Here is a 72,089-nt window from a genome sequence, read left to right as displayed (position 1 = left end):
ATCCCAAAGATATTTTTAAAAAGGAAGTGTGAATAGCACGCTTGTATAAAAATATTTATAGCAGCTCTTTTTGTGGTGGCAAAGAATTTAAATTGAGGGAGTGTCCATCAATTGGGGAATGGTTGAATAAATTGTAGTAAATTAGTGTTATAAGAAATGATGAGCAGGATGATTTCAGAAAAAGTTAGAAAACCCTACATGGACTATTGCAGAGTGAAATAAACAGAACCAGAATATTGTACACAGTATCAGTAATATTGTATGATGATCAGTTGTGATTGACTTAGCTGATCTCAGCAATACAGTGATCCAGAACAATTCTGAAGGACTTCTGACAATGAATGCTATCCACTTCTAGAGTAAGAATTGTTGGGGTCAGAATGCAGATCAAAGTGTACTATTTTTCATTTTTGTTTATTTGTGTTTTTATTTTGGGATTTTTATTTCATATGAGTATTCTCTTATAGCATGACCAATATGGAAGTATATGTTGCATGATAATACATGTATAACTCAGCTAAAATTGTTTACCATATCTGGGAGTGGGGAGGGAAGAGAAGGAGAAAGACAATTCAGATCTTATAATTTCAGAAAACATGTCGAAATTGTTATGTATAATTTGGAAAATAAAATATCTTTTAAAAAATAAAAATTATAATGTTGGAAATTATTTTTACATGCAATTGGGGGGGGATTTAATATAATTTAAGAAATCCAAATAACTCTAGGCCATATAAAATGCCTGGGGAAATACATACCAAAACAAACCCAGCAACTCTATGAACACAATCACAAAAGATCTCTTACACAAATAAAATCAGATCTGAAAAACTGGAAAAACATTACTCATGTATAAGCTGAACAAGTATAATTAAAATGACCACCCTACTCATATAATTACTCATTAATTATATTAATTATTAACTACCTCCCAATAACAAAATTTATCAAACTAATTTTGAGGTCCATGATATAAACTTAGGGGACTTGAAAACTACATTTCCCATGATTCTTCTTATGTAATACAGGTGGGGCAGGAAGTGTGATTATGTAGACAGAGGTATAAAGTCTCTGAACTTGATTGGGATGCTCTCTTTCCTACGAAGCAGCAAGAGTGAAGGTATGGTAGGCATTTTGAATCAGATCTTAGCAGGCATGTGGCTTTCTTAATTAACAATATGGATTACAATAAAACTAATATTTTTAAATATATCCATCTATATCAATTTTATTCGTAACAGTTATGGCAACCACTTGAAGTTTGGAAATTGGACTCTCAATTTTTCTGATAACATAACACTCAAAAACATAGTATAAATATCAAGTGCTCTACCATCACCCCAGATGACATCTATAAGGAAGAATTCAAGTTAAAGGAAATGTAGAAAAAACCCAATGGAGGTCCCAAGAACATACTCAGAGAATCAAGAATATATTCAGAGAATCTAACATTTATATGAACATACTGTCTCCACCAGGCTAGCCCCTGGTTGAATCAAATGCCTCACATTTGCAGGTACGGTTGTGGAGGGCACTTTCAAACTGCTGTTCGTTCTGAAGGAGGGCTGAGGTATAAGGAATGTAGGGTGCACAACTTCTCTGCCAGAGGTATAGGCATGGGTATATACAACACTGAAGATTCTGTCTCGGGTTCCACATGCAGTTGCTTCCATTATGCTATTCAGAGAGTGGCTCCTATGTATTATTATTAATTAAAATGATGTAGATTGATATTAAAAGAAATATGAATATTATAATTAATGCCACGTTGGTAAAATATAAAGATGACCATGTGCCTGATAAGATCTGTTTCAAATTCCCTGCCATACCTTCTCCCACCTGGCTCCTTCGTACCAAAGAGCGCATCCCAGTCAAGTCCTCTCTATTTAAGCTCTGCTTTACATTGGCTTACGTCACCACGTAAAACTGGGAACCTGTTGAATCATGGGAAATGTAGTTTCAAAGTCCCCTAAATGTCCACAGGAATTTTGTCATATGTCTAAATATTTTAAGGCTCAAATGAACCCCCAAAATTCCAAATAACACAGTATGAGAACCAAGAATACCACCTGGAAGGCCTATGATAGTTGCTTCCAAGATATCTTTTAGAAAAGCTTTGAAAAGCTTTATTGGACAGATTTTAACAAGAACAAGATTTGATATGAACACTGACTCACTGACAACATGGTAGCCCAAGTAGTCAAGTCTTTAGGTGGTTTTGTCTGAACCTGTTAAGAATTACAGTGTCACTATATGAGGATGTCACGTAGTCTGATATACTAACCCAAGGCTTTGGTTCTCTCTCAGCCTGATGACTTTGGGGTTGGTCCTCCCAGACAAAACGACTACTGAAGCAGAGGAACTGTCACAGGTGCCATTACCAAGAATGGTAGAAGAGCCAAATCACTGCTAGCATTTTTGCCCCCACAGGATTACAGCATTGAGGGAAGCTGGACAGTAATTAGGACTTTATCAAATTTACAGAATGGAGATGGTATGTGTTGAGACAGGCTAGCATGAAACTATAACCAAGAGCCTTGGAGGTTTGCATCCATGTTCTAAGCAACAGGAAGCTGAGTGAACACTTCCTTAATTCACATAGATTTCCTGAACACTATCGAGAACAAAAAGCCTTGGGCAAGAAATAAGTGTGGGGGCGGAATAGCTTTGTCTGCAGGTTAGGAGGTGAGAGTTGAGCATGTGGCTGGTAGGTTCATTGCTTGTCCTGTTCTCTCCATCTCCACTACTGGAGGAAGGAACCCCATAACTTTTTTACCTGGTAATTTGGAACAGGAAATATGTACTAAGAATATTTTTGTTAGCTAGTGAGTTTTTAAATTTTTTTCCCCTAAAAAGTCTGTAAAAGTTGGTTTTCTAGAATAGACTTCTAATTGAAGACATCCTAATCAAGAAAGGTTTCTCAAAATAGGATAAAGAAATAGTTCAGCAATTTGAATGTGCACTAGTTTTTGATACCCTCCATTTATGAGAGATTGTGGGATGCCCTATATCCCCAACCATGTCATGGTGTTTTTCAGGATTTAGACTTGATTTGGGGATCCAGAGTCTGTAATTTACAGAACAACTTTCAAATCTATTCTAAATTGTGTGCCTGTCTATGGGGAAGGGGGGGGGGGCCTAGCAATTCTCTGGCGACATCTAGTGGCCAGAATGAAAATAGCAACACCTTCATGTGTTATTGAAGGGAAAATAATTTCCAAATTTGCCAATTGATAGTCATACTTACCAGTAAGCAAGAATGGCTCTGTGAACTCATTCACTGAAAGCTCTACCTTCAAATCTTAGAAAGCATATCTGAAAGTCATTTCCTATCCTTGTATGGGATCAATCAATTGTAATGGATTTGTAATGTAATTGTAATAGTATTCATTAACTGGGATTTGAATCAGCAAAATATTTCTTTAACTTCTCCACATAGAGGATGTGGAGAGGAGAAAAGCATTTTGGGTTGTTTTTGTTTTTGTTTTTGTTTGTTTGGTTTTTTTTTTAAGATTGATCACTGAGACTTTGCTATTTCACAACTGTGTGTTTATTTTGCTGTGAGTTTGTTTTGTCTATTTCTTTCGATGTAGTCATTTTGTCTTGTCCTCTCATGTGTTTAAGGATTTGTTTTTATAATGGGAATTAAAGAATAGCAAAATTAGCATAACAAAAGAGACTCCTTTGAGGATCATCTAATTGGTATAAGAAAAATAAAATTAAAAAACAATTAGGTCATCTCTGTATAAGGTTGTGTCAACCTAGAAAAACAGGACCACTAAAGCAGTTATAAAGAACAAGGTTTTAATTGGGACAAGAAAGACAGTACTTTAATTGGCCAATACAGAAGCAAGCTTTGGGACTCTGGGAACACTGTCTCCAAGAAAATGCACCTCAAAAGGGGATAAGGACTTAGGGTCTTATATACCTTCTGGGGAATAAAGGACATAAAGGACAATTGATTGGCATACAATAGAGACAAGGGAAGGAGGAGTCCATCTGGACTCCCTGGAAGAGACCTAGTTACAATGGGAGAAGATTGGATTATATCTACTAATTTTATCTAAGCTAAGATCATTGAGTACTTTAAGGTTTATTGTTCAGTCTAAAGCAGTGATGGCAAACCATTTAGAGATGGAGTGCCAAGCTGTGTCACTACCCCACCCCACCCAGACTAAGTGCCATGCCTGCCTCCCACAGAAACCAAGTGCCACACCTAGACCCCTCAACTCACCCTCCCCACCCCTCTCATTACCCCAGACAGAGGAGAGAGGAAGCACTCCCATTGGACTGCAGGGCAGAGGGGAGGGTGATGAGAGCAGTAGGAAAGTGGCCCCATCCCTCTGCTCCCCTCCAGCTCTGTTCCCCTCCAGCAGTGTGCCAGCCATTCTGTGAGCTATGCTCCCCTCAAACCTATACCTAGCCCAACTCTAATCCTAATTCAATCACTAGCCCTTCTCCAACTCTAAGCTTAGCTTAAATTTCCAGACTTAACCCTAACCCCAACCCCAACCCTAACCCTAAACTCAATAACAACACTAATGCAAACCATAACACTAATACAAATCTATGCCTAGCCCAACTTAACCCTAACCCTAAATTCTAAACTGAACACAAAGGCTTACCAGCATTCCAACCTTATTCCAATACTAACTGTTATCTTAATAGTAAACTTTAATATGAACTGAGTACGGACTCAAACATCAATTTGAACTATAACCCTAACTACAATAGTAATGATAAAACAAATGCAAAATGTTACACTAATACTAAAACTATCTTTAAAACAACACTCCAACCCAAACCCTAACCCTAACTTCAATGATAAAACTAACATAAACCATAATACTAATATAAATCTATGCCTACCCAACTCTAACCCTAACCTTAAATTCTAAAATAATCAAAACACTCACTCTAACCTTGATCCTTCCCCTAACCCTAAACTGAAATCTTAGCCTCATCCCAACCCTATCCATCCCTATCCCAAATTCATCACTAACCCTATTCCAAATATACTACCACAACACTAAAGTTAACTCTAACATGATTGCTAAACTTTACCCTAATTTCCCACAAACCCTTACCAGCATTCCCACATTATTCTCAACACTAACTGGTATCTTAACACTAATCCTAAAACAAATCAAGCACATACTAAAACTCTAACAATAAGAGTAATGATAAAACTAATGCAAAATGGAACACTAATAATAAATGTGCCTTTAAAATAACCCTATCCCTACCCCAACTGAAACCCTAAACCTAACCTCATTGATAACACTAACACAAACCATAACACTAATATAAATCTATGTCTTGCCAAATCTATCCCTAAACCTAAATTCTAAACTAACCTTGACACTAACTCTTACTCTAAATCCTGAGTATAAACCTAATCCTAAACATCCCTATCCTGAAGTCATCACTAACCCTAATCCAAATATACTACCTTAACACTAACACTATCGCAAAAACCATTACTCTAAATTCCCACCAATTCTAACTCTAAGTGTAACATGAACCAGCAGCAATCCTAACCTTCTCTATAACCCTAACTTAACACTAATCCTTACCAGAATTCCTAACACTGTTATTTTAATACGAATCCTAAAAGGAATCAAACATGCACTAAAACATTTAGGTTAACCATAACTAACTATAAGAGTAATGATAAAATGAATGCAAAATGGAATACTAAACCTACCTTTAAAATAACTCTGTCACTACCCAATCACTAACTCTAACCTCAATGATAACAATACTTAAAACTGAAACACTAATACAAATCTACACCTAACCCTAGCACTAATCCTAACCCTAACCCTAACCTCAATGATAACATAATCGGAAACCTTAACACTAATACAAATCTATGCCTACCCAATTCTAAAACTAAGTCTAAATTCTAAACAAACTTTAACACTCACTCTAACCCTAATCCTTCCCATAACCCTAAACTGAAATCTAAACGTAATCCTAATCCTAAACATCCCTATCCTGACGTCATAACTAACTCTAATCCAAATATGTTACTTTAACACTGACTTTATCTAATACTATCTCTAACCTTTACCCTAAATTCCCACTGATTCTAACCCTAACTGTATGTAAGAAGAACCAACATCAATCCTAACCTTCTCTGTAACCCTAACTTAACACAAATTCTTACCAGCATTCCCACCTTATTCCCAACACTATTATTATCTTAACACTAACCAATACAAACACTAACCAATACAAATCAAGCACACACTAAAATACTAAACCTATCTTTAAAACAACCCTATCACTACTGTTATGTTGATCTTTTTTTTTTAATTTTTTTTTAAACCCTTAACTTCTGTGTATTGGCTCCTTGGTGAAAGAGTGGTAAGGGTGGGCAATGGGGATCAAGTGACCTGTCCAGGGTCACATAGCTGGGAAGTGTCTGAGGCCAGATTTGAACCTAGGACCTCCTGTCTCTAGGCCTGGCTCTCAATGCACTGAGCTACCCAGCTGCCCCTGTTATGTTGATCTTAACAGAGATGTTTGGGAAGCTGAAGAGTTGGCCTGAAACAAGAAACCTATAGGACTCACTCCTCTCACACACACAGGCTAGAGTGAGTAGGGAGGGGTAGGTACTCCTTACTCTTCACCCCTCCCACCAAGCAGTTAGAAATCAGTTGGAAATGGAGGCAGGACTGATGTCTTCTGGCAAGGCTCAGCAAGGTAAATCTCTAATGATGTTCACTTTCCCAACTTATATTCCCTACAGGTTTGACTGAGGGACAATAGGAGAAGCTTGATGTCTTGTCGTTATCAGGGACAGATGAGGATCTGACTTCTTTGGCTGGCAACTGAAAGGAACCAAGCTTTAGGGTAGCTGTGGGTATGCCCAAAATAACAGCCAGACACAGCTACTAAAAGATGAAGTTTTTACTGATAAAAGAAGAAGGGAAGGCAGTGAAGGGGTTTCAAGGATTTGGATAAGATCTGGGAAGCCCAGAACTGCTAGGTAGAAACTGCCCCTCCCCACCAGGAGGGAGTGGCAGACTTTTAGCTAGCTTGTCCTCAAGCCTGTAATTATCACTTCTAATATCTAAAATAACTAAATGAATAACAAAATGCTATTGCAAGAAAGGTCTAATTCTGCTAGACAGGCAAACTCCTGAGAAGAAACCAAAATGGCTTTTGCCACTATGGCCACCAAGGCGATCCCAAAACCAGGAACAGTGACCTGATTACTACAACCCCCAGGAATCAACTATTTAACTGCTTTCAAACTGTTCCCTCACCCAGAGTGGGGGGGGGGGGTGCGGTCCCCTGGAATTGTGGGTGAGGCTTGACCATGTAACTTGCAGGAATTCCACCCTGCCATTTTCCATGTTGCACTACCCTACCCCCAACCCTAACCCTAACCTCAATGATAACAAAAATGCAAACTGTAACACTTATACAAATCTAAGCCTAGTCCAACTCTAACCCAATCACTAGGCCTTATCCAACTCTAGCCCTATCTTAAATTTCCAGGTTATTGTAGAATTTAGGATATCATTATGCTTAGCTTTAGGTTAGGGTTAGGATGGGGGTTACGTGAGGGTTAGAGGTTAGGGTTATGGTTAAGGTTGTGTTTGGGGTTGGGATTAGGGTAGGGATAGTACTGTTGTTAGTATTATGGCTTGTGTTGTGTTTTTTTTTAACAACGTTTAGGGTTGGGGTCATTTTTAGGGTTAAGGTTAGAATCAACCGGAATTGAGAGATACGTTTAGTGTTGGATTAAGCCTAGTGATAAGGTTGGGATTAAGATTGGGGTTGGGGAATAAATAGTTTCATAATTTCCAGGGGGCCCTAAGTAATATTTTTTTTTCTGGAAAGGGGATGGTAGGCCAAAAAAGTTTGGGAACCAATGGTTTAGAATTTAGAATTAGGGTCATGGTTAGGGTTAGGATTAGAGTTCAGTTTAGAGTTGGGCTAAGCATAGATTTATATTAGTGTTACGCTTTGTATTACTGTTATCATTAAGGTTAGGTTAGGGATTGGGTTAAGGTTAGGGTTAGGGTTAGGTTTAGGGTTAGGGTAAGAGTTGGGCTAGGTATAGATTTACATTCGTGTTTCGGTTTGCATTAGTGTTATCATTAAGGTTATGGTTAAGTTAGGGTCAGGGTTAAAGTTGGACTAGGCATAGATTTGTTCTGAATTGCTGGAATTTAGGTTTAGGGTTAGAGTTAGGGTTAAGGTTTAGGGTTCGGATTGGAGTTAGAGTTGGGGTAGGGATAGAGTTGGTTTAGAGATGGATTTAGTATTGGTGTTACATTTTGCTTTAGTTTTAGTGATACTCTTATGATTACGGTTATTGTTAACTTTAATGTTTTAGTACATGCTAGGATCAGTGTTAGGGCTAACATAATGATTAATGTTGGGAATAATTTTGGAATGCTGGTAATGATTTGTGTTAAGTTATGGTTACAGAAAGAGTTAGGGTTAGTGTTGGTTAGTGTTACACTCAGGGTCAGAATCAGTGGGAATTTAGAGTATGTCTAACGATAGTGTTAGAGTTAAAATCAGTGTTAGGGTTAGATTAACACTTTTGGGTTAATGATGAGTTAGCGATAATATCGTTTGCGGTTAGGATTAGTTTTAGAGTTTGGATTACGTTTGGGGAAGTTTTAGGGTTTGGGTTAGTGTTAAGATTACTTTAGAATTTAGGGTTAGGTTCAGAGTTAGGATTAGAGTTGGACTAGGCAAAGATTTGTATTGATTTTATGATTTGAGTTAGAATTATCATTAAGGTTAAGGTTAGGATTAGTGGTAGGGTTACAATTAGGGTTAGGGTTAGAGTTAGTGTTAGAGTTAGTATTAGGGTTAGGGTTAGAATTGGGCTAGGCATAGATTCATACTGGTTTTATGGTTTGCTTTAGTGTTATCATTAAAGTTAAGGTTAAGGTTAGGGATAGGGTTAGTGTTAAGGTTACGATTAGGGTTAGGATTAGGGATAGAGTTGGAATGGCCTGGAAATTAAAACTATGACTAGAGTTGGGTAAGGGCTAGCAATTAGGTTAGGGTTAGAGTTGGGCTAGGCATAGATTTGTATTATTGTTATGGTTTGCATTAGTGTTATTGTTAAGGTTAGGGTTAGGATTGGGTAGGAATGAGGTTGTTTTAGAGATAGGTTTATGGTTGGGGTTATAGTTAACCTTAACGTTTGAGTGCAAGCTCAATTCATATTAGGTTAATGCTTAGATAATGGTTTGTATTGGGAATAAGGTTGAAATGCTAGTAAAGCTTTGTGTTAAGTTAGAGTTACAGAGAAAGTTAGGATTGGTGTTGGTTAGGGTTACACTTAGGGTTAGAATCAATGGGAATTTAGGGATAGTGTTAGAGTTAAATTTAGTGTTAGGATTAGGGTACCATGTTTGGGTTAGGGTTAGTGATGAGTTAGAGATAGGGTCATTTAGGGTCAGGATTAGACTTAGAGTTTGGCTTAGGGTTATGTTTAGGGCAGTGATGGGCAAACTATGGCCTACGGGCCAGATGTGGCCCCCTGAAATGTTCTATCCAGCTGTGCCATTATTCTTAATATGATGAATACAATGAGTAGAATACAATGAAACTTCAAAAGAGTTGCCTTAGAAATAGACTGACAGATGAGCATTTCCTTTCCTTTGGCCCCCTCTTTAAAAATTTTGCCATCACTGGTTTAGGGGAAGGGTTAGATTTGGAGTTAAGGTAAGTTTAGAATCTGCTTGGATTTAGAAATAAATTTATTGTTGGGTTTGGACTAGAGTTTGAGGTAGGCTTTGGATTAGTGTTAGAGATAGCTTTTGTATTGGTCTTATGATTTTCATTATTTTTATTATTAAGGTTAGGCTTAGGGTTAGAATCAACTTTGATTAGGGATAAGTTTACTGTTAGGTTAGGTTTAGGGTTGTGATAGGGATAGGGTTGGTGTTAGAATTGTTGTTCATGGAACAACCAAGACAAATTAGGTCCACTGAGGAAAAGCAGCCATAAAAGACATGCTTGTGAGTTTGCCTGCACGAATTTAGGGTTAGGGTGTTTTCTCTAAGACTCAAATAAAGACATCTTGTAAAAAGCTTCCTTCATAATAATATTTGAGTTATTGATTATTTTGATGAAAAAAAGAACCTTTTGTAATGTTATGACCAAATGACCCAGACTCTTTTAAGTTATTGTCAGTTTTCCTCAGTTGCTTGTGTTTGTAAAAATGTCCTAAAAATGTTTTGGGTAAAGCCTTTTTATGAAACAATATTCTGTGGGAAGTTTTTGTTCCTAAAAATGATGAAAAAGGTTCGGATTATGTTTTGGATTAAGGTTAGTAACAAGTTAGAGATTAGGTTTGTTAGGGTTAAGGTTAGGCTTAGTACTAGCCTTAGGGTTAAGGGATGGAATATATAATGTTTGGGATAGTGTTATGGTTAGACTTAGAGTGAGGGTTTGCTTTTGGTTTACAGCTAGAATTAGCTCGAATTTAGAGATAGGGTTAGTGTTGAGGTAGAGCTGAAGATCGAGTTGCACTTTCAGTTGGGTTTCAGATTAGGGTTTGGATTGGGTTTAGAATTGGGGTAGACATAGGTTTGGTATTAGTGTTATGGTTTTCCTTAGTGTTTTTATTAAGGTTAGGGTTAGGGTTAAAATAATCTTGAATTTAGGTCAATTTTAGTGTTGTGTTAGGGTTATGATAAGACTTACTTTTGGGGTAGAGATACATTTAGGTTTAGGCTTCAGGTTAGGGTTTGGTTTATGGTATGGGCTAGTGTAGATTTAAAGATAAAGTTAGGGTTAGGGTTAGGGCTTACCTCTTCCTTCACATTTCTCTTAGTACAAACCTCTTTTTTTCCCTTTTTTTTAATATATCATCTTAAAAATCTTAATCCCACAACCTCTACCTATGTATATTTCTTCTATCTATTATGGTAATGAATACAATTTTTAAGAGTTACAGTTCTCTTGAATTTTGTTCTTGGACATCAAATTTTCTGTTTAATTTTGGTCTTTTCTTCAGGAATGCTTGGAAATCTATTTTATTAAATACCCACATTTTCTCCTTAAAGTATATAATAAGTTTTGATTTGTAGGTGATTCTTGGTTGTAGACCCAGTTCTCTTGGCTTCCTGAATATCATATACCAATCCTTTAGTGTGGAGGCTGCCAGATCCTGTGTAATCTTGACTGAGGCTCCATAATATCTGAATTGTTCTTTCCTAAATATTTCATTTTGTATTACTTATTTAATTTTTTCCCAGCTGTTCTTCTAGTCTTTATGGACAGGAACCACACACCCCCTCCCTTTTTTTAAGCTCTACTTAGACCTGTGGATTTAATCTCTACTTCTGAGTTGATTCCTAGAGTTTTTCTCATTACAGAAACAGAATTCTTCTGTTTTTATTATTTATTTGTTTTATTCATGTATATCTCTGGCTTCAGCTTCCAAATAGGTAACATGTTTTGGTCAGACTTTTATACTACTGTATGGTATAGAAAACTCTTCTTTGGTCCTGATTTTGATGTCTGATGAGACCCTAAATTGTCTGGCCTTACTTTCTGCTTTGGTTCAGGCCTAATCTGTCCAGATACTGGTCTTTCCTAGTCTCCTGCTATGGTTCACACTTCACTGAGCTAGGCTGGCCTCATTTACTGCATCAGATAAGAACTCACCAACTTGAGATGTACTTTACCAAACTTGCCTTTGGTTTGGCCCTATCTTTTGCCTGCTGCATTTGAGAATAAGATCAAAGAATCTTCCCCTTTCTGCTCTAGGTAATGGCCCAGTTTTATTTCTTACTATAGACAGATTGTTTTTTATTTTGCCTTGTTTCTCTCTGCTCCCCAGGTCTGTTAAATTCTAGCAATCTTTTTATGCTTTACTGAGTTGAATAGCAGAATAGCAGAATTTTTAGTTGATTTATTTTGTTTTCTTTTATCATTGTTCATTCTCATCTATTTTTAACCTGTTTTCTTCAGTGTTTGTAGGGTAACTGAGCTTTTCTAAGTACTGACATGTCACCATTTTCCTACAATCTCTTAACTCCCTTATTTTTATATGAAAGTGAGGTCCAAAGAAGAAAAATAACTTACCCAAGGTCACATAGATAGTAAGCTTCAGAAGCAACTTTGAATATTGGCCTCTGATACCTGAATCAATACCCATTCCATTTTAATACAATCTCAAGAATACAGATAGATTCTTAGAACAATTATAGAACTTAAGTACTTCCACTATCACTGCCTTTTTTATACTGAAAAACTGAGGGACAGAGGATCCAAATAAATACTCAAGGTCACCAACTTTTAATATTACATGAGGCTCATCAGCATGGTGGGCAGTGGATAGGGACAAAGGACAGTAAGACATCAGGGTCTGGAAAAATCAAAGTTTGTATGCTCTGATTCCCGTGCCCCAACCCCACCCCACTCCCTGCACACTTTGATAATTTTTTGGTAGTTCATTGGGCTCTCATCTGAGGGGCATTAGCACCCTGAGTAGTTCAGGGATGAGCTCCTCTTAAAAGATATAGTTGTGGGGTCATTTGGTTTGAGTTATCTGCCTGATTTATGTTCCTTGAATTATCAGTTCTGATTTATTAAGTGCCCTTTCTGCCACAGTCAACAATAAGGCCTACTATGTATTGGGATACACAAGTTAAGACATAGCCTTTGCACTTAATGAGTTTTTATTTGTAATCAGTTTTAGAGTAAGTGAAAAGGAAAGAAGAATATTCACTAGTGATTAGAGAAAAAATATATGTAAAAAATTCAAAACTTTGGGATATGTTGAAAAGGAATTTATGCATGTAAGCTGCAGATGAAAATAAAATTCCGGGAGCAAAACTGTAGAAACTCCAGAATGGAATCTTCTTGGGTAGCAGAAATCTTTTTTTTTTTTTTTTTAATTTTTGGACCTGAGAAAGATAAGGCTGGGATATATGATTGACTTAAAACTGTAAGTTGGTTGGTTAAACAAATAATTTCAATATAGCCACATGGTGAAATGTGCAATAAAATGCATTATCTAACTTTATCTTATTTTTATCTCTTTAACCACAAAATAGTAATTAATATAGAATAACAAATAACATTTTAAAAGCAAATTTTAAGACTGCATGTATTCTTTTTTCTTTCTTTCTTTCTTTTTAAACCCTTATCTTCTGTCTTGGAGTCAATACACAATATACACAGTATTGACTCCAAGGCAGAAGAGTGGTAAGGGCCAGGCGATGGGGGTCAAGTGACTTGCCCAGGGTCACACAGCTAGGAAGTGTCTGAGGCCAGATTTGAAACAAGGACCTTCTGTCTTTAGGCGTGTCTCTCAATCCACTGAGCCCCCCTGCTGCCCCCTGTATTCTTAATTCAAAGGAAAACTGAAATTTAAAGGTAACTGAATATAGTCACCAAGTTTGCATCAAGATTTTCAGTTGCTGGTGTTTATTTTTTTCCCTAAAGTCCACACAATTTACTTACTCTAGAAAGATTTTCTGAATCCCTTTGGGAAAATTTCACACAGCCTTTCAACGGATTTGTAGTCTAGTCTATTGTTCAAAGTTATTTTTGTTTACTAAAGAAGCATTAAGCACTTTCTTTTCCTCTTCTCTCCTTTTTCTTTTCCTTTTCTCTCTCATCTTTTTCTTTCCTCTCTTTTCTCCTATCTTTTTCCTTCCCCTTTTATTTTTCTCCATATCCCCAAGGAACTATTTCAAATTTGATTTCCAGGTGTTTTGTGATATTGGTAACCATTATGCATAAAGGTCACTATGTTGGTGGAGCATCTTGTGCTTTCAATGAAATTTCACAATATAGTATTGAACGCATCAGCCTCAGAACTGGAGGCCTAAGAATGACGAATATCCAAGGATCAATTATTGAGTTAATTGATAAAAATCGAAGTGCTTGTAGTTCCCATTTTTTCTCCCTGGAGGAAGGTTCAGTCAAATATGCATAAATCTGTAAAAATGAAAACAAATATGTTAATATTGAAATGAAATTTCTCAATTCATTAATATTTTAACGGAAGAGCTTAGATCATATTTTGTTGTTCCTTCAGAAATGCTATCAAAAAGACCTTGCTTTTGGAAGGGAAAAATAATGTTTCTTCTCTCCCTGTTGTCCTTAGCTTATCAAACTGTAGTATCATCATGAGTTTCTCCTCATGTCTTTGTGGATGAACATCCAAGCCCCATTCATACTATCAGTGGTGTTCTAGATGATATTATCAGACATTTTTGCTGTTCGTTGTCTTTTCAATATGTCAATGAGCATAAAAATAAAAACAGTCTTGGCCAGGCTAGGTGTCTTTATTTCATTAGACAATTAAGGAATAATAAAGATGAACACAAATAAATCTTCCCCCTTCTACTTTTCTTTTCATTTACTGACTGCTCACCTTTATTTTTTCTTCCTCAAAAAAGATTTTCACAATAGCAATAAAATAATCAACCCTTCAAAATACTACAATGAATAAAGAATTTATTTTATATTTTCCTCAATGCAAAAATTCATAGCATTTAGAACTGAAAGAGAATTTAGAGGTTTTCTCATCCTATCCCCATTCTTCCCCTAAATAGAAAAATTGAAGTCCTAGAGATGTGAGGTGACTTGTTCTGAGTTTACCTGGCAATATGTGATTCTACCCCAGGAACAAATAGTGCTTTTGGAACAGCACCACCAATGGTTAGGTGTCATATTTAACTCAAAAACTTAGACTGGAATGTATACAATCTGCTGTGTATGCAATGTATTTTTATGATAGCCTTATTCATTTTATTAGGCTCATTTATATCAGAATAATATTATTACATGTCTTTTAAATTAATTACATACAGTATTCATTAGGATTTGATCATGCGAAAGAAAAGGAAAAAGATCTTCGTGCTTGTTTTTTAAATGTAGGAAAAGAATAAGCTTTTCCCAGTCTCTAGGATATTAAGGTTATCATTCATTGTACAATTAACTAATTATAACATTCTATGTGTCTATAAGTTTACACACCTCCAAAATCAAAATACAGATATCCCTTCTACATCATGGGGGATTGGGGCCCCCTTCACTCTGGAAAAACCACGTAAAATGTTTTGACCCTCCCTTCAAACTGTAAAAATAAAAGGCAACTATAAAACTAATACAGCAATGGAGTGATTATTGATTATAAACTGATTTTAATACTCTGCTTGCTGCACTCACAAATTATCCTTAGTTTATATCAGTGAAGTGAAGTTCATAAGTGAACTTCTCTTCAGGACCAGGCTCAAGGAAGCTAAAGAGTCTCTTGTTATAAAAAATAAACTATTTATTGAGAATATATAAGGATAAAAAAAATTTCTAACTCTAAGAGATTCCAACTCTACCCAAATAAAACTCCCTGGTTCCGCAAGGAACTGCTTCTCCTGTGTCCACAGGCTACACTGATCCTTCCTGATATAACTAACCTAAATTTTCACTATTCTATATAAACTAACACTATTATCCTTATAATTCTTAACTTCACCTCCAAGTTATAACAATAACAAAGGCTAGCTGGCTGAGTCTCAGCAAGAACCAAGTTGGGATTCTGAGCCTTAACAGACTCAGAGTCCAAACCAAAGACCAGGGTTTTCTTTGGTCTTCTCAGAATTAAAACAATCTATAAAAGAGTAATAGATAGTCAATAGTGTTTCTCAAGTCAGAAAAAGAAAACACTAAGCTCCTTCGGGTCTTTCCCTCCTTTCCTTCTATCTCAGATAGAGAGAGAGAGAGAGAGAGAGAGAGAGAGAGAGAGAGAGAGAGAAAAGGAGAGAGAGAGAGAAAAGAAGTCACCTCCTCCACGCTCTCAGAGAGTCTCTGTGAGTGACTGCCAACTGCCAGAATCCAACTGCCACCCTCAGAGAGAATAACTGTTACAGAAAAACCAGTAGACTTGAAACTGACACTCTGGCTCAGCTCTGTTTGAAACTCCAATTCTTTGTCAAGCCAGCTTCTCTACTTCTTATCTCTAAACTAATAAGCCAATACTTATTTTCTAATATCATCCTTATAGTTTCAGGGAAATTTAACTCTTTTCTTTTTTCCTTCATGGAGTGTTTATAGTAAAAGAAATTATGAATATTTATGACCTCAAAAGAAAATGCATTTATGGGCCGGGTCCCTGGAGAGCCAAAGGAATCGGATCCGAAGATCCGAAGATCTGGGCCAGGCCCAACTTCTTTAGGCCACCATGCCTTATTCCCAGTGGGTCAGCCACCTCCTGGACCTGGGCCTTTGGTGCTTGGTGAAGAATATTTCAAGATACATCACAGACATTAAACTTTCGCCTCCTAATATAAAGGACAAGATGATTAAAATTATGAATTTTCAAGGGCGAATAACCAATTCCAACATTAGTGAGATTTTGCTCCCCGAAGTGGAGTCTCTGGACCTCCCCAGCTGCAACATCTCAGATACTGCCTTGTTGTGGCTTTGTAACTGCAGGAAATTGAAGAAATTAAATTTAAATTCCTCCAGAGAAAACTGTATTTCCATCACTTCAGAAGGGATTAAAGTGGTTGCCTCGTCCTGCGCCTTCCTCTATGAGGCCTCTCTGAAAAGGTGCTGCAATCTCACAGATGACAGCGTGCTTGCTCTCACCCTCAACTGTCAGCTGCTGAAGATAGTGGACTTTGGCGGCTGCTTGGGCATCACGGACATGTCATTATGGGCCCTCGGAGAGCACTGCCCGTTCCTGCAGAGCGTGGACTTCTCTGCCACTCAGGTGACTGACGGTGGGGTGCTTTCGCTTGTGAGTGGACTCTGCACTAAGAAGTTAGAGGAGATTCACATGGGGCACTGCGTGAACCTGACCGACGGTGCCGTGGAAGCCGTCCTCACGTGCTGCCCTCAGATACACATTTTACTCTTTCACAAGTTCCCCCTAATAACAGATCATTCCCGAGAAGTCTTGGAGCAGTTAGTGGGCCCTAACAAGATCAAACAAGTGATGTGGACTGTGTACTGATGCTTTCTCGATCCTCCGATGACTTGGCTGTTTTCCCTAGAAAGGACTGCCTGGGGAAGTTGGCTTTTCTTCACCCAGGCTATATTGATTTGTCTCTGTTTTTAGCTGTCTCCACATGACTCGCTCTGTCTGTAGTGAAATATGTAACTAAATAAAATATTAGTGGGTTGGTGGTAAAATGGTAAAGAGGGATTAGATTGGTTTCTAGGTTCTTGATGTAATAGTCCTTTGGGCCATTTATTAAAATCATTTAGATCTGGGAAAGGATTCAGAAAGAGACTCACAAGGTAACAATAAAATGTTAAACAGGGTTTATTATATAACTGAGACAGGGAAGGGAAGGGAGTGGGATGATCTAACTGGGTAGAACTAAATCCCTTCCACCAAAGTCCAACAGGTTTCCAGTAGATGTTTCTACACTGATCTATACCTCAAGTTCCCCAGCTATCTGTATTAAGTCCTAACCAGAACTCCCCCACACCCTCCTTTGGTAGTATTAAGAGTAAGAAAAAGCTGGATAATAGACAGGTCCACTGGGTCCGCAGGGGAGATCTCACAACTGTTGTCCTCAGGGTCTGGCAGGAATCCAGTAGAGTCTTAGCAACATAAAATCCAAAAGGAAAGGGAGTAAGGATCTGACTACACAGTCCACCTATGTAACTTACCAGACTCAACCTCTTCCTGGCCAGTGATAAACTTGATGGATAATCCACTCAGACAAAGTTTCCAGAGAGAGCCAGTACCTCCAGAGAGTAAGTCCAAGAAATAACTGTCACCAGAAAAGTCACTGACCCCAGAGTTCTGGAATTTTCTCTTTGCCTCTACTTGGCACTTCTTGTTTTCCCTGATTTCACTATAACAGTCCCCCCCCCTTTGCACAAAGCCAAAATAGTGTTGTAAACAATTTATTTGTGCACTAACAAACTTATATTTCCCCTAAACTAAAATTCTTACCCAAAATAACAAACAACCTATACTCATCTATCTTATCTAATTATCTTATCTACCTTACTCTAGGGATTTAATCAAAGAAAGGAAAAAAGAAAATTATACATTGAACAATTACAAAGTTCAAAGTACAAATCAAACATATGCAAAAGCAAAATTAACAAAACATCAAAAATAGAAATACAAACATAAATTTCATGCAAAACATTAAAATCATAAAATACTACTGTTATAAACTAATACAGAAAAATTCTATTACTATTGTAATGCATAAACAGCAAAGTTAAAATTTTGAAAAATACAATTAACACAGCATTGCATAAGTTTTTACATAAAAGTTAAACCAATCCATAAAACTTACTTTTGCAAAATACATTTAAAAGTAGATGAAAACTTAAAACAATCTTATTCTAAATTAAACCTTATTCATATTACACAAAATTGAACTTTTATATAAAACTGTATATATAAAAACTTAACCAGTATCAAATATTAACTACATACATAATTATACACATAATACATACATATGATACGTGTGCTGTACACATATACACCCAATATTTACACGTTACATACATGCATATACACACGATATAATACAATTTTACAATCATAACTATAATACACACTAGCTTACACATATTTACATATTTATGTGATCTTTAATGTTATATGTAATGCATGTTTATGTATGTTGCAATGTAGTTTGTCATGTAAGTTAGTACCCTATCTTATCATCCCCAAACTCAAAGTTATCTAACTACAGTCCTACATTAATATAATCTCCTAAAGCTAACCCTAACTACCTATTCTATCATTCTAATCTAACTAAAATCTAAACTAAATCCTATACTAACTATCTATTGTTACTAAGTATCCTATAACTAATTATAACATTGTTAATACCAAATATTGTGTTATTGGAAATATTGGGGTCCTTGAACTACATTTCCCATAAGCCCACTGGCTTCTTGTCATTACACAATGATGTAGACAGAGGGATAAAACTTAGGGGCTGGCATTTCACTTCTTCTTTATTTCCTATCCAGCATAGTGGGAGCAGGTAACAGCACGCTTTTTAAGCAGCCTTAGCTAGCATGGCATGTGGCTTTATTTTCTAGTGGCTACTAATCTTTAAAAAACATAATATTTTTAATGTTATCCTTTTATATTCATTTTATTTTTTACACTATACATTGTTCAACAATTGTTCAACAAGTGAATCAATGTATCCTAACCATGTTTATGTTTTTGCATATGTTTTGTTATGTTGTTATTTATGCTATGTTTTGTTGTGTTGTGTTACTGTGGCATGCATTATACCTACAAAAACTTCAGATCTTTCTCTTTTTTTTTTTAATTCTAAAAAAAGAATTTAATGATGCCAAATGGGACACAAAGAATATCATAGTTGAAGGCTTTCATTTACTTCTTTTTTAAAAAGCATACATTCACAAATGCATTGTAGCAATTGGTAGTTCATTTTTTTTGTAAATTCCATTAAAAATAACTCCAGGCAATATAAAAGATACCTGGGAATCTACTTGCCAAGATACATTCAAGAACTGTATGAACACAATTACAAAACACTTTTCATACAAATAGTTGAAAAAGGAGTCCTACCAGATTCCTTTCAAGATACAAATATGGCGGGGCAGCTGGGTAGCTCAGTGGAGTGAGAGTCAGGCCTAGAGACAGGAGGTCCTAGGTTCAAACCCGGCCTCAGCCACTTCCCAGCTATGTGACCCTGGGCAAGTCACTTGACCCCCATTGCCCACCCTTACCACTCTTCCACCTATGAGACAATACACCGAAGTACAAGGGTTTAAAAAAAAAAAGATACAAATATGGCACTAAATCAGTAAGGGCAAAAACATAGAAAAAACTATAAACTTATTTTCCTAATGAACATTAAATTTTCAAGTAAAATACTGGCAAGGAGATCACAGCAATATATCACAAGGATCATAAACTATGACAAGATGGGATTTATACCGCTAATGCAGGATTGATTCAATATTAACTAACACTAGGCCAAGGAGAAACTACTGCAAGCAGACAGAAAGAAACAATTCAAATACTATTGAGCTACAATCAGGATTACACAGGTTTTAGCAGCCTCTGCATTACATACATACAAATAAAGGTTTGAAAAGCTTGGAATATGATATTCCAGAAGGCGAAAGATCTAGGTTTACAACCCAGTTAACTACCTAAGTATATTCTTTCAGGGGGAAAAATGATCATTTAATAAACAAAAGATTTCCAAGAATTCCTGAAGAAAAGGCCAGGTCTAAACAGAAAATGTGATGGCCAAACACAAGACCAAAAAGAAGCCTAAAAAGGTAAATAAAAAATTGATAATTGAAAGGATTCCATAAGGTCAAGTTGTATTAATCCTACTATCTAGAATCCTATCTGGAAAGGTGATATTTGTAATTCTTAAGTATTTAAAATAGTATTAGAGCAGTATACATAGAGAGAGGGTATGGGAGTAAGTCAATCAGGATGGTATGATATATGAAAAAAAGGGGTAAAAAAGAGAATTGCACTGAGAAAATATGGAAAGGAGAAGTAAAATGGGGTAAATTACCTCACCTTAAGAGTTGTGAAAAACTATTATAGTGGAGGGGAGGATGAGGGTGGTATGGGGCAATGCTTAAACTTTACTCTCATCATAACTGAGAGAGAATAACAGCCATACTCATTTGAGCATAGATACCTATATTAACCCACAAAGAAGTAGGAGGGGAATAAGACAAGGAATGTACTGGGGCAGTTCTGGGAGCCATCAAAACCCACCCTGTCTGACATGGTCACAGGGGGTACCTTGAGGAAGTGCATGGCAGCCTCAGGAAGGATGGAAACCCCTCACTCAGTTTCTCCTGTGTGACTCTTCTCTTACTACCACTCTTTATTATTGGAATTATTGTGATCAATATCCCTACTCAGCCCTAGGGAAATACAAAAGAATATTATAGGTTATTATTAGAGCCTTTACAGGCCCCCTATAAACTCCTAGGAAATCCCCACCTTTTACATGTATTAATACAGAAATTCCCCTAAAAGTCACTTCATAACAAACCAGAAAATAGTGAGTTAATGTTTAAGATTTTAAACTCCAACAAACTGTACCTGGACTTTCCATTCCCCTACACAGAAGCTTATGTAATGAGAAACCAGAAACAATAAGCCTCCCCCCCCCCATCTTTGATACAATGGATGAAAAATGGAGAAATTGTCTTCAAAGGCCAGTACCTCCCCAAACTGTGCTCTCCACCCCATAGCCAAGGAGACAAGTAAACATATCTTTGAGAGATGTTAGGGGTTGCTGAGGAGTGAAAAGTTGTTAGCAACAAAGTAAAAGTATGACTTAATACATTGTCTCTAAGAAAAGATGTATGATGAGAATGGATTTCCATGCCAACATTATGTGTGATCTCAAAGCATATAAAAATAAACCTTACTCAAGGCAGAGCAGAGCAGTATTCATGATGCCTGCCTGGCTGAAGTTCAGACTGTCTCTCATTCATCTTAACATGCCAACACTGTCGCCCCACCTCGAGCCCCTGGAATTGGGGGAGCAGGCCTCCCCCAGCCTGGTAGTGGTATTGCTGGATCAAAGTGTATGAATTCTTTTAAAGCCCTTTGGGCATAATTCCAAATTGTCTTCCAGAATGGTTGGGTCAATTCATAACTCCACCAAGCAGTATTCTAGTGTCCTAATTTTGCCACATTCTCTTCACCATTCATTATTTTCATTTACTTTCATATTGATCAATCTGCTAGGTGTGAGGTGATACCTCAGAGTTGTTTTGATTTGTATTTCTCTAATTAAGAGGGATTGAGAACACTTTTTTCAAGTGATTATTGATAGTTTTGATTTCTTCATCTGAAAACTACCTATTCATATCCTTTGACCACGAAATTCTTTTCATGACATAAATATAGTACTGTTACCTAAGCCAGGAAGAGCAACTATCGAGAAAGAAAATTATAGGTCAATTTCATTATTGAATCTGGATGCAAAATTTTTAAATAAGAAATTGGGAAGCAATAGATCACAAGGATCATTCATTATGACCAGGTGGGATTTACACCTGGAATGCAAGTCTGGTTTAATATTAGGAAAACTGTCAGCATAATTAAACATATCAATAACCAAACTAACAGAAATCAAATTATTATCTCAATAGATGCAGAAAAAAGCCTTCAATAAAATATAACTCTCATTCCTACTAAAAACACTAGAGAGCATAAGAATAAATGGGTCATTCCTTAAAATAAGTAGTATCTAACTAAAATCATCAGCAAGTATCTTCTGCCATGAGAATAAATTAGAAGCCTTATCAAGAAGAACAGTAGTGAAGCTAGAATGTCCATTATCACCACTGTTATTAAATATTGCATTAAAAATCTAGCTTTAGCAATAAGAAAAGAAGAAGAGGAGGCAATTGGGTAGCTCAGTGGATTGAGAGCCAAGCTTAGAGTCGGGAAGTCCTAGGTCCAAATCTGACCTGAGACACTTCCCAGCTGTGTGACCCTGGGCAAGTTTTGCCTAGCCCTTGCCATACTTCAGCCTTGGTACCAATACACAGTATTGGTAAGGTTTAAAAAAAAAAAAAGAAAAGGTAAGGGTTTTAAAAAAAAGAAAAAAGTAAAGAAGAAATTGAAGGAATTAAACTAGGCAATGAGGAGACTAACCTATCACTCTTTGCAGACGGTATGATGGTGCCGGGAGCCATCGAAGTTCATGATGGATGACAAAGTCCCACACAGACCCCAAGAATTTGCAAAGCAATTCAAAGGAGGATGGATTTCCCACTCAGTTTCCCCTGTGTGACTTTTCCTTTATTAACACTCCTCATTATAGGAATTATTATGATCAATATCTTTATTTAGCCCCAGGAAAATATAGAGGAACATTATGGGCTATTATTAGAGCCCTTACAGGCCCCCTACAAGCCCCTACCTTTACATGCAATAATACAGAAATTCCCCTAGATATCACTTCACAACAAACCAGCAAATAGTGAGTTAATGTTAAAGATTTTAAAACCCTAACTTAGATTCCCATACACAGGTGCCTGCAAAAAAAGGCCAGAAAAATCTCCAAGTCTTCCCACACCCTGATCCCTGATTCAGCACAGTACGTTAACATAAAAGAACAATGAATGATATATGGAGGAATTGTCTCCTATACTTTCACACCACTGTAGCCCAAGAGATATGACAAACACACTTTGAAAAATATGGAAAAGTTACTAAAGAATGAAAAGTATGACTTAATACATTGTCTCTAAGAAAAAATGTATGGTGGGAATGGAAATCATACCAACATGTATGTAATCTTAAAAAAAAAGGTATAAAAATTAAAATCAGCAGATGGCAGATCAGAACAGCTTTCTGCAAGTTTACTGAGACTCTTGCTGTTCTCATTCCATCTCAATCGCTTCACTGTCCCACCCTCCGAGATACCTAGACTGCAGGGGAGGTTCCCAATATACTGGTATATTTAGAGAATCCTAGAGAATCAACTAAAATTTTTTCTTTAATAATTTTAGGAAAATTGCAGATACAAAATAAATCAACATAAGTCATCAATATTTCTATGTATTAATAACAAAGTTTAGCAGCAAGAGAGTGAAATTCCATTAAAAATAACTCTAGGCAATATAAAATACCTAGGAATCTACTTGCCAAGACAAATTGAGGAATTATATGAACACAACTACAAAACTTTTCACAAAAATTAAGTCATTTCTAAACAATTGGGAAAACATTGATTGCTCACAGTTAGGCTGAACTAATATAATAAAAATGACAATTCTAGCTAAATTAATTACTAATTCAGTGCCATACCAATTTGCATTTTGGAGTGGACATGATCCCTGGGAGACTCCATCTCCCAGGAATCTCTATTGCAACTTCCTCTGACATCTCCCACTTCTTTTGTGGGAGGTGTCAGAGGGAGAATAAAAGAGGAGAGAAGCAGTGCCTTTTCCCCCTAACCTAGGTGGAGCATTTAACTCCCTGCCTAAGTGCCAGAGATCTAACTTTCCCTGACTTTCCTAAACTTTCCCATCCTAACCCTAAATCAGTGGTTCCCAAACTTTTTTGGCCTACCACCCCCTTTCCAGAAAAAAAATATTACTTAGCACCCCTGGAAATTATTTTTTTTTATTTTAATAGCAATTAATAGGAAAGAAATGCAGCTATAGCTGCTCCCCAGGATCGCTGCAGCACCCACCAGGGGGCAGTGGTGCCCACTTTGGGAATCACTGCCCTAAATATAAATCTACCTAACTATCACAGGAGCCTGGGTTGATTTAATTTAATCCCCTAGCCTACCTACGAGAAGACCCTGGTCAATTTCTCTACCATGCAGGGGGAGACCCCCGGCTACCTGCCTTACCTTCTTTTCCTTATCTTTCCCTCTAATTTCCAACCTACATTTCTGGCGACCCCAATGGGACTTTGAACCTATCTGCCTGCTTGCCTGCCTGCTTGTTGCCCTGCTTCATTGCCTACTGGTAAGTTCTAAACTCTCTTTCCTAACCCTAAGCCAGCAGAGAGGTCCCTTTCCCCTAACAGGCAGCTTTGACCTACTATGGTTAGCTCCTAACCCCTGCCTGGCTCCTCTGCCTTAGCAGGGAATCCTGGTCTTCCCTCCTAGCTAAGCCCTTTTCCCACCCCAGCTAAGGGGAGTCCTTGCCCCTAAACCCAGCTCAGGAGCCTTGACTTAACCCACTTCACCCCTGCCAGGCTAAAACCCAGTGGGGGAGGGGAGGTCCATAAAAACTCTAGTCCCTGTCTCTTCCACCCATCCCTAGCCTGCTTCCAAAACTCCCTGCCTGCCCTAACCCTAACTGCTTGGCTTTAATTTCTCTCTCTGGGGTGAATCCCAACTTATCTTTGCAGCAAGGCACCTGGGCATACCTTGACCCTGCCCCCTTACCCACAATTCCCTTTCCAACACCCATCCCCCACCAGTAATTTTTCCACCTATCTTGTTGTAGTGCTGTCTCTTGGCCACTAGAGGCCAGTATTGAGCACTCATATTTTTTCTGCTGAGCTGCTTTTCTACTACCAGCAGGCAGCACCAATAAAAGTATTGCAAAAAAAAAAAAAATCCAATAAAATCACATAACATTACATAAAATAAGATAAAATACCTCTATCCCTTCTGATTACAACACCAAGCAGCATGATTGCTACTCTACAAGTGTTATCAATAACGTCTGGAAAAAAATGGAGAACATCTTAAGTTGGTTATAGAACTTGGAATTTACCCAGATGGCATGAGCCAAGGGCAAAAGACAGTTGAGACCACCTCTATAAAAGCCCAGGGACTCAGCCATTCTTGGTCTCAGTCTTTTTTTTTTTTTAAACCCTTGTACTTCGGTGTATTGTCTCATAGGTGGAAGATTGGTAAGGGTGGGCAATGGGGGTCAAGTGACTTGCCCAGGGTCACACAGCTGGGAAGTGGCTGAGGCTGGGTTTGAACCTAGGACCTCCTGTCTCTAGGCCTGACTCTCACTCTACTGAGCTACCCAGCTGCCCCAGTCTTTTTTTAATAATAATTTTTATTTTTTAGAAAAGTTATCATGGTTACATGATTCATCTTCTTACTTTCCGCTTCACCTCCCGACCTCCTCGCCACCCCCACCCCCCCATAGCTGATGCACATTTACCCTGGTTTTAACATGTGTCATTAATCAAGATTTATTTCCAAACTGTTGATAGTTGCATTGGTGTGGTAGTTTGGGGTCTACATCCCCAAACATGTCTGCCTCAATCCATGTGTTCAAGCAGTTGCTTTTCTTCTATGTTTCCTCTCCTGTAGTTCTTCCTTTGAATGTGGGTAGGGTTCTTTTCCATAAGTCCCTCAGAATTGTTATGGATCATTGCATTGCTTCTAGTACAGAAGTCCATTACATTCTATTTTACCACAGTGTATTGGTCTTTCCAGTTCACATAGAATTCCTCCAGTTTATTATTCCTTTTAGCGCAATAATATTCCATCACCAGCATATACCACAGTTTGTTCAGCCATTCCCCAATAGAAGGACATACCCTCATTTTCCAGTTTTTTTGCCACCACAAAAATTGCGGCTCTAAATATTTTTGTACAAGTCTATTTATCTATGATCTCTTTGGGGTACAGACCCAACAACGATATGGCTGGATCAAAGGGCAGGCAATCTTTTATAGCCCTTTGAGCATAGTTCCAAATTGCCATCCAGAATAGTTGGATCAGTTCACAACTCCACCAGCAATGCATTAATGTCCCCATTTGGCCACATCCCCTCCAACATTCATTACTCTCCTCTACTATCATTTAGCCAATCTGCTAGGTGTGAGGTGATACCTCACTGTTGTTTTAATTTGCATTTCTCTAATTATTAGATATTTAGAGCACTTTCCCATGTGCTTATTGATACTTTTGATTTTTTTATCTGAAAATTGCCTATTCATGTCCCTTGGCCATTTATCGATTGGGGAATGGCTTGATTTTTTATGCAATTGATTTAACTCTGTATATTTGAGTAATTAGAGCCCTGTCAGAGTTTTTTGTTATAAAGATTTTTTCCCAATTTGTTTCCATTCTGATTTTGGTTGTATTGTTTTTGTTTGTACAAAAGCTTTTTAATTTAGTATAATTAATCATCCCATTCACATTCAGAGTTATAATTATCAGTTGTGTATTCCCCGACATTTTGGTATCCTCTCTTAGTTTTACCACTTCTTCTTAGGCTATTTCATTTTAAACCAGTGATTTGTTTTAAACCAGTAACCCTTGTCCCCTCCCTTGATTTACTATCCTTTCTACCCCCTCCCTTGTTATTCCCTTCTTTTTAAGGCCTAATGAATTCCCTCTCCCTTCTCCTCCCCTCCCTTTTATGACCTCCCCACTCCTCTGCTCCCCTTGGTTTATCCCTTCTGACTTTCTCAGTAGGGTTAGAGTTCTATATCTCAATGGATATAGCTACTCTTCCCTCTCAGGGTTAATTACACTGAGAGTAAGGTTTAAATATTACCCCTTAATGCTCTCTTCCTCTCCTTCTTATAATAGTATTCATCCCCTCCCCTTCCCATGCCCTCTTTGTGTATAAGAGAATATCCTATTTTTCTTATTCATTCAAGTTTCTCTTGGTGTTCTCTACTATTCACCCCCCTATTTCCCACCCACCCACTTATCATCTTAGACCATTTAGTACTCCAACCTCTCCCTCTGAATAATTCTTCTAATTACTATAAAAGTGGATACTATAATAGTGAATAGAGTTCACTACAGAGAATTATACATAATATTTCTCCATATAGGAATACAAATAATTAGATCTTATTGAAGCCCTTAAAGAGGCAAATTTAAAAATAAGAGTTTTCTTTCTTTCCCCTCTCTTTCTTATTTACCTTTTCATGTTTCTCTTGGTTTTTTTTGGTTGGATATCTAACTTTCCACTTAGTCCTGGTCTTTTCTGTGCAAATACTTGGAAATCTTCTATCTTGTTGAATGCCCATACTTTTCCCTGGAAGTATATAGTCAGTTTTGATGGGTAGGTGATCCTTGGTTGTAGAGCCAGTTCTCTTGCCTTTCTGAATATCATATTCTAAGCCTAGCAGTCTTGTAGTGTGGAGGCTGCCAGATCCTGTGTGATCCTGATTGGTGCTCTTGATATCTGAATTGTCTCTTTCTGGCTTCTTGTAAAAATTTTTTCTTTTACTTGGAAGCTCTTGAATTTGGCTATTATATTCCTGGGGGTTGTCTTTTCAGGGTCTAGTGTAGAGGGCCATCTATGGATCCTTTCAATGTCTATATTGCCCTCTTGTAGAAGTTCAGGACAATTTTGCTGAATAATTTCCATATTTCTATTAATTTCTGCTTTTTCAGGAAGACCAATGATTCTCAAATTATCTCTTCTAGACCTGTTTTATTGATCTGTCAATTTTTCAGTGAGATCTTTCATGTTTCCTTCTATTTTATCAGTCTTTTGACTTTGCTGTATTTGTTCTTGCTGTCTTGAGAGATCATTGGCTTCTACTTGCCCAATTCTTGTCTTTAGAGACTGGTTTTCTGCTACATTCTTTTGATTTTCCTTTTTGATTTGGTCTATCCTGTTTTCCAATTGTTTGATTTTGGTCTCCAATTTGCTTATCAATTCTTTTGTTTGGGGGCATCTTTTTCTAATTGCCCAATTCTAGCCTTTAGAGACTGGTTTTCAGCTATAATCTTTTGGTTTTCCTTTTGAATCTGGTCTGTTTGGTTCTTCAAGGCTTCCAGCTGGTCATTTCTGGTCTTCAATTTGCTTATCAATTCATTTGATTTCTGAGCCTCACTTTCTAATTGCAAAATTCTGCCTTTTAAATTGTTATTTTCTTGCCAGTTCTCTACCATCTTTCTCATATTCTCAGATTTGAACTCTTCAATAGCTTGCAACCAGTTTTCATTTTTTGGGAAGGTTTGGATATGATTACTTGTTTGTTCTCCTCTGCTGTTTGCTCTGTTGTCTGGATTTTTTCTGTGTAAAAGTTGTCGAGTGAAAGATTTCTTCTTGATCTTTCTCTTCTGGGGTTCGTGTCTCTGGCTTGCCATTGTGAGCCACGTGCCCTCTCAGCTTTATCCTCACGCCCAGAGTCTCTCTGCGCCCTTTAGACTCCTGAGGTCTCAGGTCTAGTTGTTCTCAGGGTCAAGCCTCCTGGTGGTCCCCTTGCTTGTTCCTCTGCCCGAAGCTCCTTTAACAGTCTCAAGGTGCTGCTTCCACAATTGTGCACCCCTCTGCACTGGGTCCCCACCCACAGTCCCCACCTGTGCTCAGAATCCGTGTCTGCAGCTGCAACCACGCCTATGCTCATGGTCTGTGTTCAAACTCCGTGCATTCTTTAGCCTCTTGGGGTCTTAAGTCTTGCTGCTCTCAGGAATAGGCCCTGGTGACCCCAAGTAGCTGCCAAGGACTTAATGGGTGCCCCAAATTTGCTCTACCTCTTGTGCACTGGTTTTGGCCCTGGGGGTGGGAGAGGGAAGGGGACTGCTCAGCTCACATTTTAGTAGAGCTATTTCACCTCCTTATAGCATGGAAATGCCCCAATCCCACGTACCTTCAATGCTGTGCCCTGTTGTGGGGTCCCTTCGTTCATCTGGATTTGTTTTTATGTCCCCTTGAAGAGTCCTATATGTTTCGGTTAGGAGAGGTTAAGCAGCTGCTTTTTACTCTGCTGCCATCTTAACCCAGAACCCCCTTGGTCTCAGTCTTGAGAAGCAAACTTCTGCGAGGAGTGGGTGGTGACGGGTGGGTAGGGTAATAGACCTGCAGATCCAGCATCCATACCTATTGCCATTAGAAGTTCAATCATCTATTACCAAACAGAGCTGAGAGATAACAACAGCACAGCTGCCAAGAAGAACATCACTACCCCTTCCTTTCCTTTGGTCTCAACCATGGCTGGGTCTGCTCAAGGTCCTTGAGGGAGAGAAGAATCTCCAGCCAAATAAGAACCTGATGCTCATTGATTTAGATTACCTTTAGCTCTCATTATATATAGCATAACCATTCCCAACACCTCTTTCCTTACCCTAATTCCTAACCCCTTTGAGCCAAAGCATTAAACCCTATTTCAAACTTGATACAAGTGAATGCTGGCATTCATTCCAAGGGGGCAAGTGAATAGCCACAGCAAAAGGGGAAAAGGATTACTAGCATCCTAGTCATTTAGCATTATCCATCCAATACCAATAACTAGCCCTTTACCAATCCTTATCATTTAACCTAACCCCAAGCTAAGGAACCAGAGGGGCTGTTGAACAACATATACAGCTTCTCTCTCTCTATAACCTTGGCTTGGGCACTGTTAGTGGGGTCAAGGTGCTTAGCCAAGTTGATCATCCATAAGCCCTAGTGGTCACCAGCACACCTTGGTGGCTACCTAAGTGTTGCTATTCCACTCAGCCTAGCTCCATCTACCACCTGAGGATCTTGGGTCAGCTTATAGAAGCACCTTCCTGTCTACCCTTTCTGTCAAGTAGATAGATACCCACCTCACTTTTAAATAACACAAGAAAGCCTTCTGGCTTTTGTCCACTTGGAAACCTTTAAGGTTTCGGAATGCCTCCTTATGCTGCTAAGAAATTTTCTTTTCCTAATCCTAAATGTTAAGACACAACAGGCTACCATACAGAAAAAGCAAGCTAAAATGCAATTGAACAAGCAAATTCAATTGGATAATTTCAAGCACTCCTTGCATGGTCAAATGGCAAAGGAGGATTCCATCCAAAACATGTCTGATTTTTGCAAGCCTTTTCCCAAACTACTGAGAAAGGAAAATCCTATCTCTCCTGAAATGCAGATGGATGACTCCTCTCCTATGTCTCAGGTGGAGAACCTCCTCTCTCGTATTGTGCAACTCCTGCCTAACCCTCCCTCCCCTCTGCCTTCTCCCAATGCCCCATCCTCTCCTATCCCTTTTCCTACCTCACAACCAACCCCAACCCTGAGGAAACCTCATCCTCCTACCATACTGGTTCCTACTCATACCGCCTTGGTATCCACACAGACAACTACTAAAACTACAACCACTGACCAATTACTATGAAAGCCTTTTCCCCTTAAGGGAAGTGCCCACAATAGGATGCAATTGGGGATGTGTTAACATTAAAAGAAAAACATATGCCTTTCACACCCCAAGATATAAAGGAATTAAAACGTCATACCCCTAGCTATGAAGAAAAACTATAGCAGTAATGAAAAAGATGGCTTATATTTTTTTAATATGATCCTTCTTATAAAGATGTTGAAAAATTTCTCCAGGCTTTTCTAACAGAACGTGAGAGGAATAAGATCATCTCTCATGTTAATAATCCAAGGGCACATGGCAGCATACTGGCCATCTCAGGATCCTTGATAGGACTATAAAGATCCTGAGGAATATTTGCAATTACATTGTGCTAGGAATGTGATTATCAAAGCAATGCGAGAATGCTCCAAAAGGCCAGGTGCATGGACCAAATTCGAATGCCTTAAGCAATCCAATGATGAGACAACCTCCCAATTCATAGATAGACTCATTGACCTGGGAGGCAGACCTTGATCTTTCTACTGAAAGCAATATTGGGCAAATAAGGCAACAATTTATCAACAACTGTTGATAGTAGTCCAGGACTACTTTAAAATGCATTGCCCAAATTGGCCTGATATGGATCTTGAACAATTGAGGAGAACTACTATTTATGTCTCTAAAGGACATGCAGAGAAAAAGGAAGAGACTAATGATTTACTGGAAACAATTCAGAAGAAACTAAAATCTTTAAGTGATAGAATGGATAAACAAGAAATAGGGCATGATACTCAACCAATAGCACTTGCCCCTCTCCAAGAATCTAATTATCGATCCCTTACCTGCCACTTCTGTGAGAAGAAGGGCCACATACTGATGAATTGTAGGAATTTGTTCCAGGAAATCAGAAATAATATCTACAGGAATAATGCCTACAAGAACAACAACTATAAAAATAATAACTAGAGGCAGCTGGGTAGCTCAGTGGAATGAGAGTCAGGCCTAGAGACAGGAGGTCCTAGGTTCAAACCCAGCCTCAGCCACTTCCCAGCTGTGTGACCCTGGGCAAGTCACTTGACCCCCATTGCCCACCCTTACCAATCTTCCACCTATGAGACAATACACCGAAGTACAAGGGTTTAAAATAATAATAATAATAACTACAGGAGTAATTTCAAGAATTGCAATTTTAGGACTGATAAGAATTCTAGGAATATAAATCAGGCAAATGATAACTCAAACCAAATGACCCCACAACAGTATATTCCAAGTGGAGGTCATCCATGAAACACTCAGGGTGCTAATGCCCCTCAGTGGGAACCCAAGTAACTACTCAAAGATTATGAAGGTGGGGCATGGGAATCAGAGGATGCAACCTTTGATTTTTCAGACCCTGATGTCTTACTGCCCATTGTCCCTATCAATTGCCCCTCCCCCATACTGATAAGCCTCACATAACATGAAAGGTTTGTAACACCTATTACAATTGTCTTTTGGACACTGGAGCCTCCAGGTCTGTATTGAGGAGCATATCTGATTCAGATTGCAATTCAATTGGCTCAATAAATGTAGTGAGGGTATCTGGGACACCCGTAAAGGTTCCAAAGCTTTCCCCTAGGACAGTGTCTTTAGGACCCTTGTCAATGGAGCATTCTTTCCTTTTGGTGCCTGGCTCCCCTATAAATCTCCTGGGGAGAGATTTATTATGTAAACTTAGAGCCACAATAAATTTCTCTCCTAATGGCTCTATCTCATTAGAATTGCCTGAGGAAATCTTAACTTTGCTCCTGGTCCTCCTTTTGGACATTCAGGACATACAAGAACCTCTTACTTTTGATATCCCCACTAATATACCTGAGTCTCTCTGGGCCACATCATCTTCTGATGTTGTCCTACTTAAATCGGCTGTCCCTATCCAAATTAAAACAAAATCTAGCCACCTCCTTCCATTCCTTAGTACCCTCTCTCAACAGAGGCAATTGAGGGCATTATCCTGGTAATACATTCACTAATTGACCAAGGCATCATAATTCCCTATAAATCTGAATACAATATGCTCATCCTGCCTGTTAAAAAGCCAAAATTGGGGCCCGATGGCAAGCATCTCTATCGATTCGTCCAGGATTTGAGGGCTGTGAATAATCATGTTATGAAGAGACACCCCAGAGTTTCCAACCTAAACACTATTATTTCTTCTATTCCTAGCACAGTTACATACTTTACTATAGTAGACTTGTGCTCCACTTTCTTTTCTATACCTATACATGAGGATTCCAGGCATATCTTTGCTTTCACCTGGAAAGGTTCCCCTGGGGACCTGGGCTCATTTGCCCCAAGGGTTAGTGGACAGCCCTATGTTATTTACACAATTCTTAACTGCTGATATGGATGCCATTAAATTTAAACACAGCCATTTAGTCCAATATATGGATGATTTGCCCTTGGCTTCACCAAATGCTAAACATGCCAAGAGGAGAGCAAGAATCTCCTTTTAGAGCTACATAAGAGAGGCCACAAGGTCTCCAAAGACAAAGTTCAGAGACTCCCCAAAGTAACATATTTAGTTTTCATTTTAACTGCTGGGTCCCATTTTATTTCTCTTAAGCATATTGAAAGTATCCAAAAATTAAGCGCTCCTACCACTAAAAAGCAATTGAGGGCAATTCTTGGAGCAATGGGATTTTGTTAGCAGTGGATTCCTTGCTATGGGAAAATCACTAAGCCCCTTGTATCACTCAAAAAATATTCAGTCCCTGAAACACTTAAATTGGAAATGGAATACCTGACAGTTCTTTCAAATTTAAAACAGGCTATCCTGTCTGCCCCTATGGTGGGGACCATCAAGCCCACTCTGTTTGACAAAGTCACAGGTGGGATCCTGAAATCCACAAAGCAGATTCCAGGGAGGATGGAAACCCTCATTCAGATTTCCCTGCATGACTCCTCTCTTATTAACACTTCTTAATACTGGAATTATTGTGATCAATATCCCTATTCGGTCCCAGGGAAATATAGATTAACAGTAAAGGTTGTTACTAGAGCCATTACAGACCCCCTATAGAAATCCTAGGAAATCCCCACCTACATGTATTAATACAGAAATTCCCTAGAAGTCACCCCATAGCAAACCAGCAATTAGTGAGTTAATGTTAAAAATCTTAAAATCTCAACAAAATTGCACCTGGATTTTTCACTCCCATGTACAGAGGCATGCAGACAAAAATTGCTTCTGAGTTTTCCTGATCTATGATGCAGAATGTTAGCACAGAAAGGACAAAGGATGAATAATGAGAATTGCCTTCCTGGGGAAAGCTAGTAAGCCCCCATTTCACTGAACTATCTTGATAAACTTGCAGACTAGCCAACACATCAAATATACCTTTGAAAAATACTGAAAAATGAAAGGCTGTTATTGGAATAATATTTGGACAGGGTTAGGGTTATTGTATCTTTTGAAATCTGAAGTATTGGTGTGATTGTGTAATTGTGTAACAGACCAGTGTAGCATATCACCATTGATTAATCATGTAATTGAATAGAGCAAAAAATAACCAAGCAAGAGTTAGAGAAAATTACAAAATGTAAATTAAATGGTTTTGATTATATCAAGCTAAAAAGCTTTTGTACAAACAAAAACAATGTAGTCAAAATCAGAAGGGAAACAACAAATTGGGAAAAAATTTTTATAACAAAAAACTCTGACAGGGGTCTAATTACTCAAATATACAAGGACTTAAATCAATTGTATAAAAAATCAAGCCATTCCCCAATTGAAAAATGGGCAAGAGACATGAATAGGAAATTCTCAGGTAAAGAAATCAAAAGTATCAATAAGCACATGAGAAAGTGTTCTAAATCTCTAATAATTAGAGAAATGCAAATCAAAACAACTCTGAGGTACCACTTCACACCTAGCAGATTGGCTAAAATGAAAGAAGGGGAGAATAATGAATGCAGGAGGGGATGTGGCAAAATTGGGACATTAATGCATTGCTGGTGGAGTTGTGAACTGATCCAACCATTCTGGATGGCAATTTGGAACTATGCTCAAAGGGCTATAAAAGAATGCCTGCCCTTTTATCCAGCCATAGCATTGTTGGGTTTGTACCCCAAAGAGATCATAGATAAACAGACTTGTACAAAAATATGTATAGCTGCGCTTTTTATAGTGGCAAAAAACTGGAAAATGAGGGGATGCCCTTCAATTGGGGAATGGCTAAACAAATTGTGGTATATGCTGCTGATGGAATACTATTGCGCTAAAAGGAATAATAAACTGGAGGAGTTCCAGGTGAACTGGAAAGACCTCCAGGAACTGATGCAGAGCGAAAGAAGCAGATCCAGGAGAACATTGTACACAGAGACTGATATACTGTGGTAAAATCAAATGTAATGGACTTCTGTACCAGCAGCACTGTAATGACACAAGCTCTGAGGGATTTATGGTAAAGAACACTACCCACATTCAGAGGAAGGACTGCAGGAGAGGAAACATATAAGAAAAACAACTGCTTGAACGCATGGGTTGGGGTGGACATGATTGGGGATATGGACTAGAAACAACCACACCAATGCAACTAACAACAATATGGAAATGGGCCCTGAACAAGGACACATGTTACAACCAATGGAAAGGTGTGTCAGCCATGGGTGAGGGGACAGCGGGGGGTGAAGGGGAAAGTAGGGGTATGAAGCATGTAATCAGGTTAAAAATGAATATTAATAAATGTATAGAAATAAAAAATAAATAAATGTAATTAACTATTGTACTTAGCTGTAATGCATAATCTGTACCTTATGGATGGGTGGGGAAAAAATTTCCAGCCCAGTTACCCATAATGAATATTTCTTGCCTAGCTTTTGCATCCTTTGTCTAATCAAAGAAAATGGAATAATTATGAAATGTCAATCAAATGATTTTGTAATTCAGTAAAAGTTTATGTGTGACTTAATCCATTTTCTCTAAGAAAAGATGTATGTTGAAAATGAGATCCCATACCAACCATATGTAATCATTAAAGTAAATAAAATAAAGCTAGCCCAAGGCTGACCAGAACAGTCTTTGGGATACATGACTGAAATGTATCTGGGATACTCTGTTCTCATTCGTCTCAATTTGCCGACTCTGTCCTACCTCCTAGATACCTGGACCAACGGAAACAGGCCTTCCATACCCCTGCTCTAGGCATCCCAAATTATGATAAACCATTTACCTTATATGTCCATGAACAGAGGGGGGTTAGCTTCAGGTGTTCTAACTCAACCTTAGGACTTCTCGCTTTTTGATTTAAATCCAAGAATTTCAAATGTACTGGGTTGACTGAACCTGCTTATGATGGACCATTCCAGGTCCTATTGACTACACCAGTGATGGGCAAACTACGGACCACGGGCCAGATCCAGCCCCCCAAAATGTTCTATCCAGCCACGCAACATTATTCCTAATCTGATGAATACAATAAGTAGGAAAGAATACAATGAAACTTCGAAAGAGTTGCCTTAGAAACAGACTGACAAATGAGCATTTCCTTTGGCCCCCTTTTTAAAAAGTTTGCCCATCACTGGACTACACCAACAGCCATTAAAATTGGGGAGAAGGGCTCATGGATTCATTTTAGCCATGTAAAACAAGTACCTTCTGATGATAATAAATAATTGACTATATTGATTTTATTTGACTATTGATTATGATATGATTTCCTTATTGCTAAATCTTTACTATTTTGTTGCACTGTATTTGATTGATTCTTGTACTTGAACATGAAATTGCCATTGTAAGACAATACCTGTATTAGTGACCTATATTGACTTAATGTGCCTTTTGTAACATTTTGTGCCTTTTGGGAATTTTTTGTATTTTCTTGAATGTATTATTGCTTTTATACCTCCATTGCATTTGCACTCACACTTTGGGTCATGGCAAGTTAAAGAGGAAATGAATCTTATTTTTTTAAAATAAGCTCTATACTTTACCTCTGTGATTGTGAAATATATACATTTTTATACTTTTCATTATTGTTTTTCTTCCTGCATGTGTGATACAGTATTTGATTTTTTTCTCTCATTTTTTGTATTTGAAGCACGTCACCAATATTGAGAAGATTTTTTAATTGTTTTGATTTTTGCAATAGAATAAGTTAAGATGTCCATTTGCCTAACATATAAATGCATACCCAAAAAGCTTTGGGCTATGGCAACCTGCCACTAGTTATTTAAATATTATGAGCAAAATTTTAAATTATGAGAAAAATTAAAAATTATTAGCAAATATTAAATATTTTGCTCAATGTATATGTCTGATTCAAGGAGAAATGGACCACAAAGGAGCATAGAAGTTAACCTGCAAAGTGCAAAACAAGCACAAAGGTCAAAGAGACCAAACCAATCCTACGGGGATTGATGAGATTCTGTGCAAAGAGCACAAAGACTTGATCATGTGTGAGACTCGAGGTTGAGGCTGTTTAACATGGGTTAAATGCAGGACTTCCTTGTACCACATGCTCTATCAAGTACCTAACATCAATTGTTCTGGCTACACTATCCCGAAAGTGAAGAAAAAACTCAGACCAGGGAAAGTTATTTCCCATTTATTTCAAGATTTAGTTTCTTTTTCTATTTTTTTCATAATGTGGCAATTTACTGTAGTCCAGGCTGCTAAATTGGGTTAGTGAGTAAATGTTGTTACAGGCTTATGGGACATGGATCAATATAAGGACATGTTGTGATTTGTGATTTTGGTTTTTTTTCTTCTTGCTGGAATTTTTCATGTTTTTGATATTTTATATTTCACTCAGATTATTTTTATTTTGGATTTTTGGATATTTTTGATAATTGATTCATATGCCTTATAACTTGGCCATGTATCCCTGAGTGATTCCTATGTGTTTCTTTATATCCTTCTCAGGGGGGAATGTGTTTTTATTTTATATGAAAAGGTTTGAGTTTTTTAGGGTAAGAAATTTGCTGCCTCCTGGAATCTAGAGACCAAACTCCTTGTGGAGGATGCCATGGAGATGCCCATGGAGACCACATGCTGCTCCAGAAGATCCTGAGTGGAACTTTTATTATTGCAAAAATTGAATTTTGGGGGGTTAAATTCATTTGTTTTGTTTAAATGCATTTGTTTATATGTAACTTTGTTGTACCAAAGGGGACTGCCCCCTAATTGGTTTTATTCTTGTTTCCCTTTTGTTTGCTTGTCCTCAAGTTGTTGTATTTTCCCCATGTAAAATTGTATGTACATTAATCTGTTGTGTTTTTCCAGATCCATTGGGGAGACCAATCTCCCAGTGGATGTCAGGGGGGAATGTGCATTTTGTAGTGGACCTAAGCCCTGGAAGGCTCCATCTCCCAGGAATCTCTACTGCAACTTCCTCTGACACATCCCACTTCCTTTGTGGGAGGTGTCAGAGGGAGAATAAAAGAGGAGAGAAGTGCAGGTTTTGGTGCCTTTTTTCCCTAACCTAGGTGGAAAGCTTAACTCCCTGCCTAGCTACCAGAGATCTAACTTTCCCTGGCTTTCTTAAACTTTCCCTTCCTAACCCTAAATAAACCTACCTAACTATCCCTAGAGCCTGGCTTGATTTAATTTAATTCCCTAGCCTACCTGCAAGAAGACCCTGGTCAATTTTCCTACCATATATGGGGGACCCCTAGCTACCTTCATTCCCTTCCTTTCCTTATCTTTTCCTCCAATTTTCAATCTACACCAATCAAATTACCAATTAATTTTTGTAGAACTAGAAAAAATAATAATAAAATTTACCTGCATTAAGTTAGAAATTGATCTGGTATATATTGATGTCAATAGATATTGACAAACTAACATTGATAGGGAAATTCAGTTGGTGGTGGTAGAAGGATTTGTTAGACTGGCAGGTGATGAATTCTGCTGGAGACAGGTTTAACGAAATTCTATTTACTAAGCTAATTTAGAAGGATCAGGAACAGAAAAAAGAAATATAGATAGGTAGGAGATATATTGCCCTAAAACTACAAAATGTAAATATTAACCCAGAACCCAATCTTTCCTGCAAGGGAAGTCTGTGTGATCACCAAGGTGATCCTTCTTAACACTACTCTCAACTCTCTACCTTATTCTAATATATGTTTATGATTATTAATCTCCTAAATAATTATTCACAGATTGAAGATAAGTCTTTCTGTCTCCTCAGCTTCCAAAATTCACTTCTGACAGGTTTTACTGACACTCCTCTCCCTTGCTCTCTACTGCTCCCCTGTGGTGATTCAGGGAAAAGCCTGAGCTTCTCTCACTCTTGTCAGTTGAAATCACTCTCAGATTCTTATCAGTTATCAAGATGTTTTCCAAAATATTCCAAGAGTTATCAGAGACAACTCTCTAGACAATTTTCCCCAAAAAGGAATCTCTAAAGAGTACCAGTTTTTCCAACCAACTCTCCCTAGGGGGTGCTGGGAATTCTTTACCCTTGACCCCCTGAAAATTCTTTTGCTGGTTAAAGGAGCCCAAGTGAAATTCAAAACTTTCTATAGCCTAAAATCCTTATTTCTACTTAGGATTTATTCTTTAGTGAAGCTAATTAACTAATTAATCTTTACATCTGGGAGAACAAAATATCATGAATATCAAGGGAACTTATAGAAAAATATGAAGGAATATGACCTAGCACAGTACCAGATCTCAAACTGTATTATAAAGCAGTAATAATCAAAATAGTCTGGTCCTGGCTAAGAAATAGAATGGTAGATCAGTGGAATGGATTAGATACACAATATACAAGAGTAAATTACTTTATGCAATCTAGTGTTTGATAAACCCAAAGACCTCAGCTTTTGGAATAAGAACTCACTATTTAACAAAAACTGCTGGGAAAATTGGAAAACAGTATGGCAGAAACTAGGTGTAGATCAGTGTCTCTATAACAAGATAAGGTCAAAATGTATATATGATTTAGAACTAAACTAGGGGAACATAGAATAATTTGCCAGGCAGATTTTTGGAGAAGGAAAGAATTTATGGCCAAGATTTAGAGACCATTATAAGATGTAAAATAAATAAGTTTGATTATATTAAACTAAAAAGCTTTTGTGCCAACAAAACTAATGTAACCAAAATTAGAAGGGAAACAACCAGGTTTTTGGGGGGGGAAGGGTGTCATAACAAAATTTCTCTGATAAAGGCAAATTTATAGAGAACTAAGTCAAAATTTGCAAGGATACAAGTCATTCCCCAATTGACAAATGACTAAAGGATATGAACAAGCAGGTTTCAGATGTAGAAATCAAATCCATCAAAAATCATATAAAAAACATTCCAAATCAGTCTTGATTACAGTAATGCAAATTAAAACAGCCTGAGATACCACCTCAAACCTATCAGATTGACCAACATGACAGTAAAAGAAAGTGATAAATGTTGGAAGGATTGTGGCAAAATGGGAATAGCATTATAGGTGGTGTTGTGAACTGATCCAACCATTCTGGAGGGCAATTTAGAACTATGCCTAAAGTACTATAAAATTGTTTTTATACCTTTTATACTTTTTTATACTTTTTACCTTTTAATCCTGTAATATCACTACTGAATCTGTATCCCAAAGAGATCCCCCCAAAATGGAAAAGGACCTACTTTTATACAAGTATATTTTTATACAAGAATATTTTTAGTAACTTTTTTTAGTGGCAAAGAATTAGAAATTCAGGGGAAGTTCATCATTTGGAGAATGACTGAACAAATTATGGTATATGTTGATGATGGAATACTATTGTGCTATAATAAATGATAATCAAGGTGATTTCAGAAAATGCTAGAAAAGTCTACATGAAATGGTGCAAAGAAAAATAATCAGAATCAGGAAGACACTGTATACAGTAACAGCAATATTGTAGGATGATCAATCAATTGTGAAAATTTGGCTACTCTCAGCAATGCAAAGATCTGGGACAATATGGAAAGACTTATAACAGAGAATACAATCTACCTTCAGAGACTGTTGGAGTCACAATGATGGGGATCAAAGCATTCTCTCCTTCACATAAGTGTATCTATGGTTTTATTTGCGGGATTTGATTTTGTATCTGTGTGCTCTTATGACTATGAACAATATGAAGGTATGTTTTGAATGATAATAAAAAAAACTACAATCCAAAATATTACTTACAAGAAACACACTTGAAGCAGAGTTAAAATTAGGAACCAGAGAAGGATTCAACTGAAAATTTTAAAAAGGCAGGAGTAATAATCATGATCTGAGAAAGCAAAACCAAATAGAAAATTAATTAGAAGAGATACATTCTTAAAAAAAGAGAGATAAAAGATAAAGAGGAAAATTACATCTTACTAAAAAAGCTCCATAACCAATGAAGAGCAATACTAAATATATGTGCATCAACTGGCATAAAAATTTAAATGAATTATAGGAGGATATTGAAGATAAAACTATACTAGTAGGGGATCTCAACTTTCCTCTAGTAGAGCTAGATGAAGCTAACCATAAAATAAATAAGACATGAAGGATAATAGGGAGAGTCTCTGGTATGATTGGAAGTGTAGGTTGGTTTGAGTGAGCTAATGAACTAACTCCCTTCCCATCTGGGCAAAGTGTTGATGACTGCCCTCTGTCCCAGACTAGAACTCTACAGGAGAGATAAACTGAGTAGTAGATTGTTAAAGGGATTTGGAAGGGAAACCCCCTAGCAGATTTTATTTGAGTTTTGATGGATTGACTAGTTTGACCGGCTCTCTGTCACTGTAGGATATGATGGAAGTAAAAAGAGCAAGCAGAAGTCTGCACCAGAATAGAGACACTGCAGGAATTAGAATTGACTTTTGGTCAGGACTTTGCTTTTGCCTGACCTTCCCCAAATATCCTTCCTGGCCAAACCCTGATAGGGGAAGAGCAATAACAGGCACCTTCAGATTTGACTGAATTTGAGGCTACAGAGAGCTCTTCCCGCCCCCCCCCAAGAAACCTTTCACCCTTCAAGCCTTTTTGCCCTCTCAATTATTATCTGACTGCATTAGGTTATCAATTTAAAAGGTGATTTAATAAACAAGTTCAAGGAAAGGATTGGGAGAGTGGGAACAGGAATTGCCCTAGTCTAAAACACCGAGTGGTTTAAGATCCCTTTTGGCATAAGCCAAAAGCCAAAAGGCTCTGGCCTGAAAACTTTCTTTGATCCCTTCTTCTTCCCTGTGCTGCTAACTGTTGTGAGGAAGATTAATAAATTATTATTTAGGAGACTCAGCAGGCAGGGCTGGAGAATTCTAAATGGAATGGGGAAGCAGGAAGTGTGGCTTCTCTCTCCGAGTTGGACTCTATGGTGGTTAGGACAAGTTGTAACTGATGCTGGGACACCTCAGAGGAAGTGAAGTTTGCACCCTGATTTCCTGATATCCGGAAGGAGGATTTTGTCTGTGGTAAGAGACTATGAACAATCTAACCTGAGTTGCTGGTCAGCTCAGGTTGGTTTAGCTCCCTGACTTACCGAATTGAAGGTGTACTGGCTGAAGACCTGGGAAAGCTGTACCATCGCTGGATTGTGACAGGACTCTGCAGTGAGGATATCCCACTTTTCTTCCTGATCTCCATTGTGCCCTGTCCTGCTTTAGGTTTAGTTTAGTGTAGATAAGTCCCTCCCCTGACCCAGTGGTTTGTCCATAGTCAGGAAGTGTAGAAACCCATATTCCCATCCTTTAGACCATAGTTCCCTTAATTAAATTTGTTACAAACTCTTTTGTCATTTGCTTGCTGGTTTTCACAGACCCCTTGTCTAGGTGGGGCAGGGTGACAGTTAGGGCCTGTCACTTCTGTCATCAGTCATTTCCCTTAACAGCTAAACCCAGTTTCCCTAACTTGTTTGGTCCCACCTATTGTCCATTCCTGTCTCCTACTCACCCTTCTGAACCCACAAATAATATTTAAGTAACTCTCCTGTTTTTCCCCATAAGATAACCTAATCTAGAAATGACAGATTTCAAATGTCTTAGATGTAGCTAGCACAGAAGAGAAGTTTCCTTCTTCAAGACTGGCTCAGTCTGTCCTCCAGAATAAATCCTCTCAGACAGCTGATCAGTTCCCAGTCTTCTCAGGGTTGATGTCACAGAGGTTCAAGTTTGAAGCAAGGATAAGGTAGGGAAATCCTCCTGGAAAGGTGAGGTTTCAATTCCCCTCCGGGAAACAGAGCTGCTTCCAGTTCAGGGCTCCAAACCAAACTCCTCTCCTCCGAAACCATTCTTCCCACAATCCTTTGCTCTCCTCTTTCCAACTGACTTGGCTGTCAGTCTAGTCACATTCTAATATTCCATTTCAATCTCTGTGCAAAATCTCTCCTCTCTACATGAATTAATGATATTAAAGATATGAACAGAATCTTAGAAAAGTTAAATATGAGAGACCTCTGAAGAATACTGAAAGGGAATAAAAAGAGTATAACTTTTACTCAGTTGTTCATGGAAACTTCACAAAAATTGACCATGTATTAGGACATAAAAATCACACAACTAAACTCAACATATCCAATATTGAACTCATTATCTTTCCCCAAAAATCTTCTCCTCATTCACTGTTACTGTAAAGGGGAAAATCAGATTCCTCAGGTCAGAAACCTAAGTGTTATCCTTGACTCTTCACCATTTCTTATTTCTCCAAACCAATCAGTGGCCAAGGCCTTTGGCCTTCTTTTTTATAAATAGATTTTACACACTAATATATATGACTTTTTTCCTAGGAGTTTGGCTATGATTGGAAATGTTAAGATCAAATGAAGGTATTTTCAGGATGAGGGAAAGCTAGGTGTATTTCTACGTAGCAGGAAAGGAAACATTAGATAAGGAGAGATGAAGATGAGGACATTAAGGTACAGAATAGGGTATAAGAGAGAGTATACAATAGATGGCCTCTATTTTCCTAGTAGAGGAGGCAAAATTCTTTTCTAAAAAGGATAAGGTGGAAGTGGTATAGAAAGCTTGGGAGAAGAAAAGAAAGTTTGAAACAGATATTAAGATGATTTCAACAGAATGTCAATTAGATAAGAATAATGATGACCCAGGTGAAGTTAGATGTTTATAATGGATCTGGTATATACATTTGTGCAATTTGCTCCAATCATTTAACCTACATTTAATAAATGTCTAATTTGTCCAAGGTCCTTTGCTATGTACAGGGGATATAAAAAGAGACCAAAGATTGCCCCAGATCATCAACTGTTTCCCATATATATCCTAGGTATGTATGTTCTCCAAGGTTCTATCTTGGGTCTTTTCTCCCTAATCTTATTGATTATCTCTTTAGGTTCTAGGAGTTCCATTACCACCTCTATACAGGACATTCATTACCACCTCTGTACAGAACATTCTCAAATATTTATATCCAACCTTCACATTTTTCCTAAGTGACAATCTTACAATTCCTATTATTTCTTTCCAAGTGGATTTTCCAACAGCATCTCAAACTCAACATATCCAAATAGAACTTGTTGTTCCCCTACTCCCAACAATATCTCTCCCACCAAACTCTCCTGTTGCTGTTGAGACCATTATCATCTTTTCAATAACCCAGAATTCCAACTTGGGAGTCAATTTTAACTCATTGCTATTCATCATCATGTCCCATTTTCAATCACTTGCCAATGGTCTCTTCTCTCTATTCAGATAGCATTCTACTAGTTCAAGCCTTTATCACCTTCTTCTGATTAATTGAAATAGTTTCCAAATTAATATCCCTTCTAATAGTCTTTCCTCTCTCTAATTCATCCTCCACAAAGATGTATAATCTACCTAAGAACAATTCTATTGATGTCACTCTCCAGCCTGTGTGGGATGAGATTCAATGTGTAATTCTCAGAGTAGTATTTGGCTTATAATTCCAGTTTTCAAGACCCCTGCATATTACTATTCCTTAGAATAAAACTGTCCCCCATCCCATAAATTTTTTAGTTTTCCTGACCTATTTTCAAAAAACCATGAGAAGAGTTTTTCTGTAACCTAAGAAAAATACTAACTCTAGGAAAGAGGCAAGATAAGTTAAGGAGGAAAGAACAGGGTGTTTCAATTGTATCTTTACTATCCCAGGCTGAAAATCCCATGATAATCATGGGTTTTTTGATCATGGGGGTCTTTAAGGGTACATAATGATGAAAATCACACACTCAAGATTTGAAATGTCACAATTCCACTCCCCACCCACCATGGGATGGGACAGAGGGAAGGAGGAGAATCTTGAGTCAGGATTATTATAAAAGTCTGTGATTGGGAGTCGTCATCTAGCTCGGTGTCACTCCCAAAGGGTCAAGGAGCAGAGCAAAGCAGAATTCACTCTGTATAAGGCACAGCTCTGTTTAGAGGCCTAATCAGCCCTGTTCCCCCTTTCCCTTGATTAAAGAGTGGCTTTATGACTAAAAAAAAAGAAAAAAGAAAAAAAAGTCTGTGATTATATGTAGAAGGAGAGAGGATATTTTTGCCCCAAGAAAGCAGCTTGTGTGGGCAGAATCCCTTTTCCTTTCCTTCTCCTCCCCTTTCCACCCCCTTCCCTGCTGTCCCCTGTTTTCTCCAAATAAAGCAGCCTTTTCTCTATCAGCATCTTATCAAAGCCTCCTGGCTGCTCATGAGAGTGATTTCTGGGGGTGCAAGGTACCCCAAAATTCCACTCCACACAAGTCCAAGAATCACTCTTATTACCTTTGAGATCAAATACTATTGCTCTGTTTGACATTTGAAGTCCTTCATAAGCTGGCTTCATTCAACCTTTCATGCAATACCCTTTACACATTATATTGTTCTAGTCAAACTGGCCTACTTAACTTTTTACCTGAACTCAACAATCTCCCATCCCCATGCCACTACATCACAAAGCATCTCATTGCTTCCCTTAAGCCTAAACTCAAAATCCTCCATCCAATGAGAGTGAGGTCCCAAATCCCCCAATTATCAACATTCTTTTCACATTTACTTATTTGCCTACATAATGTATCTCCAATAAAATTTAAACTTCTTGAGAAGAAGATTATTTATGAATTTAAATTTCTGGCACCTAGCTCTATGTACTTATGTGCATAGTAGTAATTTATAAAAATGCAAAGTGTAAGCTTGGTGAATTATTCTGAATTTTAGTTCCATTTAATTGTATTTAAAATTCTTAATTTTCCTGTACATTAGAATTATTACCAAATACAAAACACCATAAAAATAAATCATGTGGATGAGGGAGAGGGAGTAGAGAATAATTTAGCACTAAAGAATAGGGAGGGGTAGCTAGGTGGCTCAGTGGATTAAGAGCCAGCCCTAGAAATGGGATGTCCGGGGTATAAACCTGGCCTCAGTCACTTCCTAGTTGTGTGATCCTGGACAAGTCATTTAATTCCCATTGCCTAGGCCTTCCACTGTTCTGCTTTGGATATAGCATTGATTCTAAGACAGAAGGTAAGGATTTTTTAAAAAAGAAAACAGGAAACATAACTGGCTAGTGTGGTTTGCTTACTTGCTCAGATATACTTGTTTCATCCTCTCTTGATAATTCGGGAATAAAATATGATAGATGAAGGATTTATTGGTACCCAGGCCATTGAATTTATGATGAACTTGGAGGTAATAACATGTCACCCAGGTATTATCAGTATAGACTTATTAATTTCTGTTTCAAGGTCTATATATATTGACCATTCTATCTATAGGTCAAAAAGAATGAGTCTCAGAGTTAGAAAGAATTATGCTCATATCCTGCTTCTGACACATATAAACTGTGGGGCCCTAAGCAAATCACTGAACCTCTTGGTACTATAGACAGTTCTCTAAGATTATAAATTGTAGAGAAGGGACCTCCCTGCAGAGTGAATTTCCTCACCTGAAAATTTCCTGTACTAATGAAACTAATGAAATCCTGATCTCTAATCACAACAAGCTAAAGAAATGTAGCATAGAATAGTGAATAGTCATCTTCAAACCAAGAAGACAGTTCAAGTCCAACTTCTGCAACTTCTCTGCCTTTAGACAACTCATTTAAGCTCTCAGTGGTGTAGTCTATGGTTCTACATTGGACACATTACTAATCTGGGAATCAGGAAGACTCATCTTCCTGAGTTCATATGTGGCCTCAGAAACTTACTAGATGTGTGACTGGGTTTTCTCATCTATAAAATGAAAAGGAGAAAGAAATGACAAACCACTCCAGGATCTTTGTCAAAAAAACCCCAAATGGAGTTGCAAAGAATCAGACAACTAATAGACTAAGCAACAGTATGAAATGTGGGAAAGGAAAAATTCAGAATATACCTTTAAATCATTTATGGTCCATATGGTATGCCCTTTACAAAATCTCTCAGAAAAAGCAAGGGTATCAAGGCCCTGTTGCTATAGAATTGACAGTTGTCATGGCCATGTGGATTAACAGTATATCCCACTACCATAGTGCTTTATTTTTTTAAATTTTTATTTTGAATATTTTCCCATAGTTACATATTTCATGTTCTTTCCCTCTCTCCCAAACCTCTCTAACCCCTCTTAGCTGACACACACTTCCAACCATAGTGCTTTAGATTTGTGCTCATCCTTCTACTACTTGGCCCTCAGCATGGACTTTTATTTATGTGTAGGAGAGTATGCTCCAGGTTCCGATTTTTGTCCCTATTGTTTTTGCTTTACATTTTCTAAAAATAAACTGAATCTCCTAGCTGATTATTAAAGGGTGTTAAGTGCAGTTATCAGAAGTGGTTCCCTTGACTTCAATTATCTCATTGTTGAAGCAGATCTTGTGATATCTCTGAAAACTTACCATTCCTAGAACGTTTGATCTCATCAGACTTTAATCATATCTAACGCTTTGATGTAAGTCACTTTTCCCCATTGCAGTCCTCCTCTACTCACTAATTCCTGTTGCCACCAGCTCCTAATCATTTCTTTCCGTTGAAGTTTATGTAAACAACATGACTTCCACCTCAGCGTGGGCACTCCTGCACTATCCTGTGTTGTACAATGACTCCCAACTGCAGTTCCTTTGCCCTGATTACATTCTTGTTCCTACTTTGGTATTCCTCTTTATTTCAAGTTGAGAAGGGGAACACTGGATCTGCAGGTTCAAGTTGGAGGAGTTCTACACCTTTAAAAGTATCAATTAAAGCAAAATCAGGAACTTTTCAAATAAAAAGCATTTCAGAATAAATAATTTAGTGTCCTGCATAAAGGGAAGTATGGTATTAAATACTGATTATTGTAAACTAACAGAGATGAGATGCAAAATTAGATAGATTAGTTAGAAAATTAAATTTATTTAAAGATCTAAAATGATAAACTGTGATAAAAATGCAGGTCTACAAATGTGTCCTGAATTGAAAAAAAGAATAAAGTAAGCAGAAATAGGAAGAAAATACAAACTAAGATAATAGTAATGTGAATGAATGCTAAAATGAAACTAGATGTTGAGAAATTGAAATGACCAATCTTGGAAAATTTCTCTCTTTTGATGAAATGGTGAAGAACTATAGATATAGCATATACATTGTCTGAAAGGTCACTGTATTGGTTGGTTTTGCTTAACAGCCCCCTTAGTTACCCACTATATATCTAGAATTGTCTCCAGCTAGATTCTCTACTCTGAGGTCATCTCACCAGCTACCATGTCAAACAAACTAGAAACTTAGCCCTAAAGGACTTAGCCCTTTCATTTCTAGAACTCCCACCCCAAGTACTCATCCAAGAAATCTAGGACTATCCCCAGGTGTGCTTCTTTTCACTCTACAGTGATCTCACCAGTTACCAACTCACCACTAGCAGTCCTTTTGTCATATATATCCTCCATCTCCATTCTAATAATGGAACCATAATTAAATAAACTCTGGAATTACTCCTAGAAAACATGTGAGTCTATTCCCATACTTTTGTAATTTTCAAAACCTAAATATTTCTCCCTGACCTAAACACTTCTAAATATGCTATCTTCCCCCTATTATTAACGTAAAGTAAAAAACAAACAAACAAACAAAAAACCCACCTTACCTTCCATCTTAGAACCAATACTGTGTATTGGTTCTAAGGCAGAAGAGCAGTAAGGGCTAGGCGATGGGAGTTAAGTGACTTGTGCAGGATGTCTGAAGTATCTGAAGTCAAATTTGAACCTAAGACCTCCCATATCTAGGCCTGACTCTCACTCCACTAAGCCACCTAGCTGCTCCCTCCTATTATTTGCTTTAACATGACCAACAAGACAGGACTACACATTTTCTCTGATCCTCACAATCTCTCAAACCTGCTCCAATTAGGAATTATGGACAATGATAAAACAGTTTCAGCTGTCTCCAAGGCCTATGACACCAAGCACACAAACAAGTATACAATATTGATAAGGGTTTAAAAAATAGAGTATGTGTGCTCTTGATTCAAGCAAAATATAACAATCTCAAAGACAGGATGTATAAGACTCTGTAAGGGCTTCAAGAAGAACATGACAAATCAAAAAACCTGAACAACCATAATGCAAGAAATGATCAAAGAAAACTGCTTAGAACTTCTTGATATAGCAAAGTGCCCGTTAAAGATTCTGTATGGTGCTTCTAGAAAAAAATGAATGAAACTCCAAGACAAGTAGTATTTAAATTTAATAATTATATTGAATACAACAAATTCTCCAAGTGATGAAGGAAAAGACATTCAAATATAAAGAAAAGAAAATTTTAAGAAAACAAGACTATTCTACAGTGACAAGAAACCATAGGAGGGGAAAGAATAATGATCTGACAAAGAATAGTGCTCAAAATGAGTCAACTCTGAGTGACTTACTTTGAAAATTAAAAAACAAAAGGAATTTGAAGCTTTCTTAGAAAGAAAATCAGACTTAAAGAAACTATTTGCTTCTCAAGCATCCCAGATAAGAGAAACACAAGAATGGTAAACAAATATATGAACCAAGGTCAACAAAAGATAGTAGTAAGGAACTTTGAGGAAGAAAGACAAAAGCAGAAGTCAAAAGGAAACATCATGGACTAAATCTCACCACACCCTGTATACATGTGAATCAATGTTTTTGCAAGACTAGATTATAAAATGGGAGAGGGGAATGTTATGTACCTTAATCAAGTCAGAAGAAAACAAATGAAGGAAAAATAACTCAAGAAGGCATTCAGGAAAAAGAGACAAAGGGAAGTACTGAAAAGCAGGATGGGAAACTTTATTTCAAGGGCATAAGGGGGACACTACTGATAAATGCTCCTATGAAAGAAGAGAAATAGGGACCTTGCAACAGGAATTATCTACAAAGATTTGGCACTTAAGAGAGATCACTCATCTTAACTCAAGAAGAAGATTTAGAGATTCTGAGGCAGATTATTCCCAGAAAAGTTCCTGGACCTATGGAAGAGATTTTAAGGTAAATGGGGAAAATATTATGAAGGGAAGAACAAAGATAAATAAAGAAATGGATATTTGGGACATACAGTAATATCTTCTATATCATCTGTAGAAAGAAATATCTCTAAGAATGAAGCACAAGGAGTGAAAAAGAGCCAACAGAAAAAAAAAAAAACTACAAGCCAGTAACAGAAACTACTAAGAGGAAGGTATCCAAACTAAGGACCTCAAATTTTTTAATCTTATCAGGAATACAATGAATAAGTAAAGAGAAGCAGAATTAGAGCTCCTTTTATAAGGATATTACAAATAAATCAGCACACAAATATAATTAATTAAATCTTATAAATAAATCAGTGAACTCACGTAGGGCCACAAATCAAAAAATGAATAGAAAAGATAGGTAAATAATAAAGAAAAAAGGAGAAATAATACAGAAAATGAAATTTTAAAAAAGTAATAAAACTAAGTGAAGTGGAGGAAAGGAGGATGCTACTTACTGCTTAACTGAGGAGTATAAAAAGAGGAGACATTATTTATCTAGTTTTTAAGTTAGTAACTAAATAAAAACAAAAAAGAAAAAGGAACTTGTAAGTAAAATTCAAACACAAGGGAAAGGTGTAACAAATGAGGGGATAGAAAGGGAAGAGAGTCAGTGGAAATAGTGCAAACTTAAAATAGATGAAGGCAGAAGAAAAGCATAAATTAGGGGAAAAAAATCTTCTGTTTTAGCAATAAATAAAGGAAAATACAAACCATAACTCAAAACTTTAAATGTAAACATATTAAGAATTTGATAAAATGAAACAGTTAAATATTTGCAATCTATTGTTTATAAGAAACACATTTAAAAATCAAAGACACACACAAAATAAAGATGAGGAGCTAGAAAGAATTTACTATGAATCAAACAAATCTAAAATGAAGAGGAGATATAGATATAACAGAAAAAGCAATAAGAAACATTCAAAACATAAAAAGGAGTAAACAGGGAAATACATTATGCTGAAAAGAACCATAAACAATAAACCAATATCAATATTAAACTTATATGCTCCAAAAGGCTCAGAATCTAATTTTATAAAGGAGATGTTAAACTATGTTAGAAGAATACAATTTCATTGTTCTTTTCTCAGCTTTGGATGAATCTAAGAAAAAGATAAACCAAAGGGAAAATGATCAAAATTGCTGACAAAACTAGAGTTAAGAAACACATGTTTCTAAGCTATACTGACAAAGTATTACATATATTTCTCAGAACTTCATGGAACTTTTAAAAAATTGATTAGGCTTTAGGGCATAGGGTTATGGCTAACAAAAAAAGCAAAAGTAGTAATTCTATCCTTAGCAGGTCACATGTATGATAGTGGGTGATGAATCAGAATCGACTGACTGTCCCCTGGGCAGTCCTAAGCAAAACTTTAGCTGTAATTGGTCCACGTAAAGTGTAAGGAAAGCATAGGAAGGGATGAAAGGAATGGTCTTTAAAAGTGGCAAGAACTTCCTGTGACAAGGTCTTTCACCTTCAACCTGAACTTGAAGGAGCTTCAGTTTGGGACCTTGGACTGCTTTTGGATTTTTCCCTTAAAACTACCATGTGGTGAGTGAAAAAGACTTTTTCTTGCTTTTCTGAGAGGTACTAGCCTCCAGAGAGGCCCCTTGTCTTGGAGGAGGCCTTGTGGCTAAAACCGTAGTGTAATTTACTTCTGGGCTCTGTTTGCTGGGGCCTCAGAAGCCCTGCCTTGTTTGGACCTGGATGGAGTAATTATCTTCTCTCTCTGATTTCCTTACTTTCACTCTTTCCCTCTATTTTATAAATAAATTCCTAAAAAGTCATTCTGACTCGAGTAATAATTACATTTTTTCATAAATTTAGTCCAACCCTTTAATATTTTACCCCTTACAATCTGGCCACACACAAAAATGAGAATATGTTCAAGGACCACAAACAAAAGATACAGGCATAATAGAGACTTACAATGAAATCCTAAATAATGAATGTCAAAGAAGAAATAATAGAAATAATTAATAATTATGTGAAAGAAAAAAGGTTGAAACAGCATGCCAACTTTCTGAGATAGAGCAAAACAGTCCCCATAGGAAAAATCATATTTTAATAAATATACATTATCAAAAACATAAAAAGAGAGGAAAAGAGAGGATTAATATAAGTAAATATACATTTTTAATAAAAAGGTAACAAATATGCTTTAGATCATAAATTTGAAACCAGAAAACTATAGAAATGATATATAAACTGGTTCTTTGAAAAGACTAACATAAAACTGCTAAACTTTGAGACAATCTTATTTAAAGAGACAGAAAATAAAACAAAACAGAGAATGAGTAAAGTAAAATCACAACAAATCCAGAATAGTTGAAAAGAAGACATAAATGAAATACTTTCAAGAGAAGAATACCATCAAGAATATAAAATACTGTTTTTACCATCACAGAATATAAAATACTGTTTTTCTGGGTTAAGATGGCGGCAGAGTAAAAAGCAACTGCCTGACCTCTCCTAACCCACACATATAGGACTCCTCAAGAAGAAATAAAAACAAATCCAGATGAACAAAGGGACCCCACAACAGGGTGGAGCACTGAAGGTACATGGAATTGGGGCACTTAGATGCTATAAGGGTTGAAATAGCTCTCACTAAAATGCAAGCTGAGCAACCCCCTCCACACCACCTAGTGCCAAAGCCAGCACAAAAGAATTAGACGAAGTTTGGGGCACCCATTAAGTCATTGGCAGCTCCAGCGCCTGCTCCTGAGAGCAGCAAGACTTAAGACCCCAAGAGGCTAAAGAACACGCACAGACCCTGAGCGCAGGTGTAGACACAGATCCTGAGCGCAGGCACAGACTTGGATCCTGAGCGCAGTCATGGATCTTGAGTGAGGACCCAGCGTAGAGGGGTGCATGACTGTGGAAGCAGTACCCTGAGACTGTTAAAGGAGCTTCAGGCAGAAGAACAAGCAAGAGGACCACCAGGAGGCTTGACCCTGAGAACAACTAGATCTGAGACCTCAGGAGCATAAAGAGCCCAGACAGACCCTGGGCGTGAGGATAAAGCTGAGAGGGCATGCAGCTCACAACAGCAAGCCAGACTCAGGAACTCCAGAAGAGAAACATGAAAAAGAAACCTTTAACACTTGACAAATTTTACACAGAAAAAATCCAGACAACAGGGCAAAAAGCAGAGGAGAACAAACAAGTAACCATATTCAAACCTTCCCAAAAAAATGAAAATAGGTCACAAGGTCTTGAAGAGTTCAAATCTGAGATTATGAGAAAGATGGAAGAGATCTGGGAAGAAAATAACAGTTTAAAAGGCAGAATTTCACAATTGGAAAGTAAGGCAAGTACATCGAAGACCAGAAATGACCAGATTTAAAAGGAAAACCAAAAGATTATAGCCAAAAACCAGTCTCTAAAGGCTAGAATTGGGCAATTAGAAAAAGATGCCCCCAAATCAAAAGAATTGATAAGCAAATTGGAGACCAAAATCAAACAGCTGGAAAACAGGATAGACCAAATCAAAAGGGAAAATCAAAAGAATATAGCAGAAAATTAGTCTCTAAAGACAAGAATTGGGCAAGTAGAAGCCAATTATCTCTCAAGACAGCAAGAACAAATAAAACAAAGTCAAAAGACTGATAAAATAAAAGGAAACATGAAATATCTCAATGAGAAATTGACAGATCAAGAAAACAGGTCTAGAAGAGACAATTTGAGAATCATTGGTCTTCCTGAAAAAGCAGAAATAGAAATTTGGACTCCATACTAAAAGAAATTATTCAGCAAAACTGCCCTGAAGTTCTACAACAAGAGGGAAATATAGACATTGAAAGGATCCATAGATCACCCTCTACATGAGACCCTGAAAAGACAACCCCCAGGAATATAATAGCCAAATTCAAGAGCTTCCAAGTAAAAGAAAAAAATTTTACAAGAAGCCAGAAAGAGACAATTCAGATATCAAGGAGCACCAATCAGGATCACACAGGATCTGGCAGCCTCCACGCTAAAAGACCGCAAGGCTTGGAATATGATATTCAGAAAGGCAAGAGAACTGGGTCTACAACCAAGGATCACCTACCCATCAAAACTGATTATATACTTCCAGGGGAAAGTATGGGCATTCAACAAGATAGAAGATTTCCAAGTATTTGCACAGAAAAGACCAGGACTAAGTGGAAAGTTTGATATCCAACCACAAAAACCAAGAGTAACATGAAAAGGTAAATAAGAAACAGAAGGGAAAGTAAGAAAACTCATATTTTTAAAATTTGCCTCTTTAAGTTATGTGTGAGTTAAAATCTTCCTCAGTGGGGTGTGTGTTAAGTTTTTATAATCATAATATCTGAACTATAATCTATATTGCAAGTCAATTTTTATTCCTTTAGAAGTAACCTCAGGGGGGTAATGTTAATTCTCAGAAGAAAATGTATATTTTGTAATCTATAATGTAAAGTTTAAATTCTTTGAGAGTAATTTCAGGATAAGGATTGTACCATCGCCCCAGAATCCAGATGACGAACCTGTTTGGTGGAGGCACCAAAAGATGCCTGAAGAGCCTTCACTGGATCATGAAGACCCAAATTTGAACTATGGGGCGCAGTTGATCTGAACTATAGGGGTTGAACAAATTGAATGCATTTATTTTGAATGGACACTCTTATGCCAGTGGGGTACTGCCCCAAAATTGGCTTTTTGTCAACGCGGCTAGCTTTTGTCCTCTTTTCTTTTGGTTTAAGATCCACTGAAAAAGACCTGTCTTTTTCAACAGATCTCAGGGGGGTTATGTGTTAGTTAAAATCACTTGGAATACTTGGAACTACATTTCCCGTGATCCCCAATGGGTTTCCTGTTTTGGATTACGTATTGAAGGTGAGGGACTGTTTTAAAATAGGGGGAAGTGACTTTGAACTTCCTCTTTAGCTACCTGAGCACGCGGGGAGAAGAAAGGTAAATGGCTGAGGGTGAGGTTGGAATAGGTTTCTTACAGGCACGTGGTCAGTTTATCTCTATCAGCATGGCTTTTATTAAAATACTATTCTTCCTTTTGATCTTGGCCCTCATCATTTTTAATCATAACATAGTGTAAGAAGAAGAGGGTAGAACTAGGAGAGGATACCAAAATGTTGGGGAATACACAACTGATAATTATAACTCTGAATGTGAATGGGATGAACTCGCCCATAAAACGTAAGCAAATAGCAGAGTGGATTAGAAACCAAAACCCTACCATATGTTGTCTACAAGAAACATATATGAGGTGGGTGGACATACACATGTTTAAGTTAAAGGTGTTGAGTAAAATCTTTTGGGCTTCAAATGAGAAAAAGAAGGCAGGAGTGGTGATCATGATTTCTGACAAAGCCAAAGAAAAAATGGATATGATTAAAAAAGACATGGAAGGTCTGATAAAAGGCAGTATAGACAATGAGGAAATAACAGTGTTCAATATGTATGCACCAAATGGCATAGCATCCAAATTCGTAAAGGAGAAACTGGCAGAGCTAAAGAAGGAAATAGATAGTAAAACCATACTATTAGGAGATCTAAATATTCCTCTTTCAGATCTAGATACATCAAACCAAAAAATAAATAAATAAATAAGAGAGGTGAATGAAGTCCTAGAAAAATTAGATTTAATAGATATGTGGAGAAAAATAAATAGGGACAAAAAGGAATACACCTTCTTTTCAGCTGCATATGGTACATTCACAAAGATTGACCGTGTAATAGGGCATAGAAACATTGCAAACAAATGCAAAAGAGCAGAAATAATAAATGTAACCTTCTCAGATCATAATGCAAAAAAATTAATAATCAGTAAGGGCACCTGGACAGGCAAAAAGAACTATTGAATTAATATATAAGACTAGAAGCTGGGATTTTTGAAAAAACAGATAAAATAGACAAAGTAATGGTCAATCTAATAAAAAAAAAGGAAAGAAGAAAACCAAATTGACAGTATCAGAGATGAAAAAGGAGACCTCACCTCTAATGAAGGAGAAATTAAGGCAATCATTAAAAATTATTTTTCCCAATTATATGGCAATAAATATAGCAATCTAGGAGATATGGATGGATATTTACAAAAATATAAATTGCCTAGATTAACAGCAGAAGAAATAGAATACCTAAATAATCCCATATCAAAAAAAGAAATTGAACAAGCCATCAAAGAACTCCCTAAGAAAAAATCACCAGGGCCTGATGGATTCACGAGTGAATTCTAGCACACATTCAAAGAGCAACTAATCCCAAATACTATACAAATTATTTGATATTATAAGCAAAGAAGGAGTCCTACCAAATTCCTTTTATGACAAAAATATGGTACTGATTCCAAAGCCAGGTAGATTAAAAACAGAGAAAGAAAACTACAGACCAATCTCCCTAATGAACAAAGATGCAAAAATCTAAAATAGAATACTAGCAAAAAGACTCCAGCAAGTGATCAAGAGGATCATCCACCATGATGAGGTGGGATTCATACCAGGAATGCAAAGATGGTTCAACATTAGGAAAATCATCCACATAATTGACCATATCAACAATCTAACAAACAAAAACCACACGATTATCTCAATAGATGTTGAAAAAGCCTGGAATTGATGCAGAGTGAAAGGAGTAGAACCAGAAGAACATTTTACACAGAGACCAATACACTGTGGTAAAATAGAATGTAATGGACTTCTGTACTAGCAGCAATGCAATTACCCAGGACAATTCTGAGGGACTTATGGTAAAGAACGCTACCCACATTTAGAGGAAGAACTGCAGGATTGGAAATACAGAAGAAAAACAACTGCTTGAACACATGGGTTGAGGCAGACATGATTGGGGATGTAGACTCGAAACTACCACACCAATGCAACTATCAACAATTTGGAAATAGGTCTTGATCAATGACACATGTTAAAACCAGTGGAAATGCACATTGGCTATGGGGGGGGGAGGCGAGTTTGGGGGGTGAAGGGGAAAGTAAGAGCATGAACCATGTAACCATGTTAACTTTTCTAAAAAATAAATATTAAATGCTAAAAAAAAGAATATAAAATACTCAAACTGATGGAAGAACAAATAGAATTTTTAAATAATTCATTCCCTGAAAAGGAAATAGAATTACCTGTGAAAACTAACGTACCAAAAAAATTTTAACTCTTTATCCCAATGGATTGATGGGAGAATTCTATCATACTTTTAAAGAACAATTAGAACCCTTGCTTGATTAAAGTAGTCTCAAAAATTGGGAAAGAGAACAACCTACCAGAATTATTTAGTGAAGGAATTATTTAATGTGGGAAGTCCTAACTCTTAAACCAGGAAAGAAGAAAGCATAGATGGAGGAATACAGGAAAATATCATTAAGGAGCATAAATTCAAAAACTGTAAAATATTTTTGTAAAAAAGTTGTAAATAAAATCCTGTCTGACTACAATCTAAGAAATTGTTTATGATTACATTTGATTTATGCCAGTGATGCCAGAAATTCTAGAATCAGAGGGTAAAATAGAAATTGAAAGAATCCACTATTCAGCAATTCAAAGAAACTCAAAGATGAAAATACACAGCAACATCATTTTTAAGTTCCATAACTTCCAGGTTAAAGAGACAATACTACAAGCAACAAGAAAAAAAAATTAATACTATGGTCCTATAGTCAGACTAACTGAACAGAAACATTAAAAGAATGCAGGACACGGAACATTTTGTAGAACAAAAGTACTGGGCTTACAACCAAGAAAAACATATCCAGTAAAAATGATAAAAGGTAAGAAATGAATATTTAACAAAATAAAGGTGTTTCAACTATTCCTGGATAAACCTCGCAATTAAGCAGAAAATTTGATCTATAAGAAACATCTGTAAAGGTAATGAAAGACCGATCTTAAGCAATCCAAAAGTTCAAATTGATTGATTATTGTTTGGGAAAATGTCATCAGTGGCCCCTGGGAATGGTATCATTGCCCGAGCATTTTCAAAGGTCATGTATGTAAGGAACACTCAAAATCTATGGAGTGGAATATGAATGGAATGGAATGAGCTGAAATGGAAGTAGCATAGGCCTGAGGAGCTGTAGGGTGGAATGGCTATTTCATACAGAGGAGGAATGAGAGGATGAATTGCCATAGAAAAAGGAAGGCGGGGAGAAAGAGCTAGTAGTACTAAAACCCTACTCTCATCAAACCTGAGATAAAGGGAGAACATCACACACAATTAGAAAAGTAAACATTTTCTTAATGTACAGAGAAACAGGAGGGAAGGGGGATGGAATAAAGGAGAACTAGGAGTCCCCTTTGGGGACTTAGGGTATAAGAGAAGGAAAGATAGGTAGTTTAAAGAGAAAGGAGGGCAACAGGATAAGAAAAGCGTGGGATACCTAGAGGGGGTAAGATGAAGGGATAAAGGAGGGATTTTAAGGACAAGATGGGGAGGGATTTTTAGAGTCAAGTTCATATCAAGAATTAGGAGGGATGAGGAAGGAATTTTAGGAAAGGTGGATAGAATAAGAATTAAAAGGTAAGGAGGAAGGGACAAAGGAGGGACCTTTGAAACTAGTAGGGGAAGAGGAGAGAATAAGGAAGGATTTTTGGGAAGATGTGTAAATTGAAGAGTACTGTTCAAAGTTAAACTGGACATCTGAGGAGGGATACAGGGGAAAGAAAAGAAGAGGGGAACAAACAGTGAGGAGGAATGAAGTAGATGGAAATGAACAGCTATTAACTATGACATTGATTATAAATAGGATGAATTCACCCATGGGAAGGGCAGAAAGTTTTAAAAACCAGGACCTGACAATGTATTATTTATAAGAAACTGTAGAGTGAAGGTGAGTGGCTGGAGCAGAATGTACTATGCCTCACTGTAAATCCATAGAAGGGAGGGGTAGCAGTCATGATCTATGACAGAATTGGGGCTAAAATGGATATGGAACGGATGAACAGGGAAATTATATTATGTGTGGGGATATTATGGATAATGAAGCATTGTCAATATTGGTATGTACCAAGTGTCACAGTATCCAGATTTTTAGAGGAAAAACTAAATGAGTACAGTTGGAAAATAAATAAAATTATAATAGCAGGGCACTCCTCTCAGAACTAGATATCCCCACACACAACTGCATGAAGTTAGTTTTAGGTATAAACTTGAGGGTACCCAGACTCCATACATAGTTTCTATTGGGAAAACAATGGTTTAAAGGGCATAAATTTCGGCAAAAGTTTACTTTAATACTCATCATATTATGAAGACAATCCTGCATTCCTGAAGGTTGTAGCATTGGAACAAAAGTTCCACTGGGGATGAACAAGCTGGAAAGACTTGGTTTTGAAAAGAATGTGGTCCTAACAACAGATTTGTCTGCTGCCTAAGGACCAGTCTAGCTAAATATGGTCCTGGTATGTTATCTGAGAATCATATGGATTAAATTGATCAAATAAATTACTGATAAGAACAGGGAGAAAAAGGACTAATTGTGCAGCTGTGAATTGTTTTTGTTTTGTTTAGAAAACAAGATGGAAATATACATTAAAAGCTGCAAAGCTGTTCATGCTCATTGACCTAGGGATCCTGTTAGGATTAGAACTCTAAGGGCATTACTGAAAGGGTAAAAAGCTATGTATGTATGAAAATATTCATGGAAATTTTGTAATGACAAAAAAACTGGAAATAATGCAAATCAAATCACTGAGTAGATGGTGACTTTCAAATATGATAGATTATATTGTGTTATTAATATAATATGTAGAAATATAAAGAAAATAAGGGAATATGTGAAGAGATGTAAAGGGAACAAGAATAATACATACTATGGTTACATTTTTAGGAAACACAAAATCAAGAGAAAAAAGTATTGAAATAAAACCAATCCAAAGAAACTCAAAAGCAAAGGATATTTATATTAGCACTATATATATAATTTACATATTTTTAAACAAATTATAAACAACATGGAGTTTGTAATTTTGCACATAATTTTTATACATTTGTTTATTTAAATTTTTATTGGTGGTTAAGTATGTAATTTCAAAAACTTTTTAAAGTAAAGTTAAGGGTATTTGAGATAGCATCAGTATGTATGTTGACATCATCTCATATGAGCACAGGAGTTGAGGAGATGAGAAACACTGTGAGATGAACACTTATTTCACTGATAAAAGGAGAGAGAGTCCTGGAAGCTGGTAGTTAGTCACCAGAATTAAGATTATATATCTATAATAGATATAGATTGAGTGAGCCTCAAAAGAGGAAAGATCACTGAATGATTAAAGAAGAGTCTGGGAATTGCAAAGGGGACAAGGAGGTGAGATGAGCAAGCTCCTGTAAAATTAATAAATTTGTCCTTTCTTTTTCTATAGACAAATCTAATTTGTTATTAGGGACAGGCAAGGTTATGTTGGATAGTGAGATGGGTATTATATCACATAGCTGCTTTTCAAAGTTAAGGAGTAAAACCAACTGTTTCCCCAAACTCTGCTTCCAAATCTTGGACTGCCTAACTGGAAACATTGAAAAAAAATTTTTTTTTGGAGTGCACATATTCTCTTGGAGTTCAGAAGAAGTAATTATGGAAATCCATTTTTGGCTCTGTTCTCCCACTTTTATACTTGTGGATCTATACTTAGCCCTTTTAGGAATTCCCTTTAAAGGATACTCATCTCACCTCATACCTTTCTTCCTGTATATGCACACATACTGCTTTAAAAAAGGATACTCAACACCCTAGCCACCAGACATTTCAGTTTTCTTTTCATACCAAAGGAAAATAACACTATCTTTTCAGCAAAAGGACACAGAACAGATTTTCACAGTGACCATTTCACAATTTTGCCAATAGCTATTACTTACATAAATAAGGATGAGCTAATTACAGAAGGATATGAAGTACTGCCTAATCACATGTGGTCAACTTATAGGATATTGTCCTCTACTTACCACTATCCCACACTGTCCATCTATAGCAGCTACTAGCTCTTAGGACATGGAAGGAAATAAGAGGCAACTCCCATTGCTGTGGTAGGCCTTCTGTTTTTATGCTTAAGGAGTTATTTCAAAGTTAGGGGTGTCTATGTGACATTCTTGACATTAATGCCTAAAACACTTTAGGAGAAGGCATAGTTAAATTCCTTGAAGTAAATCTTGAAGGATTCCTCCCTTTCATCTAAGGTCTTAGTTTCATTTCATAACTCAGTATAAACCTGAGTTTATGTCTTTAAAAATAAGGAAATAACTTAAGTACATTTGTACTTTCTCATTTGGGTAATTAAATTTATTGATAGATCATTAAACCTAACAGATTTATCACTGAAAGGGACTTTAAAACTTATATAGTTGAACTAATGGCAAAAATTGGGTCCAGGGACTGGCTTACCTTATGTTACCAAAATAGCTCAACTAATTGATGTCAGACCTGAGACCTGAGACTATAATGAGTCTCTGTCGTCAACCACTCTCAGTGGTTGTTACCAATATCCTAAAGAATGGACAATATTACATTCTTCCTCATTGAAAACAGAAGAGGGTCAGAAAGTACTGCGAAGATGAGAGGTAAGGAGAGATAATACAGAAGTTAAAGGAAAATAAATCTTTTTTGTAAACTTAAAAATAAACTTAGGTGCCTGGGGGAAGTGTTATAGGATTGGGGAAAGCTGGAGAAGAGTATATAAGTGGATAACATACCGTAATTGGTAATGAACAGATCACAAACGTGATGGTCATAATAGCGAGAAGGATGAGATGGTCTGTCTCCTCTGACATGAACATTCTTTCCCCTTTCTTGAGGATCCCTGGACTACCCCTGCCTCTGTCAAGGGGGGGCACCCCGCCAATGCTTTTTCTTCGGTAGTGCATGCGGGCTAGGTTGAGGATGACACTGAGGTTGCAGAGTAACACTGAAACAATGAGAAGCAGTAACACCGTGGCATATATCTGCAAAAAAGGGGACTGTTCATGCTTGATGAAACACCAGGTCCCAGGACAATACTGCACAAACTGCTCGTTGTCCAGCAACGGGAAAGAGCAAAAAAGCAGAGAAAAGATATAGATGCCTGGCAGTACCACTAACCCAAGGCGCCAGGTGATGCAGCGCTCGTAGAAGTAAGGATAACCTATGGAAAGGCACCGTTCTAGAGCCATTGCAAAGAGCATCAGCATTGTGGCGAGGCTGAAGAAGGTCATAGCGAAGGCAAAGTAGATGCACATCCGGCCATTCGAGGCCAGTGCTACTAGAGTTTGATTTCGTGAGTATGATGCCAATACCACTGGACTGATGAGGCAAGTCCCCAGAAGATCCGTGAACACTAACTCGGTTACTAGTAAGTGGAATAGGGAAATGGGGGTCCTACAGCGGTACTCGGAAGCGTCCCGGTCACTCCTCCAGCGGCGCATCAGCAGTACTAGGGCTAGGAGGTTGCCCAATACTCCCGCAGAGAACATTACAGCGCTTATGGCTGGACTTTCGCCAGGAGGTAGCCATAGTCGTATCTTGCAGTCCGAGGAGTTAGAGATATTGGTCATGTTGGAAACTTCGATTTTCACTTCGGAGAGGGAAGAGATGGGAGTAGTAGAAGAGGAAGGAGGAGGGGAAGGAAGATGAGGACTAGAAAGAGGAAAGAGTCAAAGTGGTCTGGGGGAGGAGGAGTAAAGGGGAGCAGAGACCATAGAAGGACACCTCCGTGTCCTCCAAGAGACCCGGGGCTTAAGCTCAGTTTCCTGGTTTAGAAAGTAAATTGTTTGTGCTCTCAACTCCCCGGAACTGCAAACTCATTTATTAACCACTCAAGAGTCTATTACAGCATTACAACAGCTGCATCCGGAGGAATGTTTTAACTTCTGCCCTTCCCTAAGCTAAGAACTACCAGAAATGGGTGGGTCGGGAGGGGGAAATGCTGAGAGCCAAACTGAAGTAAATTGGGAGAAACAACAGCTGAAACATCTGTGGACGTCATTTTTCTGTTCTGGGAGTAGCTCCAAGCCTCTTTTTAGACTTCCTAATGAAAAGTCTACTGATTTAAAAAAAAAGCTGGGGGGGGGGGGGAGCGGGAAGGATGGGAAAGCAGATAGAAATTTAAGTTATCATGGTATAAGAAAAGGCAAGTCTCAAGTCATTTACTTTCTAGCATGTTGGAAATGGCACGAAAAAGAAAAAAAACTGCATGTCTCCTAAGACTGAATAACAGAAGGAGACTCTAGCTCCCTAGGTGATTATAACCCATACTAGAACCTCCCTGAAAGGCTTCACAGTCACCTCCCCTTACCCCACGGGGCCCTATCAGTGCAGTGGTATAACACTTCCCAGTACAGGCTTTGACAAAGAAGAGGAGGACAAGACTGTACAAGGGAAAGAAGTCTAGAAACAATCTAGATTCTAGAAAACTTCTTTTAAGTGACTATTCACTAGAATCTCCTGTCTAAGGTCAGCTTCAGTTGAAGATTACTTGATTTAATAGGAATCAGTCCTTAATCCAAGGAAGGCGAAAACATAAAAGAAAACTGAGGAAAGGACCAATTTTGATTGATTCTCCAGACACCCAAAGTCATTTAGAAATGCTTGTTGAGACTTCAAATTTGGTCTTAGAATTAGTTTCCCTTTTTCTGTGTGGAGACACCACCCTGTAAAGCACACGTCAGTAACCTGGTTGTTTTAAACAGCCTAAAAAAAGTCTTTTTTTTAAAAAAGGGGCTCAATCAGTTCATAATAATAAAATTTTCCTTTGGGTGAAACTGGTGCCTATCTCTTAATTCAAACAGAACTCATTTCACTCCTAGCAAAAGAAAACATTCCCCAAAGTATATTCTAATCTTTAAAACATGTAACTAGAATACATATAGAAAATAAATCACACATGGGGAATTAAGAAAGGTCTCAAGCCATTTCCCAATTGATAAATGGTCAAGGGACATGAACAGGCAGTTTCACATGAAGAAATCAAAATTATTAATAAGCACATGAAAAGATGTTTTAAATCCCTCCTGACTTAAAAAAAATGCAAATTTAAACAATATTGAGATACCACCTCACACCTAGCAGACTGGACAATATAGCAGCAAAGGAAAGTGTTAACTGTTGGAGGGGATGTGGCAAAATTGAGATACTAATACACTGCTGGTGGAGTTGTGAACTGGTCCAACCATTCTGGAGGGCAATTTGGAATTATGCTCAAAGGGCTTTAAAAGAATGCCTGCCCTTTCATCCAGACATACCACTGCTAGAGATAATAAGGGAAAAGACTTGCACAAAAATATTCATAGCTGCGCTCTTTGTGGAAAAAATTGGAAAATGAAGGGGTGTCCATTGATTGGGGAGTGACTGAACAAATTGTAGTATCTGATAGTGATGGAATACTATTGTGCTGAAAGGAATGATGAACTGGAGGATTTTTATGTGAACTGGAAAAAGTGAAAGCGCAGAACCAGGAAAACATTGCACACCAGAGACTGATACATTATGGCACAATAAAATATAATAGACTTCTCTACTAGCAACAATACAATAACCCTGGACAATCCAAAGGAACTTATGAGAAAGAACACTCTACATTCAGAGAAAGAACTGTGGAAACAGAAACACAGAAGAAAAACATGTGATCAATCATGTAGTTTGATAGGGATATGATTAGGGTTTTGGTGTTAAAATATCACTCTACTGCAAATATGAATAACATGGAAATAGGTTTTGAACAATGATACATGTATAACCCAGTGGAATTGCTTGTCAGCTCTGGGAGGGGGAGGAAAGAAGGGAGGGAAAAATCATGATTCATGTAAACATGAAAAAATATTCTAAATAAATTTTAAAAAAAGGTCTCCTGTCAAACTCCTGCAGCAAAGCTAAAGGGAGTTTACAACTGGACAAAACTATCTCATCCAAAGAGTGCCCCAACTCCAAGTGGACAGCCTACCCACTACTGATGATTTTAACCTCTGCCTAACCTGGAAAAAGATGCAGATGACAGAAATGATAAATTACCACCCTCGCAGACATTGGATGTGAGCATCCTTGCTTCTTATTGCTTTGTCCATTGGTCTTGTCCTCAGAACATGTTCCTGGGCTAACTATAGAGCCTGATCCTGCTGTGCTTCTTTGTAGATGGGCACCTTCTCTGAGAGAATTATCCAGGTACCCTCCCCTAGTGACCTTTTAAGGTTGGCAAATACTTCAGACAGAGAAGTATGAGAGTCAGAAATAAATAAATAAATAAAGCTACCCCCACCTATAACTAGAGTAGGAAAGTTTCAAGTCAGTCTATATTTTATCTTGTTATGAGGACTAATATATCTAAATATCTACTAATTTGGAGGTTTCCAGCTATTAGTCCATGGTTGTTTTTCTAAGTTTATGGGTAAACTATCATGTATTCACAATCTATGTGGAATTCTAGAATGTAATTATTTCTTTAATTTGATGTTAGAAGTCTACATCAGGACAAGCAGAGCTTTTAAATAAATATTTAAATAAGTAGAAAAGAAAAGAAAAATGCTCTCTACCTTCAGAGAAAGAGCTGATGGAGTCTGAACACAGATTGAAGCATACTTTGGGGGGGCTTTATTTTTCTTGGGTTTGGGGGAGTTTTTTTCTTTAACACTATAGAATGTGTTTTGCATGTATATGTTTTGCATGACTGCACATGTATAACCTATATCAAATCCTTGCCTTCTCATGGAGAGGAAAAGTATCAGAAGGAGGGAGAGAATTTGAAACTCAAAGTTTAAAAAAAGAATGCTAAAATTTGTTTTTACATGTAATTGGGAAAAAAACCAAAATATTAAATATCTTTAACCTGATCTCTTCCTACTTTTCCTATCACTTTAAGTTTCTTCTTATACTTTATTCCCCTGCTTGGACTCTTCAATTCATCTATAGTAACAAACTTGCTGTTCCTTTCACATATTATTCCCTCTCTAACTTCTATCATTTCCATGACTTTTAACCATACCCAGAGTAAACTCTCTCCATTTCTCCACCTCTTAGTTTACCTAGCTTGCTTTAAAATTCACTTGAAATCCCACATTCAAAAAAGGACTTTTCTGGTCCCTCCCAGCTGCTAGTACTTTCCTCTCTTGGATTACCTTCCTTGTATTCTCTTTATTGACTTTGAAAGTACTTAGTTATTTATCAATCAATCAAATAATCAATAAGTATAAATGTGCTAGAAGGGAAGAAGCTGGGTTGTGCAGTGATTAGGAGCACTGAAGACTCATCTTCCTGAGTTCAAATCTAGCTCCAGATACCAGCTGTAAAGTGAAATAATGGTAAAGCACTCCAGTTTCTTAGTTAAAAAAAAAAAAACTCTAAATGGGGTCATGAAGAGTCACACATGGTTGAAATGACTGAACTATAATAACAGATATGTACCAGGCACTGTGCTACAAAAAGAGACAAAAAGCAATCCTGTCCTCAAGTTTCCAGTCTAAGGGAGGAGACAATATGCAAATAAATATATACAAAACAAGTGCTATACAGGATGAGTAAGAAATTAAAGGAAAGGAAAGCACTGGAATTAACAGGGGTTAAGGAAGGCTTCTGGTAAAAGATTGGATTATAGGGGAGAGGTAAAGGAAGTCAGGAAAGTCAGCAGTCAGATCAGAGGAAAGAGCACACAGGATGATTAGAGAAAATGCCCAGATCTGAGAAATAGATTGTCTTGTTCATGGAATGGCCAGGAGGCCAATGTTATTGGACCAAAGAGTAAGTGTCAGAGCGTAAATTATAAGAAACCTAGAAAGGTAGGAGCCAGCTATGTAATTAAGTAATTGTGTAATTGAATGCCAAATAGAATACTTTGTATTTGCTGCTGGAGGCTTCCTAGCCATGAGAGTTTACTGAGTAGGGGGATGACATGATTGGACTTGCATTTTATGAAAATCACTTTAGTGATTGAATGGAGGATGGATTGGAATGGGGAAAGACCTGAGACAGGCAGACCTATCAGAAGACTACTGCAGTAATCAAGATATGAAGTGATGAGTGCTGATACTCGAGTGGTAGCCTTTATATTTTGTGACCCATTAAAATATGATAATTTTTAGAACTGGAATGTTTGTTTGTTTGTTCATATCACTAGACTTCAAAGTACGTAGCACAGAGTGAGTGCTTAAAAAGTATTTGCTGACTGATTAACTGAGTATGACAATATTTTTCCTTGAACTGAAAACTCTAGACTTTGGTTATGACATTAATGGGAGTTTTAATTTAAAGGTTTCTTTTGGGAGGTGAGAAGCAAAGTTTTATATTTTCAGTTTGCTCTCTGATCAGTTTTCATCCATGATTTTTCTCTCAATCTCTCTTCTTCTTCTTCTTCTTCTTCTTCTTCTTCTTCTTCTTCTTCTTCTTCTTCTTCTTCTTTCTTTTTCTTCTTCTTCTTCTCCTCCTCCTCCTCCTCCTCCTCCTTTTTTCTTCTTCTTCTCCTTCTTCTTCCTAGTTATGCAACACTAAGCAAGTCACTTGACTTTCTTTGCCTCATTGCTATGTTAAATGTCTCTGCATGTGATCTGCATACTTGTATACAAAATCTGTTAAATGAAATGGCAAACGACTCCATTATCTTTGCCAAGAAAACCCAGATGAGGTCATGAAAGAGTCAGACATGACTAAACAACAACATCTGTTTTCCTGCAAAGTCCTTGGAACATAGTCTTAATCTCAAAAAACAGGCCAGACAACTTGAAAATGAACTTGATCTGAAACTGGTTTCCTTCAGTAAATTGTACACAAGTTCACAATAATGCTTGAAGTAGAAGACATGACAGGTATAGTTCTGACACAATATCCTTTTTAAACAGACAAAATGTTTAAAACAATGGTTGTAGAGACTGAACAGCTCTTGGCAAGGTTTATGGGAGTAAATGACAAAATGGTGGAGAACATTCACAGTGCTGGTGACCCCTCCTTCAAAGCAGCACTGATGCACATGCTTCAGCAACAGAGAGATCTCTTACAGGATTATACACATAAATTCCATAAACTCAAAGCAAATTTTTTGACAATATGGGAAAGAAAGAGCTTCATGTAATAAGGATCATATAAAAGTGGTTTTAGAGTAAACAGATAGAAGAATTAAATTATTTCTGAAAGAACACAACTACCTATGAAACTCAGATTGACTAACAAGGACAAAAAGGTGAATGAGTATATTGAGACAATTGAATAGGTTAAGATCTTGGTGAACTCCAAAAGGTAAGAAGATTTGTTAGCAAAGGTCTTTGGGACCATCAGCAGTCACTCAATAGAGAACTGACCTGTCAGTCAAGACACTGAATTCTGGAAGAAGTTAACCACTTGACCACTGCTGAAACAGTGTCCTGAAGTAAATTTGCTAGGGATGAGACAAAGGAAGAAAAAGATTCCTCAGTTTGGTAGCTAGAAACTATGAGACATTATTATTGTCATTTTATAGATGAGGAAATTGAGGCTGAGAAGAGAAATGTTTTGCCCAAGATCCCACAGAGTCTCTAGCTGAGGCAGGATTCCAACTGTATTCTATTGACTTAGCATGGTTCCTGGCACATAGAATGTTTTAGGATGTGTTTTCTTTTCTTTTCTTTTCTTTAACACTTACCTTCTGTCTTAGAATTGATCCAAAGTCTTGAAGGATGGTAAGGAGTAGGCAACTGGGGTTAAGTAACTTGCCCTGGGTCACAAAGCTAGGATGTGTCTAAGGTCAGAATTGAATCTAGGTCCTCCTATCTCTAGGCCTAGCTCTCTATTCACCTATCTGCCCACAAGGTGTTTAATAAATGCTGACCAATGACTATATGTCCAGTGCTGAAAAGAAATCAGGTCCAGATTTGTGTTCACATCTGCAAAAGCCTTGTGCTGCTCCTCTCAGGACCTTCATTTTTCTGAATTTCTGACTTTGGAAGCATAGATCTTCTCTGTATAGCAATTTCAGCTTATTGGCTGATTAAAAAGAAAATAAATGAAAACGCTGTGACTTAAGGAAAAAGTCAAGAAATTTCTGTGGCATATCTTGCCTTATTTTTCAGTTTTGAAAATAAATATCCTTTCCCCTTAGAAGAATAAGAGGGGAAAGGAAGGAGGGAAGATGGAAAGAAGGAAAAGAGGATAGAAGAAAGGAAAAGAGAGAAGGAAGAAAAAGAGGAAAAAAGGAAAGGAAAGAGGAAAGGAAGGAAAGATAGAGGGAGGGAAGGAAGGAGAAAGAAAGAGAAGGAAGAAGAAGAGAAGGAGAAAGAAAGGGAGGAGAAGGAGAGAAAGACAGAAGACAGAAGTTTAGTTCAACCTTTGCTTCACCCATGATTTTTTGAAAGACAATATCAAATAATTTTGGAGTTGGGTAAGAGGATGTCATGGTTTTCAAGCAGTCCAGTGATTCTTAGATTTCTATCTTTAAGCTATTTTCCAGGTTATTTCTTTTTAATAGAAGTACCTCATTTTAATTGTTTTTAGTCTTTTGATTTTTTAATTTTGTTCCAGAATTTCTTACTCTTTTTTAAACTCATTGATTTCTGCTTGCTTGGCCCATTATAATTTTTAGGGAATCTATTGCTTAGATAAGGTTTTGGTTTTTTTTATCGCTTGTATGTTGCTTATTTCCCTTCTCATTTTTTTCTATTAGAACTCGAATTAATCTATATTTTAAAATTTTACTTGATTTCATTCAGGAATTCTAATAAAGAAATCTGTTTACTCTGGATGTTCATGTTTTACCCCAATTTTTGGGGGTAAAACATCTTACTTCCTATACTCCACAGTTAAGACTCCAGATTTCCCTGGAATCTCAGGCTGGAAGGATTCCAATTTGTCCTCTCAGCATGACTGTCTGGTTAAATCTGTTCCCAAATGTTCACAGGCTATCTCTTTTATGGATCTGAACTTGAATCTTTTTTATTCTTGATAGAATAGTTGTGTTGTAGTTGTAGCCAGATTTCTACCAGGTAAAAGATTCTAAAAATTATAGTTGTTCAGAAGTGTAATGGATCCAAAAGCCAATTTCATTATTTGCTCACTTTCCTACCCAACAATTTATGATGGCAGTCTTATGAGCACTGACAATATGGTGTAACTGGACTATAATTCATATGCCCCATTACTTGATGACATAATGTATTTTATTGTTTCCTTCTAGTTTTTTAAATCCATATTTTATTTTCCCAACTTGATTCTATCTCCTAATCTCTATCCCCATAAACAGACTACCACCTCCAAAATTAATTGTTTGATTAAAAGGAAAGGACACAAAAGAAGGGAAGAAACCAAAAACTATTTTTAAAGATATCTTGTCAATTAAGGGAAGAGAAAGGATAAAGAAATGAGTAGCTTCAGGGGGAAAAAACATCCATTATTATGCAACAGATTTACTATGAACTGAAAGATCTTAAAGAGAACTGAATAGGAGGGAAATAAAATTATCTTCAACAACGATTTAAAAAACCCTAGATCTAACCCAAAAAGTACATCAAATTGAAAAATTAATACTTTAAATAAAATAAAATGAATGTTTTAAAATGGTATCTTTAATGAAAGATATTTAAATAAAACAAAACAAATTAATAATTAAAGTCATCAACATAGGAAAAGAAATAGAAAATTTGAATAAAGAAATAGAATTGAGAGATAAACACTCTCAGATTGAAAGGTCTTAAATTAAATGGGGACCATTCAGAGAAGGGAAGCCAGGATGGAATAAACCCATGGTGGTCAACTTATGGCATGCGTATCAAAGAGGGCACATAGGGCCTTCTCTGTGGGTATGCATGCTTTTGCCTGCCAGAGTTAGTTACTAGAAAGGCAGAAGGACTTTAGTGGAACTAGTTACTAGAACTGAATGTAGAAGAAAAAATATTTAGTGGGAGAATAAGTAACAATATTCTTCAAGTAGTTAAAAGGATATTACATAAAAGATGGATTTGAAATGCTATATTCTGCTTATTATCAGGGGACAGAACAAGGAAAAATTGGTGCAAAGAAACAATCTTGGGCCTGATTAAGTAGAAATTTTATCTATATAGAAGTAGAACATGTGACCTGTCTTAGGCAAAGAGCTGAAAGAGACCTCAGAGGTCAATTCAATTAGTCCAACTCTCTCATTTTATAAATGAGGTGACTGAGACTCAGAAAGACTGAGACATCTTACATAAGAAAAAAGTTGCAGAATTAAATGGAATGCTAAGAATTTAAGATCTAAAGATTTGATAAATATAAGAAAAACAAATGTGGATTTTACTAGAATAAATAATATTGGCAATAACATAACAAGTAAATAATATGGGCAATAACATAATTTTATAGACTTTAAGGGATCAATTAACAAAACATCAGAAAAAGGGTTGAAATTAAGTGTTTAGAATAAATAATTGATATTTTTATTATCATAAGAAGGCGATCAAGTAAATGTCAATAGTTACTGATCCAGAGGTGTATCATCCAACCACTACAAAATCTTTATAAGAATAATTTAAATATCCATTAATAGAATACTTGATGAAAATATGACCATAAAAAAAGGGCAGGCTTTCACATGTAGGTAAACTAGAGATGACTATATCTTTATAGTCACATAGTTAACTGAAAAGAACAATGAATACAAAATTCTACAGTGTTGTTTATTGACCAAGCATTTGATCTGGTAGGGCAAAATGCAGCTTTAAATTCCAACAAGATATTTCCTATCATATGTCAAGATCTTATAAAATTCCTTGAAATCCACAACAACAAAGGAGAAATACACTCAACAAAGCTGTTTGCAACTCTCTTGAACTTTAGTTGAGACTTAGGGTGAGGGGGAAACAAGGAAAATAGGAGGCAGAGATGATAGAAAGAGGCATAGGGCACAGCCGGTGAAAATGCTCTGAATTGAGAGATGGAACCTTATTTGTGAGGCAACCAGACCAATGTCATTGAATCATGGAGGAAAGTTAAGAAGTTTGGAAAGGTAGGAAGGGACCAGATTATGAATGGCTTTACCATCAAACAAAGGATTTTATATAGGATGCCACTGAAATTGAAACTGCACTTTAAGAAAAATCAGTTTTACAGGTGAGTGGAAAATGGACTGGAGAAAAGGACATGCACCATGGTAATGTCAGAGGAGAGAAGGAGGTATATTCAAGAAATTACAAAGGTAAATTTGTCAGGATTTGGCAGATTGGAGAGGAATGTGGGGGGGTGAGTTAGAGTCAAGGATGTCACAGTTGCAAGTCTGGTGGATAGTGGTACTTTCAATAGTAACAGGGAAGTTAAGAAGGAAGGATTGTAGAAAAAATAATAAATTCAGTTTGGGATATGTTGAGTTTAAGATATCAATGGGATAACCAGTAGGGGTTTTTTTCCA

General features: G+C 37.2%; 2 protein-coding genes and 2 pseudogenes across 2 annotated transcripts; 3 read left to right on the top strand and 1 right to left on the bottom strand.

The window, feature by feature from the left end:
* Nucleotides 1–1,086: 1,086 nt before the first annotated feature.
* Nucleotides 1,087–2,648, top strand: LOC123233909 (annotated as a pseudogene).
* A 10,618-nt stretch (nt 2,649–13,266) lies between these two features.
* On the bottom strand, nt 13,267–62,506 carry PTGER2 (prostaglandin E receptor 2). The gene is made up of 2 exons (XM_044661935.1): nt 61,480–62,506; nt 13,267–13,941 (listed from the first exon to the last, which is right to left on the bottom strand). Exons 1-2 carry the CDS (start codon nt 62,314–62,316, stop codon nt 13,750–13,752), a joined length of 1,029 nt encoding a protein of 342 aa, XP_044517870.1. The 5' UTR covers nt 62,317–62,506; the 3' UTR covers nt 13,267–13,749.
* Nucleotides 16,187–16,963, top strand: LOC123235726 (protein AMN1 homolog). The gene has a single exon (XM_044661936.1). The coding sequence runs from the start codon at nt 16,187–16,189 to the stop codon at nt 16,961–16,963; it is 777 nt and encodes a 258-aa protein (XP_044517871.1).
* A 3,948-nt stretch (nt 62,507–66,454) lies between the features above and the next one.
* Nucleotides 66,455–67,902, top strand: LOC123233908 (annotated as a pseudogene).
* The last annotated feature ends 4,187 nt before the right edge of the window (nt 67,903–72,089 follow it).

Source organism: Gracilinanus agilis, chromosome 2 (genome assembly GCF_016433145.1).
Source record: "Gracilinanus agilis isolate LMUSP501 chromosome 2, AgileGrace, whole genome shotgun sequence".
Classification (NCBI taxonomy): Eukaryota; Metazoa; Chordata; class Mammalia; order Didelphimorphia; family Didelphidae; genus Gracilinanus; species Gracilinanus agilis.
This window is presented reverse-complemented; position numbering and strand designations above follow the sequence as displayed.

Excerpts from the sequence above, each read along its gene's own strand:
- LOC123235726 (XM_044661936.1), top strand. The coding sequence starts at position 16,187 with ATGCCTTATTCCCAGTGGGTCAGCCACCTCCTGGACCTGGGCCTTTGG.
- PTGER2 (XM_044661935.1), bottom strand. The coding sequence starts at position 62,316 with ATGACCAATATCTCTAACTCCTCGGACTGCAAGATACGACTATGGCTA. Across the intron at positions 13,942-61,479 it reads TCTGTTCATTACCAATTACG|ATTTATGCATATTTGACTGA; the intron begins GTATGTTATCCA and ends TCATTTTTACAG.